We start from the raw sequence: 70,509 nt of genomic DNA, 5'->3' as shown, positions 1-70,509 counted from the left end.
GATCACCAGCATTACCTGGAGACATACGCACACACGCACACACACACACACACACACACACACACACACACACACAAAGAAATGTGCACATACACCAACACGCAGCAAGAGGTTATTGCCGTGGATTTGTTTTCAAGAATCAACCATTTACAGTGAGGGGAAAAAGTATTTGATCCCCTGCTGATTTTGTATGTTTTCCCACTGACAAAGAAATGATCAGTATATAATTTTAATGGCAGGTTTATTTGAACAGTGAGAGACAGAATAACAACAGAAACATCCAGAAAAGCGCATGTCAAAAATTTTATAAATTGATTTGCATTTTAATGAGGGAAATAAGTATTTGACCCCTCTGCAAAACATGACTTAGTACTTGGTGGCAAAACCGTTGTTGGCAATCAGAGGTCAGACGTTTCTTGTAGTTGGCCACCAGGTTTGCACACATCTCAGGAGGGATTTTGTCCCACTCCTCTTTGCAGATCTTCTCCAAGTCATTAAGGTTTCGAGGCTGACGTTTGGCAACTCGAACCTTCAGCTCCCTCCACAGATTTTCTATGGGATTAAGGTCTGGAGACTGGCAAGGCCACTCCAGGACCTCAATGTGCTTCTTCTTGAGCCACTCCTTTGTTGCTGGGTCATTGTCATGCTGGAATACCCATCCACGACCCATTTTCAATACCCTGGCTGAGGGAAGGAGGTTCTTACCCAAGATTTGACGGTACATGGCCCCGTCCATCGTCCCTTTGATGCGGTGAAGTTGTCCTGTCCCCTTAGCAGAAAAACACCCCCAAAGCATAATGTTTCCACCTCCATGTTTGACGTGGGGATGGTGTTCTTGGGGTCATAGGCAGCATTCCTCCTCCAAACATGGCGAGTTGAGTTGATGCCAAAGAGCTCCATTTTGGTCTCATCTGACCACAACACTTTCACCCAGTTGTCCTCTGAATCATACAGATGTTCATTGGCAAACTTCAGACGGGCATGTATATGTGCTTTCTTGAGCAGTCCTTCACGGCGTAATGTGTTACCAATCGTTTTCTTGGTGACTATGGTCCCAGCTGCCTTGAGTTCATTGACAAGATCCTCCCGTGTAGTTTTGGGCTGATTCCTCACAGTTCTCATGATCATTGCAACTCCACGAGGTGAGATCTTGCATGGAGCCCCAGGCCGAGGGAGATTGACAGTTATTTTGTTTCTTCCATTTGCGAATAATCGCATCAACTGTTGTCACCTTCTCACCATTCCAGCCTTGTGTAGGTCTACAATCTTGTCCCTGACATCCTTGGAGAGCTCTTTGGTCTTGGCCATGGTGGAGAGTTTGGAATCTGATTGATTGCTTCTGTGGACAGGTGTCTTTTATACAGGTAACAAACTGAGATTAGGAGCACTCCCTTTGAGAGTGTGCTCCTAATCTCAGCTCGTTACTTGTATAAAAGACACCTGGGAGCCAAAAAATCTTTCTGATTGAGAGGGGATCAAATACTTATTTCCCTCATTAAAATGCAAATCAATGTATAACATTTTTGACATACGTTTCTCTGGATTTTTGTTGTTGTTATTCTGTCTCTCACTGTTCAAATAAACCTACCATTAAAATTATAGACTGATAATTTCTTTGTCAGTGGGCAAACATACAAAATCAGCAGGGGATCAAATACTTTTTCCCCTCACTGTAGATGTCAGTTGTTATGGTGATGGGCTATGCAGGGTTACCTTTGTGACATGGTCCAGGAACTCAGGGCTGGAGAGGCAGTCTTGTGTGGGGCTACAGTTTGTGTTGTAGTGAAAGAGGTTGAGGAGCGCAGGCTCTAGTTCAAACAGTCTGCACAGACATAAAACACAATTCAGTACTACAGGTGCAGACAGATACATGTAGTCGTAAGTCCCTCGAATGCCACAATAGCTACGATTTTAATGTCTGGTTAAAGAAAATAGGACAGTCAGCAACAGTTCTTCTCTAGTCTGTTTTAGCAGAAGCTGTTTCAAAATAAAGACTATTGCAGCCTGTCGCCAAGCAACAAGTCAAGCCACCAGTCCCAGTATAGGGAGTGTGTGATGCAGTATCTATGTAGGTGAAGTGTATTTTTCTCTCTAAGTACACAAGTACTGTTTACTATGACAACTACATTATTTACAGTATCTTTGCACTATACTGACATATTTGTATTGTATACAACTGCAAATTGTAGTCAATGGTTAGGTTTCAGTAAACTTTCTTACAAAAAATGCTGTAGATATCAACCAACACTCTGTTTTGGTACACAAACAGTAAAGGCTGATGTACTAATCACCATGAAATCTTCATGGAGGAACACATGCATGTATAGTTCTCAGTGTTTTCCATTGGATTTTTTTCAGCCGTGGTAGCAGAGTCGAATATAGGGGAAACACTGGTTATAAAGTATAGTGTTGTACACCGGTACCCCCTGTTTATAATCTCGTTATTGTTATGTACATTTATTGTGCTACTTTTAGATTGATTAGATTTGTTTTACTTGAGTTTATTTAGCAAATATTGTATCAACTCTATTTCTTGAACTGCATTGTTGGTTAAGGGCTTTTAAGTAAGAATTTATTTCATGGCAATGTCTACACTTGTTGTATTCGGCGAGTGTGACAAATACATTTTGATTTGATCTGAATAGATAATACAGAATAACAAGCAATATCACAACTTCTCCTAACTCCTTCATTTCCTCCATACCTAACTCCTTCATTTCCTCCATTACCTAACTCCTTCATTTCCTCCATACCTAACTCCTCAAATAAAAAGCTTTAGATCATGACTGTACCTGGAGAACATGACGACTCCGTGTGGAACTTTGTTCTTGCCAAGACTCTCCCAGCTGCCTCGGATCAGCTCCTTGTCTTTCTCCGTCAGCTTCTCCATGCCCGGGGGTCGCTCAGTGTGAGGACTAGCTCTCTTTGCAGGAACAGAGGAAAAGTCTCTGATCTGGGCAACCCATTACACTTTGGTAGACTCCGCTTGGGAAACCTTTGATGACCCACCTGGAAACGAAGTGTAAGTGCAAGAGCTAAAACATAACATATTAAAACCAAAACAATAGAAAGAGGAATTCATGATAGTTGTACACGTGCAAATCTAGATCCCAGCATACCTCTTCTCTCTTCACACGCTCCCTGTCTGTACCAGGCTGTGGAGTCTGTGTGTGTGTTTGTGCATCTGGAGAACTGCCTTGGCTGGTACTCTTGGTACTTACTTGCTCTCCTGCTCACGGTGCATTCAGAGAGAGACAAGTCATCCGCCGTGCTTATTTGTCAAACTGACTACTGTCTCTCTCTCCCTCTCCCTCACTCTCTCCCACTATACCCTCTCTCCAGTGCTGTGGATCTGTTCACTCCACTGAAGAAGGAAAGGCGGGATCGCTCTCTTTCTCTCCTTTGAGGATGTGACGAGCTATAGCTCCTCCTACAGGTGAACCAAGGGCTGTCAAAAACATCAACCTCCCTCCAGATACACTGAACAAAAATACAAACAACATGTAAAGTGTTGGTCCCATGTTTCATGAGCTGAAATAAAAATAAAAATAAATGTTCCACACACACAAGAAATGTGTTTACATCCCTGTTAGTGAGCATTTCGCCTTTGCCAAGATAATCCATCCCCCTGACAGGTGTGGCATATCAAGAAGCTGATTAAACAGCATGATCATTACCCAGGTGCACCATGTGCTGGGGACAATAAAAGGCCACTCTAAAATGTGCAATTTTGTCACACAACACAATGTCACAGATGTCTCAAGTTTTGAGGGAGCGTGCAATTGGCATGCTGACTGCAGGATCACGTGTATTGCTTTGTGTGGGTGAGCGGTTTGCTGATGTCAACGTTGTGAACAGAGTGCCCCTAGGTGGCAGTAGGGTTATGGTATGGGCAGGCATAGGCTACGGACAACGAAAACAATAGCATTTTATTGATGGCAATTTGAATGCACAGAAATAACGTGACGAGATCCTGAGGCCCACTTCATTTTTCAGCATGATAATGCACAGCCTCATGTTGCAAGGATCTGTACACAATTCCTGGAAGCTGAAAATGTCCAGGTTCTCCATGGATTGCATACTTACCAGACATGTCACCCATTGAGCATGTTTGGGATGTTCTGGATCGACCTGTACGACAGCGTGTTCCAGTTCCCATCAATATCCAGCAACTTCGCAAAGCCATTGAAGAGGAGTGGGGCAACATTCCGCAGGCCACAATCAACAGCCTGATCAACTCTATGAGAAGATGTGTCACCCAGCATGAGGCAAATTGTGGTCACACCAGATACTCACTGGTTTTCTGATCCACACCCCTACCTTTTTTTCAAGGTATCTGTGACCAACAGATTCATATCTGTATTCCCTGTCATGTGGAATCCATAGATTAGGGCCTAATTTATTTATTTGAATTGACTAATTTCCTTATGTGAACTGTAACCCCGTAATATCTGTGAAATTGTTGCATGTTGTATTTATATTTTTGTTCAATATAAATAATCCCATACACAGAGCACCATGACTTGGACTGTCACCAACTGACTATAAGTTCAGAGGTCAATGAACCAAAGGGAGATAAGTCATCACATACATGATCTTGAGTTATGGGACATTTCAGACCCTTTCTGTCACGACTCCGACCGAAGGTGGCTCCCCTTCCCGTTCGGGTGGCGCTCGGCGGTCGTCGTCGCCGGCCTACTAGCTGCCACTGATTATTTCCTCCCCCTCCCTTATGTGTTCATTGAGTGCACCTGTTTTGAATTCTGTATAATTAGTGAGGCTTTATTTAGTCAGCCGGCCCGCCTGGTTCCTTGTGCGGGATTAATTATTGTGACCTTCTGTGTTGTGTAAACTTGTGTGCACGTCTGTGAGTTACGTGCTTTCCCATTTCGTGGGTCTTTTCTGGACCGTTTAAGTCCCCCTGTTTGGGGCGTTTGTTTTGTTTACGCCCTGTGTTTTCGTGGGGTTGGCTTATGTTCACCGTTGTGGTGCATTAAAATAGCACTCCCCTGAACTCTCTGCTTCCTGCGCCTGACTTCTCACCCACTACACTCAGAACGTTACAGAATCCCGCACCCTGAGGAATGGAGTCAGCAGGAGCAACAGCCAATCCCCTCCCATCGATGGAGGAAAGGGTTCTACATCATACCACCGTTCTCCATCGGATCGGAACGGCTATGGATCAAGTGATGGAGAGAATGGACCGATGGGAGAGAAGTGGTCTCCTCTCTCCACCTTCGGCTCCCCCCCCTCAGGACTCCCCATCTCCCGACTCCAGCACCCTCCGTCTTACGCTCCCGAGGGTCTATGATGGAGCGGCGGCTGGGTGCCAGGGGTTCTTACTCCAGCTGGAACTGTACCTAGCCACCGTCAGACCCACTCCCTCGGGAGCGGAGAGGGTGAGTGTCCTCATCTCCTGTCTCACGGGTCGTGCTCTGGAGTGGGCGAACGCAGTCTGGAATGGCCCAGACTCAGCGAAGGAGCACTACCCAGAGTTTTCCCGCCGCTTCCGCGCAGTGTTTGACCACCCTCCAGATGGCCGAGCAGCGGGAGAGCGACTATTCCATCTCCGGCAGGAGAAGAGGAGCGCCCAGGATTACGCGTTGGAGTTCCGGACCTTGGCAGCAGGATCTGGGTGGAACGACAGGGCTCTTATCGACCATTACCGGTGTAGTCTCCGGGAGGACGTCCGCAGGGAGCTAGCGTGTCGGGACACCGCTCTTTCCCTGGATGAGCTAATTGACATGTCCATCCGACTGGACAATCTGCTGGCTGCCCGCGGGCGTTCGGAGAGGGTCCTGTGTGTTCCACCACCCAGCACCGTCACTCCCGTTCCGATGGAGTTGGGAGGGACTGTGCCGAGGGGTACCGGAGGAGGAGGCTCCCTCTGCACCAGCTGTGGTCGGAGAGGACACACGGCCGATCGGTGCTGGGGGGGTCCGTCTGGGAGTCGAGATGGCAGGCGGAACATTTCTCGATCACCCCAGGTGAGTCAGCACCAAACTCACCCAGAACCCCCTGTTGGTCACATGTTTGTCTTGATTTTTTTCCTTAAATTTTTCCCCTCTTCCCAGCATTGGGCGCTAGTCGATTCAGGCGCAGCTGGGAACTTTATGGATCGCGGACTCGCTATTAAATTAGGTGTTCCGCTTGTGCCGATAGATTCTCCCTTTCCCGTGCACTCCCTAGATAGCCGGCCATTAGGGTCAGGGGTGGTCAGGGAGACCACGGTTCCACTGGACATGGTAACGCAGGGGAATCATAGGGAGCGTATCAGTCTCTACATTATTGATGCGCCTGCGTTTCCAGTGGTGCTAGGGATTCCCTGGCTGGCCCGGCACAATCCTAAAATTTCGTGGAGACAGGGGGTTCTCCAGGGGTGGTCAGAGGAGTGTTCTGGAAGGTGTCTGGGAGTTTCCATCGGTGCCACGTCGGTGGAGAGTCCAGACCAGGGTCCCACGGTGTGCATTCCCCCCGAGTATGCCGATTTGGCAATCGCTTTCAGTAAAAAGAAGGCGACTAAATTACCACCACATCGACCGGGAAGGGATTGTGCGATAGATCTCCAGGTAGACGCTGCGCTTCCCAAGAGTCACGTGTACCCATTATCCCAGGAGGAGACGTTGGCTATGGAGACATATATCACGGAGTCTCTGGGACAGGGGTACATTCGGTCCTCCATCTCACCCGTCTCCTCGAGTTTCTTTTTTGTGAGGAAAAAGGAGGGTGACCGCAGTAAGGCCGTGCGTAATTGGCCGACTCCGACCACGGTAAAAGAGGTGCAGCGGTTTTTGGGTTTTGCCAACTACTACCGGAGGTTTATCCGGGGTTTTGGCCAGGTAGCGGCTCCAATTACCTCACTGCTGAAGGGGGGTCCGGTGCGGTTGCGGTGGTCAGCAGAGGCGGACGGAGCTTTCAACAAGTTGAAGGCGCTGTTCACGGATGCACCCGTGTTGGCCCATCCGGACCCCTCTCTAGCATTCATAGTGGAGGTGGATGCGTCCGAGGCTGGGGTGGGTGCCGTGCTATCACAGCGCTCGGGTACGCCACCAAAACTCCGCCCCTGCGCTTTCTTCTCGAGGAAGCTCAGCCCAGCGGAGCGTAACTATGATGTGGGTGACCGGGAGTTGTTAGCGGTGGTCAGGGCTCTGAAGGTGTGGAGACACTGGCTTGAGGGGGCTAAGCACCCCTTTCTCATCTGGACCGACCACCAAAATCTGGAGTATATTCGGGCAGCTAGGAGACTGAACCCGCGTCAGGCAAGGTGGGCCATATTTTTTACCCGATTCCGGTTCACTTTATCGTATAGACCGGGCTCCCAGAACGTGAAAGCGGATGCACTGTCCCGCCTTTACGACACAGAGGATAGGTCCACCGAACCTACTCCCATCCTTCCCGCCTCAAAGCTGATAGCACCGGTGGTATGGGAGGTGGACTCGGACATCGAGCGGGCGTTACGGGCTGAACCCGCGCCTCCTCAGTGTCCGGCGGGGCAGAAGTACGTGCCGCTTGGTGTTCGGGACCAACTGATTCGGTGGGCTCACGTCCTACCCTCCTCGGGTCACCCTGGGGTGAGGAGGACAATAGGAAGCCTTCGGGGGAGGTATTGGTGGCCTACCTTGGCTAGGGACGTTAAGGTTTATGTCTCCTCCTGTTCAGTATGCGCCCAGAGTAAGGCTCCTAGGCACCTTCCTAGAGGGAAGTTACAACCCCTCCCCGTTCCACAACGGCCATGGTCACATCTATCCGTAGACTTCCTGACCGATCTTCCCCCGTCTCAGGGGAACACCACGGTTCTGGTGATTGTGGATCGGTTCTCTAAGTCCTGCCGTCTCCTCCCGTTGCCCGGTATCCCTACAGCCCTACAGACTGCGGAGGCATTATTCACCCACGTCTTCCGGCACTACGGGGTGCCGGAGGACATCGTTTCTGATCGGGGCCCCCAGTTCACGTCCCGAGTATGGAGGGCGTTCATGGAGCGTCTGGGGGTCTCGGTCAGCCTGACCTCCGGTTATCACCCCGAAAGTAATGGGCAGGTGGAGAGAGTAAACCAGGAGGTGGGTAGGTTTCTGCGGTCGTACTGCCAGGACCGGCCAGGGGAGTGGGCGAGGTACATCCCCTGGGCCGAAATGGCCCAGAACTCACTACGCCACTCCTCTACTAATGTGTCCCCTTTTCAGTGTGTGTTGGGGTACCAGCCGGTCCTGGCACCGTGGCATCCGAGCCAGACCGAGGCTCCTGCGGTGGAGGAATGGGTGCAGCGCTCCAAAGAGACCTGGAGGGCCGTCCGGGAATCCCTTCAACAAGCTAGTGGACGGCAGAAAAGGAGTGCTGACCGCCACCGCAGTGAGGCCCCCGTGTTTGTACCGGGGGACAGGGTCTGGCTCTCGACCCGAAACCTGCCCCTCCGCTTGCCCTGCCGGAAGCTTGGGCCGCAGTGTGTAGGGCCTTTCAAAGTCCTGAGGAGAATAAACGAGGTGTGTTATCGATTACAACTCCCTTCCTATTATCGTATTAACCCCTCGTTTCATGTGTCTCTCCTCAGGCCGGTGGTAGCTGGTCCCCTACAGGACGGTGAGGTGCCGGAGGTCCCTCCTCCCCCTCTGGACATCGAGGGGTCCCCGGCGTATACGATACGGGCCATTCTGGACTCGAGACGCCGGGTGAGGGGCCTGCAGTACCTCGTGGACTGGGAGGGGTACGGTCCGGAGGAGAGGTGCTGGGTACCGGTGGGGGACATTTTGGATCCGTCAATGTTGAGGGATTTCCATCGCCTCCATCCGGAGCGCCCTGCGCCTCGTCCTCCGGGTCGACCTCGAGGCCGGTGTCGGCGCGCTGCGGGAGCCGCGCGTCAAGGGGGGGGTACTGTCACGACTCCGACCGAAGGTGGCTCCCCTTCCCGTTCGGGTGGCGCTCGGCGGTCGTCGTCGCTGGCCTACTAGCTGCCACTGATTATTTCCTCCCCCTCCCTTATGTGTTCATTGAGTGCACCTGTTTTGAATTCTGTATAATTAGTGAGGCTTTATTTAGTCAGCCGGCCCGCCTGGTTCCTTGTGCGGGATTAATTATTGTGACCTTCTGTGTTGTGTAAACTTGTGTGCACGTCTGTGAGTTACGTGCTTTCCCATTTCGTGGGTCTTTTCTGGACCGTTTAAGTCCCCCTGTTTGGGGCGTTTGTTTTGTTTACGCCCTGTGTTTTCGTGGGGTTGGCTTATGTTCACCGTTGTGGTGCATTAAAATAGCACTCCCCTGAACTCTCTGCTTCCTGCGCCTGACTTCTCACCCACTACACTCAGAACGTTACACTTTCGGGACTAAATGTACCTTTTGGAGTTGCTCTTTAACCTTGCTATGAACCTTTCTATCGTCAGATTGTTTTATGCTCAAAAACTAAATTGAATGAAACTGTGGAGTGCTAACCAACCACAGACACTTGATTTGGAGCACTTGAAGCAATTTCATAATGAAATGTGTGGGAATGTTAATATTGTAGCTGAAGTAATAACAGACCTGAGGGCTACACTTCTGTAAAATGGTACATGATTGTTTAACTGCTTGGAGAGGCGTATTCTCAGACACTCAGATAACCAAGTCTGATGGCCAAATTTAGAGGATGTCATTACCCCACATAAGAGATGTTTTTCTCAACCATGTTATTGCCTGCTTCATTTAAATGCTTAATCAAATGTTTCATTACATATAGTACCAGTCAAAAGTTTGGACACCTACTCACTCAAGGGATTTTCTTTATTTTTACTATTTTCTACATTGTAAAAAAAATGTGAAGACATCAACACTATGAAATAACACATATGGAATCATGTAGTAACCAAAAAAGTGTCATATTTAAGAAATAAGGCACAAGGGGGTGTGGTATATGGCCAATATACCACGGCTAAGGGCTGTTCTTAGGCACGCATCGCGGAGTACCTAGACACAGCCCTTAGCCGTGGTATATTGGCCATATACCAACAACCCCCGAGGTGCCTTATTGCTATTATAAACTGGTTACCAACGTAATTAGAGTAGCGCAAATAACTGTTTTGTCATACGGTCTGATATACCATGGCTGTCAGCCAATCGGCATTCAGGGCTCGAATCACCCCGTTTATAATTTATATTTGAGATTGTTCAAAGTAGCCACCCTTTTCCTTGATGACAGCTTTGCACACTCTTGGCATTCTCTCAACCAGCTTCATGAGGTAGTCACTTGGAATGCATTTCAATTAACAGGTGTGTCTTGTTAATTTGTGGAATGTCTTTCCTTAATGCATTTGAGCCAATCAGTTGTGTTGTGACAAGGTAGGGGTGGTATACAGAAGCCCTATTTGCCCTATTTGGTAAAAGACCAAGTCCATATTATGGCAAGACCAGCTCAAATAAGAGAAATGACAGTCCATCATTACTTTAAGACATGAAGGTCAGTCAATCCAGAAAATGTCAAGAACTTTGAAAATGCAGTCGCAAAAACAATCAAGCGTTAGGATGAAACTGGCTCTCATGAGGACCTCCACAGGAAAGGAAAACTAAGAGTTATCCTCTGCTGCAGAGGATAAGTTCCTTAGAGTTACCAGCCTCAGAAATTGCAGCCCAAATAAATGCTTCACAGAGTTCAAGTAACAGACACATCTCAACATCAACTGTTCAGAGGAGACTGAGTGAATCAGGCCTTCATGGTTGAATTGCTGCAAAGAAATCACTATTAAAGAACACCAGTAAGAAGAGACTTGCTTGGGCCAAGAAACACGAGCAATGGACATTATACCGGTGGAATTCTGTCCATTGGTCTGATGAGTCCAAATTTGAGATTTTTGATTCTAACCGCCGTGTCTTTGTGAGACGCAGAGTAGGCGAACGGATGATCTCCGCATGTGTGGTTCCCACCATGAAGCATGGAGGGGGAGATGTGATGGTGCTTTGCTGGTGACACTGTTATGATTTATTAGAATTCAACACTTAACCAGCATGGCTACCACAGCATTCTGCAGCGATACGCCATCCCATCTGGTTTGCGCTTAGTGGGACTATCATTTGTTTTTCAACAGGACAATGACCCAACACACCTTGAGTGCTGCATCAGATGACCTGGCCTCCACAATCACCAGACCTCAACCCAATTGAGATGGTTTGGGATGAGTTGGACCGCAGAGTGAAGGAAAAGCAGCCAACAAGAGCTCAGCATATGTGGGAACTCCTTCAAGACTGTTGAAAAAGCATTCCTCATGAAGCTAGTTGACTGAATGCCAAGAGTGTGCAAAGCTGTCATCAAGGCGAAGGTTGGGTACTTTGATATGTTTAACACTATTTTGGTTACTACATGATTCCATATGTGTTATTTCATAGTTGTAATGTCTTCACTATTATTCTACAATGTAGAAAGACCATAAACTGTCAATGACTCCCATACTCATCTTCATCTGAACTCTTCCAAACATTTTGAGCGGGGACTTAAACACATCATGTTTCTCTGATGGTAATCCCCAAATGACCATCTGAGCTGGTCTCCATGTAGACAGCAAGGTATTGCTCAATTACCTTCATAAGTCACAGAATTAGTTAAATAAAGTCCACCTGTATGCAATCTAAGTGTCACAAGATCAGTCACATGATCTCAGTATATATACACACCTGTTCTGAAAGGCCCCAGAGTCTGCAACACCACGAAGACCAAGGTGCTCTCCAAACAGGTCAGGGACAAACTTATGGAGAAGTACAGATCAGAGTTGGGTTATAAAAATATATCAGAAACTTTGAATATCCCACAAAGCACCATTAAATCCATTCTTAAAAACTGGAAAGAATATGGCACCACAAGAAACCTGCCAAGAGAGGGCCGCCCACCAAAACTCACAGACCAGGCAAGGAGGGCATTAATCAGAGAGGCAACAAAGAGAACAAAGATAACCCTGAAGGAGCTGCAAAGCTCCACAGCGGAGATTGGAGTATCTGTCCATAAGACCACTTTAAGCCGTACGCTCCACGGAGATGGGCTTTACGGAAGAGTGGCCAGACAAACGCCATTGCTTAAAGAAAAAAATAAGCAAACACGTTTGGTGTTTGTCAAAAGGCATGTGGGAGACTCCCCAAACATATGGAAGAAGGTACTCTGGTCAGATGAGGCTAAAATATATTTTTTAGGCCATCAAGAGAAACGCTATGTCTGGCGCAAACCCAATCCCTCTCATCACCCCGAGAACACCATCCAGCATCATGCTGTGGGGATGTTTTTCATCAGCAGGGACTGGGAAACTGGTCAGAATTGAAGGAATGATGGATGGTGCTAAATACAGGGAAATTCTTGAGGGAAACCTGTTTCAGTCTTCCAGAGATTTGAGACTGGGACGGAGGTTCACCTTCCAGCAGGACAATGACCCTAAGCATACTGCTAAAGCAACACTCGAGTGGATTAAGGGGAAATTTAAATGTATTGGAATGGCCTAGTCAAAGCCCAGACCTCAATCCAATTGAGAATCTGTGGTATGACTTAAAGATTGCTGTACACCAGCAGAACCCATCCAACTTGAAAGAGCTGGAGCAGTTTTGCCTTGAAGAATGGGCAAAAATCCCAGTGGCTAGATGTGCCAAGCGTATAGAGACATACCCCAAGAGAATTGCAGCTGTAATTTCTGAAAAAGGTGGCTCACAAAGTATTGACTTTGGGGGGTGAATAGTTTTGCAAGCTCAAGTTTTCAGTTTGTCTTATTTCTTGTTTGTTTCACAATAAAAAATATTTTGCATCTTCAAAGTGGTAGGCATGTTGTGTAATTATAATGATACAACCCCCACCCCCCCCAAAAAAACGTTTTAATCCCAGGATGAAAGGCAAAAAAATAGGAAAAATGCCAGGTGGGTGAATACTTTCGCCAGCCACTGTCGGACCTGTCCATTGACAAAATATTTATGGGCTGTACTACTGTACTGCAATGTCACTGAGACCACTGTCAGCCCTCTGATTTCTCAGTGAGGTATGATATACTAACTACACCAGGACGGGTCAGAATCCGTAACATTGTAGGCCTATTTTTGTTTTTCAAACACTTTTTTTCTGGTTACCAAGTAGTTCTCCGCTATAATACCATGTTAAATGAATTTCATAAAACCAAATAAGCCTTTGATATTCAGTTTTAATAAGGTTGAAATATTATGCGGCCAAACATTTAATATGCCATAATCGCCTACCATTGCAGAATGTCAACATATAACATTCTAAATGACTTATAAACATATACAGTTCCATAAACCTTTATTCATTTTCTCACAACAGCTCCAGAGGCCAGATGTCCCCATTTTAGAAATATCCTAAATCATGACAAAACATGTCAGGCAGTCCAAGACTGGGTCAACATAGTTAAACTACACTACAATTATTTTAGAACATAGTGCTCTTTGAAGCAGAATAGCTACTGTATATGGAGTTACATTACATGCCTTTTTCATCAATGCATTTATTCCACTCTGGTTTTCACGCTCTCTTCCTCTACCTCTTCAATTTTCTCCCCGACGTCTACGTTTCCATCCCTAAATCAGACATGTCGGTTAGAAAATGTCTACATTGTAACTGCATCAAAGTTTTGCTTGACTGCAGTATTTGTCTTCTCTTCACTAAAGACTTTACAACAGTCTCACAGTATTATGTAATGCAACATTGTATATAGAACTATAACACATGGCGTCCGTGGATTTCCAGCTGCAGTGGTATTCCTATTGGCATTAGATACTGTATGACTAAAACTAATTGTTAGTTGGAAGACACTGCGACACAAACTTGTTGTCATTGTAGGTACCTTTTCTTCATGTCACTCTCAACACTTTGGTCATCAACATCGTCATTGTTATCCAATATGAAGACGGGTGCCGTTCCAAACTCTTCTCCCTTTGTTTTAACAAACTGCTCATTCAAACCAGCTTCCCTCAGCTTGTCTCTGTATATACGCTCCGCATCAGCCTTGGCGTTTTTCTAGAGCAATTCCATCAAAGGCCAGGGAATAGACAAGGTGCACAACAGTAAATAATACAACAGTTGACCGCTTAAAGGCTTCCGTTTCCAGAAAATGAGTTTCCAGGTCAATGCAAGCCCATAGTTTACCTGGGACACCTGTTCAAACAGGTAAGGACGGACAGTTACTCTGGCCTTTATATCCTGTAGCTCCTTCTTATACTCTCTCGTCCTTTGTTGGTCGGCCTCCCTACATGTACAGAGCCGCATAAACATTAATTTGACATTAAGTACAGATCAACAACTCTTTAATCAGGTCTGTTCTTTTCTGTTTTCATCTGAGGAATTTCCCAGTACTCACCGGTGCTGTTTCAGCTTCTCATGATACACCTCTTTCAGGCTGCTATGAGGGTCCATGACCTTGGCGCGGACAGCCACTGTCTTCTTCATGGCCTGAGACCTCTTCCTATGTCTCCGCATCCACTCTGTACTCTCCTGCTCCTTGCTCTCTTTCTGCTCCACAGACTTTCTGATGGACCAGGGAGAGGACAGGACAGAGATGAGTATGACTATGTCCTGTATCTTTACTTATTGAGACAGACACACTTGATAATGAAGTTCACAGTTCCCCTTTACCTAATGGCCATACAGCGTTTCCTTGCTGCATCTGTGATGTAGGTGGGAAGCGTATCTGTGGACAGTGATGTTAAGCCTCCAAAGGAATTGCTTCTCTTCAAAACGGCACTGACTATGGGTTCCTGAGGACAAAAATAACACAAGGAAACAAAACATTTCCAAAGATACAAAGAGAAATTTCATTTCAAGTTCTATTTGCAGAGTTCTACAGTAAGCTCACCTGTTCTTTTTCAGAACTGCTTCTGCTTGGTCTTGAAGGCAGAATTGACGTCCGCAGGTGGAAGGGCTGACACTTGGTAACATTTTTCCTCTCTGCCCTCTTCAGTGATTCTCTCTGAAAGGCCTTGTGCAGCCTATCAAAATCAGGGACCTGGGAGTTGGTCTTTGGCTGGAAGGTAGGCTTCTGATCCAGGAAGGCCAGAACCTCCTTCTTAGTCCGTTGAGCGGTGCGAGACTCCGGGTTCTCAGTATGAGTTTGGTTCTCTATAGGTGCTGTGGACTTCCTCAAAGTCTCCTGGGCCCTCAGCTGGATGCGTACCTTCCTGCGCAGCTCCTCCTCTACAGAGCATACAGAATTTAATGAGAAAAAAAATAACATTTAGGGAGGATTATAATACTTTTATAATACAATTTACTGCACCTAAGCAAGATCTTTGGAGATAAATTATTTAGGCAACACACCTTTTAAATGCTCAGAGACAGTATGGTCTTTGATTGCTTTCGGTATTGGTTTCCTGACATTGGTGGCTTTTTGAGACTGTGCCACCGTGCTTATCATTTGCATCAGCTTCTCTCTCTTCTTCTCATCTCTCTCCAGGAAGCTGAAGGGCTTCTGCATGGAGAGCAGGAAGTCCCTCCTCTGTTCATGGCCTTCCCTCCTCTCTTTCTGCCGCACCTGCGTCATCTCATCATAGAGGGGCAAAAACACATGGCCAGGCACAGGAACAGCACGAAACTTCCTCTGACATTCCGCCTCCTCTTTCTCCTCTTTGCTTAGTTGGAGCTGCTCTGTTTCTGTTGGGCCTTGGTGCTGAAGATGTTGTGGTCCTCTGTGTGAAACAGTTGTGGCAGAAGCCCAGGCTGCAGAGGATGTGAAAAACCTCCCTGACTGTCTGAGCGGAGATTTCCTCGAGGTAGACCTCCTACCTGACATCAGTTCAGACATGGAACTGGATTTCCTCGGTCCCCTACATTTGAGATTGTTTTATTTAACATAGAACAATAGGATATTTGAGACTTACAAAACAAATATATTGTGATAACCTATTTGCATCATTGGGTGACTTGACATACCTGGCCTGAGAGCTGAAAAACTTGTCCAGTTGTCTGTCAGCACTAGACTTTCTGTCAAAGTCTGCTGACAGCATAGAGTTCTGCTGGATCCTTTTCTCAAGGCCCTCTCTCTGTCTCCTCTCTGTCTCCTGCAGCTGCTGCTTGTGGGCCTCCTTCATCTCCTGCAGTTGGTGCTGGAGCAGCAGCTCTGAACTCAGGCCATCCTCCAGGAAAGCCTGCAGGTCAGCCATGTTCCTCTGCTCTTGCATCCTAGCAGCAGTGTTTCCTCCTGAACCCAACATTCACCAAACAGCTATGGAAAGAAGGAAAAAGGGAAGACAATTTTATATTCCAAAAACACCTCTTCCAAAAACACATCCCACAGTGAGATAAACCCTTGTTTAGATCAGACATTTTAATTTACACAGAACTGTGTCCCACATTTGACCAATTAATGACAATTAATATAATGAAAAGTTATGCAAAACTCCAGCAGCACATGATGTGAGCCTACGCAAGGGTTGCCTTAGCAACCAAACTGCTTCTCCAAAACATTGCCAGAGAAGTCATATTATATGTCTACGTTAACATAGTAGGCTACATGCTAAACTGTTTTAGGGCAGAACATGTATATTGTTACACAATGCATAACTACAATACATATTGAGATGACAATTTTGGAATATTGTAAAATAGAAAATATAACCTGATGCTCGTGCACTTTAGAACTACATCATACTTATTCCAGTGGATTATTATTATTATAATTATTGTCCATTGTTGTCCATCTCTTCTTGCTTCTCTGCTTCACAACAAAGACTGTCATGTATCGACATCATATATTGACTGTTACAAAGTAATAACTTCGAATCACTGGATGATGTTTCGCTACTTGTTGTCAAAGCTAAGATATTTGACTCCACCCCCTGGAACATTCTAATGTTTGATTGGCTGAAGTAAACGCTTGCTGTATCTCGATCTATACCTCAGTCATCTCGATTGGGCACTATCATGTTGACACATTTGTAACACATTTTTTTTATTCAAGAAGCGCCTTAACTATTCCTTCTACATTGTCCTCCTGAATAAAACGGAATTATGTTTAAATATCAATAGCACCAAAGTGCGGACAACTTGTGAAGTGAAACTAGTGCGGTTCCTTTTTCTGATTGGTTGACCACTACAGGAAGTTCTTGCCTCTTACGTATGTCAAAATATACAACATGGCTGCATTATAGAATGGACACAGCTGCGATTAGTAGGACATATTCAAGGGGAAACATTTCGTTCTGATTCTAAACAATACAGTTGGAGTTATTTTAAGGGTTAGACGAGTACCACGTCGTTGCGTTGTTTTAAAGATGCATAGTCTCACTAAAACGGCACTGTCTTTCAATGGAATCGGGCGGCGGTGTGTTGCTCTGAACCGTTTTTCAGAAACAAGAATAATTTGCAGAGGACTCACGTGCACAGCAGAACACGGGGAACATGAAAATGAGCTCTATGATGTCATTATATCTGGAGGAGGGATGGTTGGGACCGCTATGGCTTGTTCTTTAGGTGAGTCGAGGTGATCTCCTGATGCTGCTCAGTCAAACTGCCCCTATTTGCCCCCATCTAAAGGAGGAGGAGCCGTCATTCCGCTGCTGGATGCAAATTCTCAGACTTCATCCTCACACTAAGTTGCAGTTGTGGCTTTGCTGCTGATTTACACCATACAGCATTTGCCTTAGTTCTGTGTTGCTAAACAAGTAAGGTATAATTAAGACAAACATGCAGAGGAACTTTAAGTTCTTGTTCTCATGGCACCACTAGTGATGCCAAAATATAGGCTATATCAATGCTACTCCCACCACAACTTTTAATCTGTCTGTTTATCATTTTGGACAGAGCATCAATCAATTTCATGCATCCTCGTTATTGTTGACAGGCTTGGATCCAAACTTGGAGGGGAAGAAGATTCTTTTGCTTGAGGCAGGCAACAAGAAAGTGATGGACAAGGTCCCAGACGCCTACAGTACAAGAGTCAGCTCCATCAGCCCGGGCTCTGCCACCCTCCTCAGTGGTACACACCCGTATTACGAAACACTATTATCATGTTCCCCGAGAAAGTAATCTCTCTAATGGCATTAGAATCTCTGTTTTCCATTGGCAGCCAATAGCATCATAAAAATGTAGGGAACCTCTCTGCAAACAGATACACATGGCTGCAATAGTATGAGCTTCATAAAGTACAGTAGGGGTGAAGAGTTGTGTGTAGATTGTTTGGTAGTTGTTGTCTATTATTTGTCAGGGTTATCTGCAGGCCAGTCAAGTTCTTCCACACCGATCTCGACAAACCATTTATGTATGGACCTCGCTTTGTGCACGGGGGCATTATCATGCTGAAACAGGAAAGGGCCTTCCACAAAGTTGGAAGCACAGAATTGTCTAGAATGTATTTGAATGCTGTTGCATTAAGATTTCCCTTCACTGGAACTAAAGAGCCTAGTCCGAACCATGAAAAACGGCCCTAGACAATTTTTCCTCCACCATCAAACTTTACAGTTGGCACTATGCATTGGGGCTAGTAGCGTTCTCCTGGCATCTGACAAATCTGGGATTGACGGTCGGACTCCTAGATGTTGAAGCGTGATTCATCACGCCAGAGAACATGTTTCCACTGCTCCATAGTCCAATGGTGGCAAGCTTTACACCACTCCAGCCAATGCTTGGCATTGGACACGGTGATCTTAGACTTGTGTGCGGCTGCTCTGCCATGGAAACCCATTTCATGATGCTCCCGAGGAACAGCTCTTGTGCTGTTTGGGAGTTTGGAACTAGGTAGTGAGTTTTGCAACCAAGGACCGATTTATTTTTACACGCTTCAGCACTCGGTGGGTCCCGTTCTGTGAGCTTGTGTGGCCTACCACTTCTCGGCTGAGTCATTGTTGATCCTAGACGTTTCCACTTCACAATAACAGCACTAACAGTTGACCAGGGAAGCTCAATTTTATATATCTGTCAGCAACTGGTGTGGCTAAAATAGCAGAATCCACTAATTTGAAGGGGTGTGCACATACTTTTGGCCATGTAGTGTATATGGATTTGTTGGTCACAGATACCTTTTTTTTTAAAGGTAGGGGCGTGGATCAGAACCAGTCAGTATCTGGTGTGACCACCATTCGCTTCGTGCAGCGCAACACATTTTTTTTGCATAGTGTTGATTGTGGCCTGTGGAATGTTGTCCCACTCCTCTTCAATGGCTGTGCAAAGTTGCTGGCTATTGGCGGGAACTGGAACATGCTGTTGTATACATCGATCCAGAGTATCCAAAACAATGGGTGATATGTCTGGTGAGTTTGCAGGCCATGGAAGAACCTGGACATTTACAGCTTCCAGGAATTGTATACAAATATTTGCAACATGGGGCCGTGCATTATCACGCTGAAACATGAGGGGATGGCGGCAGAAGAATGGCACGACAATGGGCTTCAGTATCTTGTCACAGTATCTCTGTGCATTCAAATTGCCATCGATAAAATACAATTCTCTTTGTTGCCCGTAGCTTATGCCTGCCTATACAATAACCCCACCGCCGCTGACATCAGCAAACAGCTTGCCCACACAACGCCATGCATGTAAACTGCAGTTGTGAGGCCGGTTGGATGTACTGCCAAATATTCTAAAATGACATTGGAGGTGGCTTATGGTAGAGAAATGAACATTCAATTCTCTGGCAACAGCGCTGGTGGACGTTCCTGCAGTCAGCATGCCAATCGAAAAGCTCCCTCAACTTGAGATGTCTGTGGCATTGTGTTCAGTGACACAACTGCACATTTTAGAGTTGCCTTTTATTGTCCCCAGCACAAGATGTACCTGTGTAATGATCATGCTGTTTAATCAGCTTCTTGATATGCCACACCTGTCAGGTGGATGGATTATCTTGGCAAAGAAGAAATACTCATGAACAGGGATGTAGACAAATTTGTGCTCAACTTTTGAGAGAAATAAGCTTTTCTGCATATGGAACATTTCAGGGATATTTTACTTCAGTTGATGAAACATGGGACCAAGACTTTACATGTTGCATTTATATTTTTGTTGACTTCGCCCACTTGAGTTCTTGTCTCATTTAATCAAACTCCTTTAACAAGTAATTATGGGGCTTTTACACCTCATACATAACTTCCCTAGATTTGATAGATCTTGTATTCTATTAAAATGTTGTGTGTGCCTTTCAGGTGTTGGTGCATGGGATCACATTATGAACATGAGATGTAAGCCCTATCAGAAGATGCAGGTCAGTTCTTGGAAACTCCAAGCCCTAAAGTTATTTTTTATTGAGAGGCCCTTTTAGGTCGTTAGTTATACTGCTATATACTTACTCTCATTCTCCATGCATCAGTAACTTGTTTGGATATAAAGTTTTAGGAAAATTGTATCTTCCCTGCCATTTAACCTCTACTCAATCATGTACTTTACAATGCCATTTCCCTCGAGCATGTAATTGTTAACAAAGAAAAAGCAACCCCAATGGAGGTTTAAAACATGCATTTTGTTCATTCCTCTGCCCAATTTATACATCCTCAGAGGCCATGCAAATGCCAGGGTGCCTCAAACCCCAAAGGACAGGAGGTCAATTTAAAACGATGATCAAAGCTCCCTGGCTTAGTGAAATGTTGTTTTTTTTCTCCCTCTGGCCACAATGGCAGAGTATTTATTTATTTATTTATTTAATTAGAATCATATTTAATAGGAAAAATACATCTATTTGGCATCTTCAACTAGGCGTTCATCCCCATGTGTGTACTAATTATAAAGATGAATGTGACAAGCAGGAGGCAGAAGATGGAAGATGACAGGATGTGTGGATGTCAGTAGCAAAGTGACCGTGTTTTACAGCTGTGGGTGCAGGCTGAGTCCCTTCTGTAAGATGTGGTCACTTTATACCAAAGAAAAAAACACAGGGTTTCTCTCATGGCCAAGGATGTCATCATAAAATGTAATATGGTGATTATGGTGATATACCTCTTCCATAATTCCTTTACTGCTCTGCTTCTTTTTTTGCTTGTTTGTTTGCAGATGCATATTACAAGGATAGAGGAGCAGCGCGTTGAGGTTAACCCCCCCAAAAAATCTTCATTCCCTATCCTAAATAGTTAACTACTGGCTGAAGAAGGAAAAATAACCTGAATATTAGTAGGCCATTTCCAATGGTCTCTCTCCTGTCTGGGTGTTAAGGTGGAAAGAAAAGCAGGTTTTAAAGCTCCCATTTGGGGATTACTCCTAGCAAAGAGGACAATAAGTACATAGCAACACATTCCTTATCAACAGAAGTATGTTTTTCTCCAACATAAAAAACTCCTTGGAATTTGCAGTTTGGTTTCATTAAATCTTTCAAGCAGCCAACCACTTGTCACAAGTTGGAAACCCACCACCATTAGTGTTTTTTTTTTGTAGGGTAAAACCCACTACTTTATGGCATGTTGGGGGGGGGGGGGGGTAGTTTAGCTGTGTTACTTCTGAATGATAAGGTCTGAGAGAGAGTCCTACATAAGCATAACCACTTCCCTGCGTCACATGAAAAGTCTTTCCATTTACCATCTCAGAAATGATGTGCCTCAATTATGTGTTTTATTTTGACACTCAACTTTTTGGGGATACAGTAACCAATATTTACCCGCTCGGTAATGTTCTGTCGGGCCAAAAATATTGCCATAAATCCACATCACAAATGGCATTTCATCGTGCATCAGTAAGCTCCCTAAGTCAACCATAGATCTAGAAGGGTGTTGTTGACCTTTCTAGATCTTTAGTTTGGTCATTTAAGTAGTGGCTGCCAAGCTCTGGCTGCAGCTGAACATATTGGATGTGTTCAGTTCAATTAGGCTGCCGGCTTAATATAGGGAATGGGGATGCATTTAAGGATAGAGTTGTTGACCACAGGGATAATTGATTTCTCATTTAGGTTTGGGATGCCTGCTCGGATGCCCTGATTACATTTGATAAGGAGAACCTGCAAGACGAGATGGCATACATTGTGGAGAACAACATCATTGTGGCAGCCCTGACGAAGCAGCTGGAGAATCTCTCTGGTAAGAAAAGCAGCGCCACACACAGTCCAGTTGCATTGCTGATTTTTCCATGAAACCCTCACTATGCACAAGTAGTGATGTGACTCTCCTTAGAAGAGATCTTGAGTTCATTGACATCCTGTTAATGAGCACTGGGTCTGGCAGCTCATGTTATGTCAGCACATTTGTTCCATCCTGTCCCTGTGTTTTGTTTATTTGTATTTTCCCCAGTTTCCGTTTTTAAAGACCAGTGCAGCTCTTGGACACATCCATGTTTTTCCTGCTATTTCAATCAAGCGCCATATTTCCTGTGTGCCAGTTAGTGCACTCCACAGACCGGGTGCCATGTAAAGGCACGTGCAGTTGTCCAATGACCTATTTCACATTGACATGTGCTCCCACGCCATTAAGGATGCTAAAGTGCTGACTTTGTGCTATATTGTTGTTGAAATTAGGCCGACTTTTTGGAGGTTCAGAAATGAAACCTTAGCACTGCCTTGCGTCCGACTGTAAAACAGCATATTTATAAGTGAGCTTTTCTACATTTTGCACTAAACAGATGTGTGGTTGCAGGCAGCAGGTTTTCCTTAAAGGCATCATGTTGGTCCTCTACTTAATTTTTTCTCCCTTTGGCCATGATGTTTCTCTGCTTCTGAGGCAGTACATGAAAAGCGCTGCTCTCCAGTCACTGCAGACCAATATTTGTCGCTCGTGTTCAGGAACCAGTAGTCAATCTGCAGACGGGAACCTCTCCAAGTGGGCAACGCCAAGTGTAATTCCAGATACTTTCATGTTTGGGATGACCGACTACCGATAATTCAAAGAAAGTGGTAGTTTTGGTGTAATCCCAGCATGCTGGCAGCAAGCGGAAAGTGTGGAATGGTCTGCTTGTAGATAAACACTATTAATCAATGCTATGCGGCAAGCCAAGACCATTTAAGAAGATTGTCAATGTGAGCTTCGGCAGCTGGTCCCTGCCAGAGAGGCAAGCCAGTGGTGTTTTACAAGGTGCTTTGTAGATCTTCCACTGCCTTAGTCACTTACAGCCAAACCTTACTCTATTGTTTTCCTTTTTGGAGGAAACAAGTAGCAAAGTCTTTTTAAAATTTATTTTAAATTTAATTTATTTTACCTCCTTTTTTCCCCAATTTCGTGGTATCCAATTGGTAGTAGCTACTATCTTGTCTTATCGCTACAACTCCCGTACGGGCTCGGGAGAGACGAAGGTTGAAAGTCATGCGTCCTCCGATACACAACCCAACCAAGCCGCACTGCTTCTTAACACAGCGCGCATCCAACCCGGAAGCCAGCCGCACCAATGTGTCGGAGGAAACACCGTGCACCTGGCAACCTTGGTTGGCGCGCACTGCGCCCGGCCCGCCACAGGAGTCGCTGGTGCGCGATGAGACAGGGATATCCCTACCGGCCAAGCCCTCCCTAACGCGGACGACGCTATGCCAATTGTGCGTCACCCCACAGACCTCCCGGTCGCGGCCAGTTACGACAGAGCCTGTACACGCTGGTGTACAAGTAGCAAAGTCTTGATTAGTGTGACCAATTGTGATGAAAAATACTTACTGGCCCCTTCCTTGTTTAGTGAAAATGATTCTCTGTGGTGAACCCAAAATCCCCTTGTTTAGTGAAAATGATTCTCTGTGGTGAACCCAAAATCCCCTTAGCTCTGCTTTAGACCATTTCCTTTCTCTGTGTTCGGTCTCTCAGATCAGGTGAGGGTCCAGTACAAATCCAAGGTGGTGAAATACACCTGGCCCAAGTCCCACCAGGTAGCTGACGCCATCCCCTGGGTTCAGGTCACCCTGGCCAACGGACAGACTCTTCAAACCAAACTACTGGTCAGTCCATCCTGAGTAGTGACTCTTTTATTTTTTATGTTTAAAAACATAATTTTGCCTTTGACCATAATGCTCTAGGATGTAACTGCTGTGATTGGCTGGTTTGCAGATTGGAGCAGATGGGCCAAATTCGATGGTAAGGCAGGAGGCGGGGATACCCACGGTCAAGTGGAATTATGACCAATCAGCTGTTGTGGCTGTCCTGCATCTGTCTGAGGTGAGATTTACATCTTACAACCTGTCTATTTCATCAAGACACATGGAGGCCATACTAATTGTTATCATGTGTTTCTATAGCCAACAGAGAACAATGTTGCCTGGCAGAGGTTCCTTCCAACAGGCCCCATAGCAATGTTACCAGTAAGTTTGTATCATAGGTTCAAAGTGCAGCTGAGCTCTTTGCTTTTTTCTGTCCCTTAATCTTAACCAACGTCCCCTTCTCTCTTGTGGCTGTAGTTGTCGGACACAGAGAGCTCTCTGGTGTGGTCGACCAGCCACCGCCATGCAGAGGAGCTACTGCAGCTGGATGAGGAGAGCTTCGTGGACTCCATCAACACTGCCTTTGTGAGTCCCGGACTGACCCCACCGAATCAGATAATGATTAGGAACAAGTGCCTTTATACAGCAGAGAAAGAAATGGATTTCTGATACATTTGTATGCGTTATGAATAGTACATTTTATGAACGGAAATCCTCTTGTTACCAGCATGCTGCAAGTGCACCAATGAACCGGTTAGCCAATGCCAATGGGTGCACTTGTCACTGTTTTCTGTTTACTCTACATCATACATGTAGACAATACCAACGTTTTGCCAGCATAAAGTCGCTTTCCCAAGCCTGCTATTTTTACTGGTCCTGCTGATGGGGTCACCACGGTTGTCATGCTTGGTTTCAGGCCTGGTTTGCTAATTAAATCTGTGGTCTGCCAGTTGGTCATTACTGCATGGAATGTTTTTTAAACTAAGCTAATTCAACAGCAGGCCTGACCATCCTCTTATTTTAATTAGCAAGGGTCCTGTAATGCTGCCAAACCATTTTGTTAGTGAGGAAAAGTACACTCACTCTGCATTTCTGCTCTAGTTTGTTTCTTTAACTTCTCTCTTCTCTCCGTCTACCACGCCCCTCTATCTCTCCTGTACCCCTGTCTCTTCCTCTACCTGCTGTTTCTACCTCTCTCTTTCGCTCTTGATGGGGTCACCACGGTTGTCATGCTTGGTTTCAGGCCTGGTTTGCTAATTAAATCTGTGGTCTGCCAGTTGGTCATTACTGCATGGAATGTTTTTTAAACTAAGCTAATTCAACAGCAGGCCTGACCATCCTCTTCTTTTAATTAGCAAGGGTCCTGTAATGCTGCCAAACCATTTTGTTAGTGAGGAAAAGTACACTCACTCTGCATTTCTGCTCTAGTTTGTTTCTTTAACTTCTCTCTTCTCTCCGTCTACCACGCCCCTCTATCTCTCCTGTACCCCTGTCTCTTCCTCTACCTGCTGTTTCTACCTCGCTCTTTCGCTCTCTCTTTCGCTCTCTCTCTCTCTCTCTCTCTCTCTCTGTCTCTCTGTCTCTCTGTCTCTATGTCTCTCTCTCTGTCTCTCTCTCTGTCTGTCGTCTCTTTCTGCCAGTGGAGTAATGAGAACCACAGTGAGCTGGTGGAGACTGCTGGCTCTCTGTTCCGCACTGCCCTGTCAGTCCTCATGCCGTCTGCAGGCTCGGCACGCCAGCTACCGCCCAGCGTGGCCGGGATCGGCCCAAAGAGTCGAGTCATGTTCCCCCTGGGCATGGGCCATGCGTCAGAGTACATCAGGCACCGGGTGGCACTCATCGGGTAAATCCCCACTCACCCCTGGGGACACGCCATTATTGAACTTCACATCGGTTTGCTTTAGAAAACTGTGACTATTGATATTTGACTTGGCATTTTGTAAATGTAAGGATCATATGCCCTTATTCTATGAAGGTATAACAGGATCATATGCCCTTATTCTATGAAGGTATAACCGGATCATATGCCCTTATTCTATGAAGGCATAACAGGATCATATAAAAAAAAAATGATACTTATCAACTGCAAAAAAAAATTAAAAGTTAATGCCTCTATCCAATTATTTCTGTCTATTTGAAGGGAATGCTTGCTTTGATCCAATCCTGTAGATGTGGTGACTAGATTTACACGGCGGTGGTCTTTATTTTTCTTTGCAGCGATGCAGCACACCGCGTCCACCCTCTAGCTGGCCAGGGAGCCAACCTGGGCTTTGGGGATGTGGCCTGCCTCACTCAGCTCCTGAGCCAGGCGGCCTTTAACGGGAAGGATCTGGGTTAGTGACTCCAAACACAGTAGCCGTAGCCAGTGGTTTCTCAGAAGCTCTTTTCCACAGCCCAGGCTGGGACGCTTGCTGTTGATCTTGATTATAAAAAGAACAGTCTTTCTTCCAAAGTTTATTTGATGTTTTTTTTCATATAGTTCTTGGCAGAAAGGACAGTTCACAGAAATAGAAATCCTGCTATGTGAATATTTGTATTTGTTCTGAATAGCTCCAATGCAGAAAACACATTAACAATGTACACAGGTCCAGAAACTATTTTCTCCATGATTTATTAACCCCTGGTGTTTTGCTCGGCCTGTGTTGTGTTGTGCAGGGGCCATGCAGCACCTGTTGGAATATGAGACAGAGCGCCAGCGACACAACCTGCCCATGATGGCTGCCATCGACCTGATGAAACGACTGTACTCTACTAACGCTGTCCCCATGGTTGTCTTACGCACCTTCGGTCTGCAGGCCACCAATACACTGCCAGCCATGAAAGTTAGTATGCCGTCTCCTCTTTAACCCCACCTTTCTCGAATGTCATGTCCCTTGTCAAAGTGAAGCCACAACACTTGTTCAAGTAGAAGCCATCTCTTCTTCCATTCCCAAGGTTTGGCCACATGTCAGAAGTAAGCCCCACCTTGGCTTCGTTCATGACCCCACCCGATCCTGACCTTTTTTTTGATTACATGTCTTTTTACTTCAGCTCTGCCTATAATTTACATGGTTGTCAACTTACTACTACGGCAGCTTAGTTTAGCCCCAAATGTAGTGTTACAGAAAGTGTGTGGGTGGGGTGCAGGGCTGGCCCCGGGGCTGTGTTACAGTGGTGTTGGCTTGTGTTTTCACACCCCTTTTATTACAGACCGCTGATGTGAAATGGCTTTATTCCCTACTAAGTGATTCAGACCAAAGCAACCGTAAATGGTTGTAAAGGCATTTCTCTCTGGAGACCCAAAGTTATGCTTGACATTTTTCCATATTAAATGTTCAGTTTACAGATCTCGTATACAGAGGTTTGTAGTGCCACTTTTTACACAGATGGGAAAGATGCTAGTCATAGTTTTTTTGTAGAACTTGCTAGTGCTATACGTGGCTGTTGGATTCGTGTATTTGTGGATAGGTATGGATGAATTGACAAAATGTATGTTTAGATTTGTGAGTTCATGTTCTTTCTCTCCAGGCTCAGATCATGGCGTTTGCAAGCAAGTGACACATACACTGGTCCTGCCGTTTCAGTTTGATGGTACGCCAATGACTTTGAATGGAATGTAAAAGTGTAAATTAATAAAGTTATTTTATGCTCTGTTATTACTAGAACACAGTTATTCCTGCGCGTCTTTCTTTGTGTGAAGATGATTTTGGGTTTTTCCAAGCATTTCCTGGGCAGCAGGTAGCCTAGTGGTTAGAGTGCAGAGGCGGCAGGTAGCCTAGTGGTTAGAGTGTAGAGGCGGCAGGTAGCCTAGTGGTTCGATTTTTACAATGATTTTACTTTTATTTAACTAGGCAAGTCAGTTAAGAACAAGTTCTTATTTTCAATGATGGCCTAGGACCAGTGGGTTAACGGCCTTGTTCAGGGGCAGAATGACAGATTTTGACCTTGTCAGCTCGGGGTATTCAATCTTGTAACCTTTGGGTTGCTAGGCCAACGCTCTAACCACTAGGCTAACGAAAGGTTGCTGGCTCGAATCCCCGAGCTGACAAGGTAAAAATCTGTCATTCTGCCCTGAATAAGGCAGCAAACCCAGTGTTCCCAGGTAGGCCGTCATTGTTAATAAGAATTTGTAAAAACAAATTAAATATCCTGTATCCCAGTTTCACAAAACACTATGAACACATGCTCTTTCCATGACAGACTGACCAGGTGAAAGCTTTCATCCCTTATTGATGTCACTTGTTAAATTCGCTTCAATCAGTGTAGATGAATTGGAGGAGACAGGTTAAAGATGAAGGGGAAGAGACAGGTTAAAGATGAAGGGGAAGAGACAGGTTAAAGATGAAGGGGAAGAGACAGGTTAAAGATGAAGGGGAAGAGACAGGTTAAAGATGAAGGGGAAGAGACAGGTTAAAGATGAAGGGGAAGAGACAGGTTAAAGATGAAGGGGAAGAGACAGGTTACAGCTGAAGGGGGGGAGACAGGTTAAAGATGAAGGGGAGGAGACAGGTTAAAGAAGGATTTTGAAGCTTTGAGACAGATTGTGAACGTGTGCCATTCAGAGGGTGAACTATCAAGAGAAAATGTTTTAAGTGCCTTTGAACGGGATATGGTTGTAGGTGCCGGACGCACTGGTTTGTGTCAAGAACTGCAACGCTGCTGGGTTTTTCATGCTCAAAAGTTTCCTGTGTGTATTAGGAACGATCCACCACCCAAAGGACATCCAGTCGACTTGACACAACTGTGGGACGCATTGAAGTCAACACGGGCCAGCATCCCTGTTGAACAATTTCAACACAAAGTCCATGCCCTGATGAATTGAGGCTGTTCTAGGGGCAAAAGGGGTGTTCATCTCAATATTCGGAAGGTGTTCTTAATGTTTTGTACACTGTATATTGGGCTATTTAAAGACATGTTAGGGAAAACAAATACACTTTTAGTATTTTATTGAAACATACATGTATAGTGTATACACACATTTTACTTGCACCAGGTTTTCATAAAATATTGACATGATCTGTCAAACAGTTCACCTTAAAGTATAGTGAACATTATGCAGCAGAAAGAACGTTTTCATCTGCAAAGTCGAAGCAGTTACAGACTGGTAAGTATTTTACTAATACAGGTTTACTTTGTAGTTTTATATACAACAGAAGTTATTGGACAGATAGCGGCTATGATTGCACCAGGAGCAATAATAGAGCAAAGTTTAATTTTGTACAGATTGCAACAGCATTTTAAATATTTGTACAGTTCACAAGAAGAAAATTACAAACAGTATTAAGCATTATGTGTGTCTTGAACCAAGAGCTATATTCCTACAAATGAACGATTAATGGGTTGAAGGTCTTTGATATACCTGACATGCTTAGACGCTCTAATAATAACGTTATGACTGGTTGCTGAATACCGCAACAAGCTAAACCTCTGACAGGGTCCTGTCGTCATGCACACGGCTGATCGAACAATGATCATTTAGTGTGCCACCGTAGACAACACAAATAACACAGAGTTCACCAACAGTCGGAAACACAAGTCACTCACTCTGATTCAACACCACCGGCCATCCTACACAAGGCCACACATCTACCAAGGCAGCACTTTTAAACATTAACACCACACATACACCATACAGTATTCATGTATCAAATGCAAGACTTACTCAGTGAGAACACTATCGTCTCCCTCCTCTGAGCTTTACTTGCCTCCTGAGTTGTTGCAAATTGGACACCTCCCTTTAACATGGATGGATATGAACAACTCTGTAGACAACATCCAAGCAACAGATCTCCAATACAGTATCTGCAGTTAAAGTGTTCTGTGCAAAGTATGAGGGGGGAAGCTTTGGCTAAGTCATTTCAACCATCTATTGTTATAAGCCTTGTGAGGGGAAATGTCTTACCCACTTGTCCTACAGTATAATGTACTGGAAAAACATTTCCAGATAGAATGAGTTGCAGTTTAACATTTACCATTGATTTTGGAAGGAAAGTGATCTTGAAGTCCAGGATCCTCACTGTCATTCCTGCAACCCATTTTTTCAAATATTCCACTGTACTTTACAGTGCACTCCATGACCAAAGTTCTCTCAATACCTTACTAGTCGCATTGCTTTTAAATACTCTACACACTCAAAGGTAGCCAAATAAGACTGCATTTCAGGTCAGACAGCCCTAAGGAAGCGAAAATGTAAACGCTTGCTTTGCAAAAATAAAGTCAACTCACTAATTATGGGTTAAACATACAGTAGAAATAGCTGTCCTTCCTTATAAAAAATATAGTGATTTCTTTGTCAACAGTTCTTGGATTATTTGCAGGAGATTGCTGAGGGAGGGAGGGGATGGGCAGGCTGGAGGAGCGTGGCAGTGCTGCTGAGCAGGAGGGAGGGGCTAGTCAGGGGTCGGTGGCGGAGGAGATGCCCCAAATAACAGGCTGTCCCTCTCAGTGCCTGCAGACAGTTAGGATAGCTGCCCTTAGTGGATGTTGAGGTTGTTAAAGTGATCGAATGTGGCTCCCAAGGCCCAACTTGTTTCAACGTTGTTCACCTTCTTGGCAAGCTGTGGAGCAGAACAAAAAACGATGTTTGTTAAGTTTCGACTTATTAACGTCTTGGTGCCTGTCCCCTACCTTTGTGCCCAGTGACCTGTTCCTGTCTCACCTGCAGCATTGTGTTGTCCTTGAAGCCAAAGCCCTCCTTCAACAGGCAGGTGATATATGTCATATCCATGCAGAGGAAGGGACTGATGGGACGGTACTTGGTCATCTTGTTGCACACTGAAAACAAATCAGGTAGGCACTACGTTAACAACAAATCACAAAGGGCAGAGAGCACTGTGATAGAAATATTATGTATTCACCTTATTTGGTGGATATTTAACAATTATTTACTTAACAGTAACATAGTTCTGTCCTGCTAATGCTGAGTTTTATGACGACAGCACGCGTGGGCATATTTTGAGACATCTTGTATCATGTCTCATGTGGGGTCAAGCAGCAGACAACCTCTAACCTGTACACCACATGATAGAAAGCTGGTCATCTTGTTTGGTTTATTTGGTTTGTTTAGCTGACTGAGAAAGGGGGTGTGAGAAGAGTCAAGTGCTGAGGGTCTGCACATGTTGGTGATTCTGGGGATGGGTGGCAGAGTCAACAGACTAGCTGTACACAGTGTGTCTCTCTCAGGCTCAGCCCCCAGGTCAGTTTGGTGTTGTGTGGCTGTCAGGTACGAGAGAGAGAGACCACAGCTGCCCAGGTCAACTGCCTGCCAACCTGCCCAACACCTGACGACCTGCCCAACGCCTGACGTGTTCATCGAGACCATATGACTGTTTTCGCAATGCAAACAGACTTTACATAACACACCAACTCGTTCCTGCTAGCTGTAAATCTAGCACAGGCATTTATTGAGCCACGCGCTCTAACAGTACCAAGGCTATATGTCAATCTAACGTGCCAGAGCACTTTCCACATCAGATTACTGTAAATGGTGTGTAAATGAGTTAAATAGATAAATGTCAATGTGTATGTAAAATATCAACATATTTGTTTATGCTCTGAGAACAGTTATGAATCAGACATTTCATCTGATGGTCCTTGGTTATATTGGAAATGGCAGACGAAAGTGCCAATGTTCCAGGTTAGGTTACAGTAGTGCCAAGATGTTTGGGCATAAACAAGGTTGAGTGTTTGTGTGAGTTAGAACAGCGTGTATTTTTACAGCAAGATTTTGTGGTGAGGAACTGATGTTTTGTAAGGCCCGTGAGATTATTGAGTCTAACATGCAAATAAGCACCAACATTTCTTGTTTGTACACTGTGTACTGCATCAATATAGTCAACATGTTTCTGAGGGGGGGGAAAGCCTAGCACTCACCTTCTTTGGCTCTCTTCTTGAAATCCCTGACTTCTACCATGCCACCGCGACTACCATCTGGAAAGCAAAACACTTATTCTCATCTGCAACAACAGCTGTCTTTTCAGTTTTCCAAGCAAATCCTAAAAACTGCAGTTAAATGTATTTGAGGAGAAAATAACTAAACATTTTTTTTATAAAAAAAAAAAAAACTTGAATCCTTTCATATCATTATGAGGTTTAACTGGATGCTTTCTGAATGGTGGTTTTGTATCCGTCCTGGTCTGTGTCTACTCACCGATGAGGCCTGACTCCACAGCTCTGTCGAAGTAGTAGGAGAAGGCATAGAAGATGCTGCTGCCCTTCACCTCAAACGGCTGGTGCACGATGCCTTTCACCACCCTCATCACCTCATAGTAACACAGCTTGTAACCTGCATAGCCTGGAGAGACACACAGATAACATCAAAATAATCATTACTATCTATCACAAACTGTACTGAATCTTCAAGGCAGGTATCATAAAAGTATAGAGCTTCATGACAACATAACACTCAAGTCAATTGTTAACAAGTCAGAATAATTTTAAATTGGCACCAACAATAAAAGCTTTATTTTCAAATGAGAGTAAAATACCTGAGTTTGCTGAATGCTTGTGGTGGAATGCACTGGGAGAACCCGGAGCATCTTTATGAGATCAAAATGGGGTTGAGGCTATGGGCTCTCCAGGGCTCTACACTAGAAAAACCCCAAAAGGATACTTTCACAGCACCCTTGGATTGGTTTGTTGGTTACAACCGGGGAAACCAAGTGCTGACAAGAGTAGCACACGCCTGTTGGGTTATCTATTTTTACCACATAATTGTAAGCGGTCAACATCAAGCCTCTCCTTACACAGAAAAATTACAGCTCGGGGACTAACCCAGTATCTTTTGGCTCCATGACCGTGGTATGGGAGTGTTGCATTATTTGCGGAGTTAACTGACAATTTTCCTCTCATTTAAACACAAGGTTTGCTCTATTATAACTGTTTAAAGTCTGCATGCAGAGAGAAAGAATGACAAGACATGCATTCTGCACTGTCCAGTGGGAAAATGTTCTCAACTCAGACTGAACTAAACTCTAACATTGCGCTCTGAGACTGAATAATTTATTTATAGTTTTGAGGATTATAAAAAATAAAATATTATTGAAATTCTTGTGCTTACCGTCAGGAATTCCGCTAACTTTGTAGGTGATTCCACCAAAAGTCCAGTCCTCTCTGAACTTCTTGGGTAGACAGGAACTTGTGAAAACTTTCCAATCCAGACCTGAAAGAGTAAACCAGATTGGTTATTGCATTGTCCCCAACGAGGATGACAGTTAAATAGTGTGTCTGATTTATAGAAATCTTGTGTGTCTTGCAGCATTATACAAATATATTTATCCAGCCTGAGCAGATGAATGACTGCAGTTGCCTAGCTTGAATAGCTAAGCAAATACTGTATGACAATTCAAATTACCATCAGCCCCCAAAGCCCCAAGAGTTGCCAACCGAGCCGCTACAAGTCCATTTCCAAGGTAGCTGAATGAGGACAGATATTCAGAATACATTCATGACAATGCCAAGGTAATGTGAGTATGCTGTTTTCATTGCATGCCAGGATATACAATGAGTATACAAAACATTAAGAACACGTGCTCTTTCCATGACGTAGGTGAATCCAGGTGAAAGCTATGATCCCTTATTGATGTCACTTGTTAAATCCACTTCAATCAGTGTAGATGAAGGGGAGGAGACAGGTTAAAGAAGGTTTTTTAAGCTTTGAGACAGTTGAGGCAAGGATTGTGTGTGTACCATTAAGAGGGTGAATGGTCAAGACAAAATATTTAAGTGCCTTTGAATGGGGTATGGTAATAGGTGCCAAGCGCAACGGTGTGTCAAGAACCACAACGTTGCTGGGTTTTTCACGCTCAACAGTTTCCTGTGTGTATCAAGAATGGTCCACCACCCAAATGGCATCCAGGCAACTTGACACAACTGTGGGAAGCAATGGAGTCAACATGGGCCAGCATCCCTGTGGAACACTTGACACCTTGTAGAGTCCATGCTCCAACAAATTGAGGCTGTTCTGGGGGCAAAAGGAAAATGTACAACTTGTAGTGTGTTTGAGTTTAAAAAAGGCTTCTGAAGTTTGTAATTTCCACTTTGAAATTTCCAACTTGATTTTCCTTTACGAAAAATGTATCAACCCCTACAAAAATGTCCATTAATTGTAATCCACATAATAATTCACATTTCCTGTTGCAGCATGATTATTTTCCTGCAAAATGAAATCTGTACTATAAATACTGCACCAATGCTTGTTTACTCACCTGTGAGTATAGAGTTGTAGAGTGTGGTTGAACATGTTGATGTTGGCAATGTAACTGGCTGGGGCAGTGAAAACTGTTTTCTATGTGTACAGAGAGAGGGGTTGAGTAATGTCTAATTAAATAGCAATGGTTATCTAAATCTTTGTAAAACATCAGTGGAGTTCAGTTGAACATTTACCTTTGATTTTGGAAGGAAAGTGATTTGGGTAGATCCTCCACCCAAGTCCAGGATCCCCACTGTTTTCCTGGTCTTGGCATACAAGTGACCTAAAGCAAACAGATGGAAAGTCAAACACACAGAATTGGAAATAGAAAACTATAGACAGGATTCTATCCATCATCAACATTATAAACAGAAAGTAGAACATACAGGTACTGTACATTGACCACATACTGCATTTAGAATTCATTCATTTTCCAACCACCCGTTTGAGACAAAAACAGGCATTCTAATAGATACAGTTGAAGTCGGAAGTTCACATACACCTTAGCCAAATGCATTTAAACTCGGTTTTTCATAATTCCTGACATTTTATCCTTGTAAAAATTCCCTTTCTTAGGTCAGGTAGGATCACCACTTTATTTTAAGAATGTGAATAATAGTAGAGAGAATGATTTATTTCAGCTTTAATTTCTTTCATCACATTTCCAGTGGGTCAGAAGTTTATATGCTACCAAATACTAATTGAGTGCATTACCTTTAAATTGTTTAACTTGGGTCAAATGTTTTGAGTAGCTTTCCACAAGCTTCCCACAATAAGTTGGGTGAATTTTGGCCCATTCCTCATGACAGAGTTGGTGTAATTGAGTCAGGTTTGTAGGCCTCCTTGCTCGCACACGCTTTTTCAGTTCTGCCCACAAATTTTCTATGGGATTGAGGTCAGGGCTTTGTGATAGCCACTCCAATACCTTGACCTGGTTGTCCTTAAGCCATTTTGCCACAACTTTGGAAGTATGCTTGGGGTCATTGTCCATTTGGAAGACCCATTTGCAACCAAGCTTTAACTTGTCTTGTCTTGAGAGGTTGCTTCAATATATCCACATAATTTCCCCCTCATGATGCCATCAATTTGGTGAAGTGCACCAGACCCTCCTGCAAAGCACCCCCACAACATGATGCTGCCACCCCCGTGCTTCACGGTTGGGATGGTGTTCTTCAGCTTGCAAGCGTCCCCATTTTTCCTCTAAACATAACGATGGTCATTATGGCAAAACAGTTCTATTTTTGTTTCATCAGACCAGAGGACATTTCTCCAAAAAAAGTATGATATTTGTCCCCATGTGCAGTTGCAAACTGTAGTCTGGCTTCTTCCTTGCTGAGCGGCCTTTCAGGTTATGTCGACATAGGACTCGTCTTACTGCGGATATAGATACTTTTGTACCTTGTACAAGGACCTTTGCTGTTGTTCTGGGATTGATTTGCACTTTTCGCACCAAAGTACGTTCATCTCTAGGGGACAGAACGCGTCTCCTTCCTAAGCGGTATGATGGCTACGTGGTCCCATGGTGTTTATACTTGCGTACTATTATTTGTACAGACGAACATGGTACCTTCAGGCATTTGGAAATTGCTCCCAAGGTTGAACCAGGCTTGTGGATGTCTACAATGTTTTTTCTGAGGTCTTGGCTGATTTCTTTTGATTTTCCCATGATGTCAAGCAAAGAGGCACTGAGTTTGAAGGTAGGCCTTGAAATACATCCACAGGTACACCTCCAATTGACTCGAATTATGGCAATTAGCCTAACAGAAGCTTCTAAAGCCATGACATTTTCTGGAATTTTCTAAGCTGTTTAAAGGCACAGTCAACTTAGTGTATGTAAACTTCTGACACACTGGAATTGTGATACAGTGAATTATAAGTGAAATAATCTGTCTGTAAAAAATTGTTGGAAACATTACTTGTGTCATGCACAAAGTAGATGTCCTAACCGACCTGCCAAAACTATAGTTTGTTAACAAGAAATGTGTGAAGTGGTTGAAAAACGAGTTTTAATGACTCCAACCTAAGTGTATGTAAACTTCCGACTTCAACTGTATACAGTACCAGTCAAAAGTTTGGAAACACCTACTCATTCAAGGGTTTTTCTTTATTTTTACGATTTTCTACATTGTAGAAAAATAGTGAAGACATCAAAACTATGAATGAACACATATGGAATCACGTAGTAACCAAAAAAAGTGTTAAACAAATAAATATATATTTTATATTTGAGATTCTTCAAAGTAGCCACCTTTTGCCTTGACAGCTTTGTGCACTCTTGTCATTCTCTCAACCAGCATCACCTGGAATGTTTTTCCAACAGTCTTGAAGGAGTTCCCACATATGCTGAGCACTTGTTGGCTGCTTTTCCTTCCCTCTGCAGTCCAACTCATCCTAAACCATCTCAATTGGATTAAAGTTAGGTGATTGTGGAGGCCAGGTCATCTGATGCAGCACTCCATCACTCTCCTTCTTGGTCAAATAGCCCTTACACAGCCTGGAGGTGTGTTGGGTCATTGTCCTGTTGAAAAACAAATGATAGTCCCACTAACCAGATGGGATGGCGTGTCGCTGCAGAATGCTGTGTTAGCCATGATGGTTAAGTGTGCCTTGAATTCTAAATAAATAAAGACAGTGTCACCAGCAATGAACCCCCACACCATCACACCACCTTCACCATGCTTCATGGTGGGAATCACGCATGCGGAGATCATCCTTTCGCCTACTCTGCGTCTCACAAAGACATGACGGTTGGAACCAAAAATCTCAAATTTGGACTCATCAGACCAAAGGACAGATTTACACTGGTCTAAGGTCCAATTCTTCATGTTTCTTGGCCCCAGCAAGTCTGTTCTTCTTATTGGTGTCCTTTAGTAGTGGTTTCTTTCAGTAATTCAACCATAAAGGCCTGATTCACTCAGTCTCCTCTGAACAGTTGATGTTGAGATGTCTCTGTTACTTGAACTCTGTGAAAGTTGTATTTGGGCTGCAATTTCTGACGCTGGAAACTGTAATGAACTTATCCTCTGCAGCAGAAGTAACTGAGTCTTCCTTTCCTGTGGCTGTCCTCATAAGAGCAAGTTTCATTATAGCGCTTGATGGTTTTTGTGACTGCAAACTTTCAAAGTTCTTGAAATTTTCCGCATTGACTGACCTTCATGTCTTAAAGTAATGATGTACTGTCGTTTCTCTTTTCTTATTTGAGCTGGTCTTGCCATAATATGGACTTGGTCTTTTACCAAATAGTGCTATCTTCTGTGTACCACCCCTACCTTGCCACAACATAACTGATTGGCTCAACAGCGTTAAGAAGGAAAGAAATTCCACAAATTAACTTTTAACAAGGCACACCTGTTAATTAATATGCATTCCAGGTAACTACCTCATGAAGCTGGTTGAGAGAATGCCAAAAGTGTGCAAAGCTGTCATCAAGACGAAGACTGGCTACCTTGAAGTATCTAAAATATATTTGGATTTGTTTAACACTTTTTTGGTTACTACATGATTCCATATGTGTTATTTCATAGTTTTCATGTCTTCACTATCATTCTACAATGTAGAAAATGGTCCAAATAAATAAAAACCCTTGAATGAGTATGTGTGTCCAAACATTTGACTGGTACTGTAGGTCTGTGGCCACCAAGAGAAAGGCGGCGGCTATCATTTTGGCCATAGGATAGGTTTTAAAAGAAATGTTACACTAACTCTGTGTAAAAAGTGAGGGAATATTGCATCCCATCGTGACCAGATGGTGGCCAACATTCAAGACAGTCAGACAGGAGACTTGCACTGCTCTACAACTGTGTACAGTGTTTAAACCTCAGAAATGACCCCCCTGACCATTAACACCACCTTAACAAAACATGAGCAATGTCTTACCTGTCAAAAAGTTCACTGTTACCCAGGCCAGGACTCCTACAAGAGAGAGTAGATGGAGAGTGTATGAGGTAAACATTCACTTGAGCCCAAATCATATGCAATTGTTGCCTTTGTAATCGTGTTGTTGGAAGTACTGATACATATTGCCATTTGAACACATGCAGTTCAGAGACTGTCAGTTAAGATATTGGAGGTTATACTAGTTTTCATTAATTTAGCAGCTGTTACATTAGCCATATTTGTCTGACATGGATAGACCAACCCAGGTCATTACTACTGTCTCAGAGCTCAGGTTATGGCTCTCATAAAGTGAGGCTAATGAATTGCACATCTGATGAAACAGGAGTTGTTGCGGGTGTCTTAATGAGTGATGTGGAGGATCACTTAATATTGAGTGTGGGAAGGACAACCCAGACAAGGTTATTTAATTGCTCTATGAGGTAGCGATAGAGCTCTTATAAACACGTTACTAGGACAGTGTTCGGCGATACCAACCACCTGGTTTGACAATACTGCAGCGTTTAGCTAATCTAAACAATGTCTACAGTTTTCCTCTTTACCAACATACCCACGATACCACAGTACCATAAAAGAAAATGAAAGACAAATGTTTGTGACACCAACAAAGTGACATACCTTCATTTGTTCCATTCATTATGGAGACACTGTTGTTCGGTACAAAGAAGGGGGACTCGTCAAAGACTTCCCGAACCTACGGAGACAATTTATGATGACAGTGCATATTAATAAAGATCATGATGAATAAAGACAATAAGAAAATAAAAATAGATACTTGTTATCTCAAGACTCAGGAATTGTTATTAGGCACATTTGGCTGAGAATGGCGGAATGCAAAACCACAAGCATGGCTAGAGTAGCCGCACTAATTTAATAAACCAAATGACATATTCCACTACTCCAGACGACCCCAAAACAGCAGTTTCTTTGCATAGTGATCGCCACCTCGAAGTGGGTAGACTCCCCCCCCCCCCCCCAGTTTTTTCAAGAACACTTGTAAGCACTTAGCAGTTTCATGTCCCGATCCTTGGCAGGACCTGTCATCCCTGTGCCAAACTAACTGAGGGGAGAGAAAACGTGCCTCACCTCATCCAGCAGAGCATTAGCCTTCTCCTTGGGCAGGAGGCGGAGCCCGGCCGTGGCTTTCAGGACCACCGGGGTCTGCTTCCACTTGTCCTCTGGCACCGTCTTCTTGGCCACTTTCAGCAGCGCTCTGATCGTGTTCCCACCCTGAATGGGATAAAAGGCATTAACAGATGAGCATGGTCTCCACTGGGACACTCAAATCACAGCCGTGACCAAAAGGGCTGATATAGATATTTCAATATAGATATTTCAACGTATTCAGTTGATTAAAGGGTTGATATGTTTGTCCACATAGGACTTCACATCGTCTGGTTTTTAAGATGTAGATCCCAAGACAGTAAATATCAGACTTAAGTGACAGCTTCAGTAGAATCAGTTCATGTAATTGCATGGTCTACATCGCAATGCCTAAATGAGAAAATGATAGACATGATACATACCTCTTCAGGCTTATCTTTATAGGCAGACAGACCAGGCTTCACCGCATGATACATCTCATTGTCCAGAACTGGCAGCTCAACTAAAAAGACAAAAAGTAGATGGAGAGAATGCATTCAATTTTCAAACAAGACATAAATATTTGAAATGTGTGAAATAACAGAACTCTGTTGCATTAATGTGTGCTTTGAAATGTGCTTTGTTGCCTCAATCATTGCTATGCTTTACAATCACTGATGTTAAAGGTAAAGTAAATACAAAAACAGCAAATCAAAGTCCATTATTAGAGGTTCGTTTTTAGGGATTTCGGCCACACTAACAGATGATTAAAACTACAACTCAGCTGCCTCTTGGTTCGGTCTTGCCCATGATTACTCTCTCCCCATGCTGACGGCACATGTTTGCCTTTACACCACAGAGCCAATGACCCAACGGCAAACATATGGGAGACAGCTGAATGTAAACCCCTATTGGCTCCTGGGACTAAGCTAAGGCTGAGAGATACTGAATGAAATACACAGAAAAAGAGAGAGAAAACACTCACCTGGGTCTTTCTGGATAAATGTGTAGATGTGGATCCGGGTGCCTGTGCTCCCAGCATCGAACATGATCCCATAGAAAGTGCGGCTGAGGTTGACAGGATGGGAGACCTCAAGCAAGACCTCAGGCAAGACTTTGGGCACGACTTCGAGCAGGAGGTTTTCGGGCAGGAGGTTTTCCATGTTAGCAGAGTGTTCGTGGTGGACTGTCTGGCGAGGATGGTAGGTTGCCTTCACTTGGAAGTTCCAAGCCAGAACCGACATTGACATTACTGTCAGGAGAAGCATCTGAAGAGCCATCTTTTTTTAACACCCAAAGAAACAATGATGCTTTTGTAAAAGCTAAAACACTTTACTCTATGGATATACAGTAAGAGTCAAACTGTGCCTTATTCAATATAGTATTCTTCAGAGGAGCAGCACAAAATGCAGTGGCAGCAGCTTGCAGAGGTGATGAGAGACAACCGGAGAGGCAGAGACAGTGTGGGTAGCAATGCACATTCAGGACTGTCTGGTCATCTGTTTATAGTATATAAAGACATACGGGCTTGGCACTGGGCCACACCATGACAAGTCATCCACCAATCCTGTTGCGTTCCATCTAGGTTCCTTCAGGAGTATCCCCTCTGAAAGAGCAGGGTACTGACTATCTGCTTACCAGCAGCAATTATTTTTCTCTCTCTTCATCTTTTGTGTGCAAGCTGGAGCCAAAAATCCCCCTAAGTGAAGAAAGAAAGAGGATCTATCAAGACATCAAAATGACTGGCTTGTAGAAATTTGAAGCAATTGTCTTAAAATAAATGTTATTGGTGTATTTAATTAAGACTTACAGGCAAGCTTGTCGATTACTACAATTCCTTCCCTGCACAAAGTAGCCTATTACTCATATTCGTCTTAATTTCTTGTATTGCCCGTCTTGACTTGGGCTGTCAGGTAGTAGTAACCTGAGGTAGTAACCTGACAGGAGGTAACCTGAAGTAGTAACCTGACAGGAGGTAACCTGAGGTAGTAACCTGACAGGAGGTAACCTGAGGTAGTAACCTGACAGGAGGTAACCTGAGGTAGTAACCTGACAGGAGGTAACCTGAAGTAGTAACCTGACAGGAGGTAACCTGAGGTAGTAACCTGACAGGAGGTAACCTGAGGTAGTAACCTGACAGGAGGTAACCTGAGGTAGTAACCTGACAGGAGGTAACCTGAAGTAGTAACCTGACAGCCCAGGGCAAGACAGGCAATACACCTTTCTCTATATATGTATAAGTCATTGTATGTGTGTATCATATTCCGAACCAATAATGACATGTGAAAATTACCACATAAAAACATAAGCTGCAGACCTTTAAACCCAACCAACCTTTCATACGAGATGTGCTGATGCAACTTGCACTCCAACTGGCATAAATGCTGAAAGAATGAAAGCAATAATCTCACTCCCACTCATCCCTGTGCTAACCACAAGCTTTCCTAGGAAATAATATTTAAAGGCATGTTTCACAGGAGAAACCATGAAAAGCATGGAGTAGCTGTTTTCAGTTTTAGCTGGGTGGTTGGCAAGGTGTCATTAACCAGTCTATCAGCAAAAATATTCTAATGTACTGTAATGTTCAGAGTTTCTGGTTTCTAGGAGGGAGGGAGGCAATAACAATGTGCTACTGCAGCTCAGCAAAGAGGCCCTGCTAACTCAGAGACCTCATATGAACTTAGCTTTGCACCAGAGTGGGATTTCCTTCACTCAGTCCCCACGAGAAGCTGCAGCAACAGTAAACAAAGACAGGGCTGAAACAGGTAGAATTTGTATATTTCTAGAGACTGCAGACCTGCTGAACTGGTATCACCCAACTCAGCTCCTGCTAACAGGTTCACCACACAGTCACACACAGGGTGAGTGAAGCACAAACTGTGGTGGCATGTGTCACCCAGCTCAGCTGAGGGGGTGTGATTAAGCCGGAATCGGGGCGGCCAGCAGTCCTGCAGCAGGACTTGAGAAGGGCAGAGAGAAGGTCCACAGAGAGGGCACGAGGAAAGGATGGGGCTTGGCACTAGCATGCCATTCCAATCCCAGGACACTCCGCTGTGCAGCGCACTGTTCTAACACTGTAATTTGGACTAAAAATATTGCACTTTCTTTCCTCCTTCCTTTTTGTCTAAATACTGTGGCTACTTTTTTTCAATCCTGTGGTTCACCCTTATGGTCCATTTCCCCTATCAAAGCATGCATGTGCAGGACCTCTCATTGCCTTTGTGTCCATTTAAAATGTCCAATGCAGCTGTTTTAGCTCAATATGGAATAATTTATGGGTAACAATTAAGTACCTAACTGTGATTATTTTTGACAATTGTAATTGAAAACAAACAAAATAGCTTCGTAGCAAAGAAAAACATTTTGGTGGGGGAGGGAAAAACTGAACATTTGCTGTTATTGGCAGATTGGTTTACTAACTCATTGTGATGTCACTATGGAAGGCCAAAATGCTACCCCACTAAAACAGGCTGAAATTTCAGGCAGTCTTTTCAAAACAGCTACACTAAAAGGGCATTATAAGTTTCACAATTTCACAGTATTATTCCAGTGTGTGGAAATATATACATTACCAGTCAAAAGTTTGGACATACCTACTCACTCAAGGGTTTTTCAAATTTGGACTATTTTCTACATTGTAGAATATTAGTGAAGACATCAAAACTATGAAATAGCACATATGGAATCATGTAGTAACCAAAAAAGTGTTAAACAAATCAAAACAGATTTTAGATTCTTCAAAGTAGCCACCCTTTGCCTTGATGACAGCTTTGCACACTCTTAGCATTCTCTCGACCAGCTTCATGATGTCGTCACCTGGAATGCATTTCAATTAACAGGAGTGCGTTGTTAAAAGTTAATTTGTGGAATTATCTTTCCTTCTTAATGCGTTTTCAGACAAATCAGTTATGTTGTGACAAGGTAGGGGTGGTATACAGAAGATAGCACTATTTGGTAAAAGACCAAGTCCATATTATGGAAAGAATAGCTTAAATAAGCAAAGTGAAACGACACTCCATCATTACTTTAAGACATGAAGGTCAGTCAATCAGGAACACTTCAAGAACTTTTAAAGTTTCTTAATGCAGTCGCAAAAACAATCAAGCACTATGATGAAACTAGCTCTCATGGGGACCGCCACAGGAAAGGAAGACCCAGAGTTACCTCTGCTGCAAAGGATAAGTTCATTAGAGTAAACTGCACCCCAAATAAATGATTCACAGAGTTCAAGTAACATACACATCTAAACATCAACTGTTCGGTGGAAATCTGTCCTTTGGAAATCTGTCCTTTGGTCTGATGAGTCCAAATTTGAGATTTTGGTGAATGGATGATCTCTGCATGTGTGGTTCCACTGAGAAGTATGGAGGAGGTGGGGATTTATTTAGAATTCAAGGCACACTTAACCAGCATGGCTACCACAGAATTCTGCAGCGATACAACATCCCATCTGGTTTGCACTTAGTGGGACTATCATTTGTTTTTCAACAGGACAATGACCTAAAACACACCTCCAGGCTGTGTAAGGGCTATTTGACCAAGAATGAGAGTGATGGAGTGCTGCATCAGATGACCTGGCCTCCACAATCCCCGGACCTCAACTCAGTTGCAATGGTTTAGGATGAGTTGGACCGCAGAGCGAATGAAAAGCAGCCAACAAGTGCTCAGCATATTTGCGAACTCCTTTAAGACTGTTGGAAAAGCATTCCTCATGAAGCTGGTTGAGAGAATGCTAAGCGTGTGCAAAGCTCTCATCAAGGCAAAGGGTGGCTACTTTGAAGAATCTCAAATCTATTTGGATTTGTTGAACACTTTTTTGGTTACTACATGATTCCATGTGTTATTTCATAGTTTTGATGTCTTCACTATTATTCTACAATGTAGAAAGTCATTAAAAAAATTAAGAAAAACCCTTGAATGAGTAGGTGTCAACATTTGACTGATACTGCATATAAAACACAGGGATATCACATTGACAGAGATCTGACAACAGCAAAGGTATATGAGCCAATTTAACAGGTTGCTGGCTGCTCACACTCAAAAAACACAAGATGTCATATTAGAGTTACTAACTCCAGTCCTTGCAAAAGCCATGATGTCGTGTCTGCTTTTCCCCCATGCTGCTATCTCCAAGGTCCTTTGTGAGAAGAAGAATCATACCCTGACAAAGACAAATGTATACTACTGCATAATTAAGTTTGGCATTCAGACATACAATAACGTACAGTAAGTACTACTATAGAAAATGATGTATTTGGATCATGTGCAGTGTTTTGATTGATTTGTTCCTTGGAATCTTACTACTTGTCCCTATTGTGTCAAAACATGCCAAACCTTCATGATCAGATTACAATGATTTTAGAGGAGAGCCATGGTCGGACAACTTCTGAGCTGAGCTGTAAACTGTGAAACTAGACAAACTAGATTGTTCAGTGGTCGTGGTTGAATACTATGATAAGAGTATGTTTAGTTTGAAAATGAAAATAGTTTAGATCAAAAGTCACTTTAGTAAAGCAAGGTAATTGCTTATTGTACACAACCATCCTTCGTTTCAGAATATGTAGGCTAGTTAGTTAGTTTGTGGAAATTAGGTGGCAGTAAGACACAGCAAATACTAGTCAAAGGTCCAAAAATAAATCCTCAGTGGTATCTTAAACACAACTTTTGATGTTTTGTTGCATCTTAACCAAAAGCTTTAAAGCATGAGAGGTGACCCAAGCATTGTTATCCAAGCCTTGCAATCTATTATTAATATACCGCAATGTTACCCTCAGGAATATCATGTTTGCGGGTGTCCTACCACAAAACTCTATTGAAGAGACCTAAACCATGTCATTACAATTCCAATGATAATGACAGCTTCAAAATGCTCAGGGTTATTTCAGTGTTCTACTCACTGTCATAGCAATTAGCTTTAAATGTAGTCCTCAAACTCTGTGCATGATGCCAGTGCAAAAAGCTTTATGCTTAAATTTACAGTAACTACACCCTGACATCTGCGATATACTTTTTTGTTCAACTTTTGGTTGAAGAATGTTCCTTGGGCACCTTCAAGTTTCTCCATAAAGCACAATTTGGAAGCCAGTTAAGAGAGGGCATGTAATGTGACAGTAGCTTTTGGATTGAAATGACCCGCAATGACTTTACATTGTTTATTTCAGTTGGTTCAGGTGGTTCAGAGCCTGCAAAGTCAACTGCAATTTGTTGACCTTTTGTGGCTTCTCCGCAATTTATGTAATCCAACAAAACAGTGTGATCCTGGTGGTTGTGTAACCTGTCAGCGGCCCAAGGTTCTTCCCAGGACACGCAGAACAATATTCCTCTTAGAAGGGGTGCAAATGATGGTACATACCAGGGGCTGCACCTCCTCCCTCATGTAGGCCTATAAACAGATCTGTGTCAATGTGTCACGTGTGCTATATTTAACATATTCACATGACAGAGGATCAAGAAGCAGAAAATGAACATGTCTTTCTTGATATTCATGCAAAGGGCTGTTGATGGGAAGTTTCCATATTTTATTGGTTTGAGTGTTTGTAGCACAGAGATCCTATTTTTTGTATTATGTAGCTAGCCTAACTTTATGGCGTGTAGCCTGTTCATTTGAATATGTGTTTGTGTGATTGCATTCTAAGTCAAATTGACCTGGAATAGTTTTTGTATACTGTGCATATGACATTACCTGCTTCAGGTGATTGTGAAGTAGACTGCTAACATGTCCACAGCCAGTGCCACATGATATGGTTTCTATGGTATCAAAATTGTAAAACACAGGTTCCCCAGCGGCTTGAAGTGAAGCTTACCTAGCTAGCCTATAAGTGCCCCATTCTTTCTTCTCAGTTCAATTATCGTATCCTAAACAATGCCCAAGAAGAAATGGAAAAAAAGGGAAATAATGATCATGTTAACGGGTAAGACAAGTTCTTTGCGTTGTCGTCATGGCTTGAATTTCGTTAGCAGCAGCTAACTTAGTTATCACACTGGGGGTAGTTAACTTTAGCTAGCTATTGTTAGGCAAGGTATAGCTACTACAATTCTTCGTCCAAATTGTATGTCTACAAAAGGAAAGAAATGAGGCAAACAGGAGTCAAAAGCCAATAAAGAGTCTGACATTGAGACGGAAAAGGTCAATGCTGCTCTTCTTTAGCTTTCGCAGAAGCAGCAGCTGTTCAGCTGTTGGTGTCCACAAAAAAACAAAAACGGGTACACTGATAGTCACACAAAATGTAAAATACAACGATATACAAACTTTTTTTTTTTTTTTTAATTACAAAAAATTATCATATCCATAACGCCCCTGTTCCCTAACTTTGTTGTTGTTGCCGATTACAAGGCTGGAGGGACCATTTAAAAAAAAGTTAAATAAAACAGGCCCTTGAGGAAAATGAACAGCTGGTAAGTATTTAGTCTTTGTGAATTAAGTTTGGGTAACTAACCTCCCAGGTAAGTCTTCCATCATGTTGACCTAACAGCCACATTCAAAAGAACACGGAGTGACTAGACAGTTTACATCTTACAGGGCACAGTGTTCTTTATAATTAGGCAGTCCCTATGCTAACTTATATGAAAAAACAAAGAAAACAAAAACAAAAACCCATACACTTTCAGCCATATAGTCAGAAATTATGTTTTGGTAATGCCCTTCTTTGGGTACAGAAAAAAAAGTTGTTAAAATGTGCATGGTCTCAAACATATAAAAACTAGTTTGTATAGGCTAAGAAGGTTTCTTTCCCTCATGTGTCATATGGATTGTTTGTGCTGGTGTGCAACGTTATTTACGGGTTCATTTTGACAGTTGATCTCTACAGAGAAAAATACATCACATTGATTGGAGTAAAGATAGATATTTAAATTAACTGCCATTGGAATGGTCAAACAACAAAATGTGCCACTTTTGCTGACAATTGTTTTCCATCTCCATGCTGGTAAAAATGGGACCCAATAAGCTTTTGAGAAATAAGATGCTCGGTCTGGAACAACTTAAAACACGGCCATTTTAGACATGCATGGCATTGTCACTTATGCCATTGTAGCACTAATTCGGGAAAATTATTTTCGTGGTTGACCCTAATGATGTGATTTCACGACATGCCCCTCAACCCCCTTTGCTCATTGTAAAGTGATAAAATGGTTCATCTTGAAAATTGACTTAGCTAATGGAAATCATCACATAAAAGCACTCAGAGAACATGAGCCCCGTGGCATCTGTCTCAAATTAGTCTGACAATGTTGAAAAAGTCAGCAACTAAACAATTATATCATCAAGATATTTAGCAGTTGTCATTTTCCAGTCATTCCACTGGGTCAGTGCCATATTTTCTTTTCAAATTAAAGCACAACATTAGAAATAACAGAGAAGAGAGAAATGCTAAACTTCTTTAGCACAAATCTGGCCATTTGATGAAAGAATGCAGGCTTTCTAAAGAAAGCTGTGGCTAATTGAATTGATCCCTGTCCTAAGTGTATAGAGCACACAGTCACATAGCAGAATAAGTGGCATCTAAAGTAGCATGGCATTCATAAATGAATCTAAAGAATTAACAATTAGGCATAACATTATAATCAAATGGTTGCTAACCTATCATTTAGTCATCTTGTACCTGACTGTGGGTGAATGTTTTGCTTGCCTTCCATAACTTTGTCCACTTTAGTCATTTCTGACTGGGGTGTACACAGCAGCATTTAAACTCGGATTTCAGCCTCAGACTGATTTGGGTTTGGTTGCAAAGGCAATACTTCATCTTAACTTTTAGATTTTATTCCCAGCTGTTCTCCTCCGGTTCCTGGAAGCTATGGTAATTTCTCAGAAAATCTGCATCAGTTATATTTCTGAAACAGCAGCTGCCATCTCACGTACAAATATGAAGTGGACACACACTTCACTTTGGAAAGTGTACATTCTCAAAATGTTCATTGTATACGTAAAGTAGCTAATAATATTGGTATACAGTATTTACACCTGCTGTATAGAGAATATCATTTTCTTTGACTACAAAATCCAAGTAATATACAGTATAACTAACTGATTGGTTGTTGCAGGTTTCAGAGTACACTCTTAAATTCATTAAGCTGGATGAGAACTTCAAGAGATCCATCGAGTTCAGGATGATCCAGGGTGAACTGAAGACTATCAAGGAGTTTGGGGAAAAATAAAGCACGAATGGACAGGAGCTCAGTAGTATGAGAACAAGATGGACAGAAACCTTGTTTCATACCCTGAAGTATTGTGAATGATTTCATAGTTCTATCAATGATCATCAACTCTCTATTTTCTAGATTAAAGAAAGCATGTACATTGCAGAGGGGGAGCACAAGTAAAGCCTAGCTAGAATGGAGCACACATTCTTCAGTGAAAAAGGTATGATGACTTTAAAAAAGGGACAAATTATTTTGTACATGAAAAATACACTTAGGGAAAACTAGCCTTGGGCTAATTAAAAGTATTGGATTTAATGGGTAAAGATGTTTAGGTGTGAAAAGCCTAACTGCGCTATAGAGAGGGGGGCGAGAGGAACAGTGAGTACTGTGTTCGCTGCAGTTTCACCTAGAGGAGGAGGCAGAGCAGAGGATCGCCCAACAGGATGAGAGGGCCCACAATGAAGCCGTTGTGTGAGTGTCTCCGCTGGCCAATTACAGGCTAATTTTACTGTTCAAACTGCACCTTCAGGCCAGGAGGAAAAAAAAGGAGGCAAAATAAATAACATGGGAGGGAAACCAAGGTTCTTGACCACACCAGTTTGTCTTCCTTAAGATAGTGTACATCACCTAAGCCAATGATGACATCCCAAGCAGTTCCAGAATGCCTTGCAGGGTTGCAGGGAAGAGGGTCCTGGTTTGGAACAGTGGGGAAGACCTCTCTGTGTACTGTATAGTTCGAAAGCCATCTAAGGACAGACTAGGTACTATATACAGTGCCTTGCGAAAGTATTCGGCCCCCTTGAACTTTGCGACCTTTTGCCACATTTCAGGCTTCAAATATAAAGATATAAAACTGTATTTTTTTGTGAAGAATCAACAACAAGTGGGACACAATCATGAAGTGGAACGACATTTATTGGATATTTAAAACTTTTTTAACAAATCAAAAACTGAAAAATTGGGCGTGCAAAATTATTCAGCCCCTTAAGTTAATACTTTGTAGCGCCACCTTTTGCTGCAATTACAGCTGTAAGTCACTTGGGGTATGTCTCTATCAGTTTTGCACATCGAGAGACACATTTTTTCCCATTCCTCCTTGCAAAACAGCTCGAGCTCAGTGAGGTTGGATGGAGAGCATTTGTGAACAGCAGTTTTCAGTTCTTTCCACAGATTCTCGATTGGATTCAGGTCTGGACTTTGACTTGGCCATTCTAACACCTGGATATGTTTATTTTTGAACCATTCCATTGTAGATTTTGCTTTATGTTTTGGATCATTGTCTTGTTGGAAGACAAATCTCCGTCCCAGTCTCAGGTCTTTTGCAGACTCCATCAGGTTTTCTTCCAGAATGGTCCTGTATTTGGCTCCATCCAACTTCCCATCAATTTTAACCATCTTCCCTGTCCCTGCTGAAGAAAAGCAGGCCCAAACCATGATGCTGCCACCACCATGTTTGACAGTGGGTATGGTGTGTTCAGGGTGATGAGCTGTGTTGCTTTTACGCCAAACATAACATTTTGCATTGTTGCCAAAAAGTTCAATTTTGGTTTCATCTGACCAGAGCACCTTCTTCCACATGTTTGGTGTGTCTCCCAGGTGGCTTGTGGCAAACTTTAAACAACACTTTTTATGGATATCTTTAAGAAATGGCTTTCTTCTTGCCACTCTTCCATAAAGGCCAGATTTGTGCAATATACGACTGATTGTTGTCCTATGGACAGAGTCTCCCACCTCAGCTGTAGATCTCTGCAGTTCATCCAGAGTGATCATGGGCCTCTTGGCTGCATCTCTGATCAGTCTTCTCCTTGTATGAGCTGAAAGTTTAGAGGGATGGCCAGGTCTTGGTAGATTTGCAGTGGTTTGATACTCCTTCCATTTCAATATTATCGCTTGCACAGTGCTCCTTGGGATGTTTAAAGCTTGGGAAATCTTTTTGTATCCAAATCCGGCTTTAAACTTCTTCACAACAGTATCTCGGACCTGCCTGGTGTGTTCCTTGTTCTTCATGATGCTCTCTGCACTTTTAACGGACCTCTGAGGCTATCACAGTGCAGGTGCATTTATACGGAGACTTGATTACACACAGGTGGATTGTATTTATCATCATTAGTCATTTAGGTCAACATTGGATCATTCAGAGATCCTCACTGAACTTCTGGAGAGAGTTTGCTGCACTGAAAGTAAAGGGGCTGAATAATTTTGCACACCCAATTTTTCAGTTTTTGATTTGCTAAAAACGTTTGAAATATCCAATAAATGTCGTTCCACTTCATGATTGTGTCCCACTTGTTGTTGATTCTTCACAAAAAAATACAGTTTTATATCTTTATGTTTGAAGCCTGAAATGTGGCATAAGGTCGCAAAGTTCAAGGGGGCCGAATACTTTCGCAAGGCACTGTATATACACTTTGAAGTCTGTTCTTTTATAGTCCATAAATGATCTTCAACACTGATACTGTATTGCCTGTTCTATATTGTATTGCCAGTTCTATACTTCAGTTCTTGGTGATTTATATTGTAGAAATAAATGTCACCTGCGTTTTCAGACCAATTTGGTGACTTAAGGCAAATTAAAACCAAATCTTCCCCAACATTCTAAGCTTGGAATTTGATGTCACTCAATTTTCTCTACTACATCACCAAACCCAGCACACCACCTTTATGCCATTTATACCTTAGAGAGAGTTTGGCACATGAAAGGTAAAACTGTCAGGCAGCGAGACAACGCATCGCGCTTTATGTTCAACAACAACTTTGGTAGCCTAGTGCCTGGCTGAGACTAAGTGGAGGAAGATGACTGTCATTGGCTGAGGAAAACGCCTCCCTGGCACTGCATAAGGTACACCAGCCCCAATGGCGCCACAAACAGAACTGTAGGCATTCATCATCTCAATACCATCTCAATAACTTGTCTTTAAATTGTTAAACACGTGGCAGATCTCCAGAGGACATATTTCAGATGGTATTTCCCATTTTATTTATATTTGCTGACCCCATGTTTGTTTTGCTTGCGGCCCCTCATACCCCTCACCTCCAGTGCGAGCTGGTGGCTGGTGGTTGTGGCAAGTTTCCACTGGCTTCTGGGTTCCAAGTCAGTGGCTTCCCCCTCAGCATTTTCGGGGCACTGTTTCTCTGAAGCAAATACCATAATCTCACCCATTATTTCAATAAAGCGAGGACAGTTTGAAGTCACCCCAGCTCAGTCCTTCTTCCATGCTCCAGCCCCCTTCCATTCCCTTCCACGCTCCATCCATTCCCTTCCACGCTCCATCCATTCCCTTCCGCGCTCCATCCATTCCCTTCCACGCTCCATCCATTCCCTTCCACGCTCCATCAACCCTCCTTCCATCCATCAACCCTCCTTCCATCCATCAACCCTCCTTCCATCCATCAACCCTCTTTCCATGCTCAACCCTCCTTCCATGCTCAACCCTCCTTCCATGCTCAACCCTCCTTCCATGCTCAACCCTCCTTCCATGCTCAACCCTCCTTCCATGCTCAACCCTCCTTCCATGCTCAACCCTCCTTCCATTCCCTTCCACGCTCCATCCATTCCCTTCCACGCTCCATCAACCCTCCTTCCATGCCCTTCCACGCTCCATCCATGCCCTTCCACGCTCCATCCATTCCCTTCCACGCTCCATCCATTCATCAACCCTCCTTCCATGCTCAACCCTCCTTCCATGCTCAACCCTCCTTCCATGCTCAACCCTCCTTCCATGCTCAACCCTCCTTCCATGCTCAACCCTCCTTCCATTCCACGCTCCATCCATTCCCTTCCATGCTCCATCCATTCCCTTCCACGCTCCATCCATTCCCTTCCACGCTCGCTCCATCCATCCATCAACCCTCCTTCCATGCTCAACCCTCCTTCCATGCTCAAGCCTCCTTCCATTTCCTACCATGCTCAAACCTCCTTCCATGCTCAAACCTCCTTCCATTCCCTTCCACGCTCCATCCATTCCCTTCCACGCTCCATCCATTCCCTTCCACGCGCCATCCATTCCCTTCCACCCTCCTTCCATCCATCAACCCTCCTTCCATGCTCAACCCTCCTTCCATGCTCAACCCTCCTTCCATGCTCAACCCTCCTTCCATTCCCTTCCACCCTCCTTCCATCGCTCAACCCTCTTTCCATGCTCAACCCTCTTTCCATGCTCAACCCTCTTTCCATGCTCAACCCTCTTTCCATGCTCAACCCTCTTTCCATTCCCTTCCACGCTCCATCCATTCCCTTCCACGCTCCATCAACTCTCCTTCCATGCTCAACCCTCCATCCATTCCCTTCCACGCTCCATCAACCCTCCTTCCATGCTCAACCCTCCTTCCATGCTCAACCCTCCTTCCATGCTCAACCCTCTTTCCATGCTCAACCCTCTTTCCATGCTCAACCCTCTTTCCATGCTCAACCCTCTTTCCATGCTCAACCCTCCTTCCATGCTCAACCCTCCTTCCATGCTCAACCCTCCTTCCATTCCCTTCCACGCTCCATCCATTCCACGCTCCATCCATTCCCTTCCACGCTCCATCAACCCTCCTTCCATGCTCAACCCTCCTTCCATTCCCTTCCACGCTCCATCCATTCCCTTCCACGCTCCATCAACCCTCATTCCATGCTCAACCCTCCTTCCATGCTCAACCCTCCTTCCATGCTCAACCCTCCTTCCATTCCCTTCCACGCTCCATCATTCCCTTCCACGCTCCATCAACCCTCCTTCCATGCTCAACCCTCCTTCCATGCTCAACCCTCCTTCCATGCTCAACCCTCCTTCCATGCTCAACCCTCCTTCCATGCTCAACCCTCCTTCCATGCTCAACCCTCCTTCCATGCTCAACCCTCCTTCCATGCTCAACCCTCCTTCCATGCTCAACCCTCCTTCCATTCCACGCTCCATCCATTCCCTTCCATGCTCCATCCATTCCCTTCCACGCTCCATCCATTCCCTTCCACGCTCGCTCCCATCCATCCATCAACCCTCCTTCCATGCTCAACCCTCCTTCCATGCTCAAGCCTCCTTCCATTTCCTACCATGCTCAAACCTCCTTCCATGCTCAAACCTCCTTCCATTTCCTTCCATGCTCAAACCTCCTTCCATGCTCAAACCTCCTTCCATTTCCTTCCATGCTCAAAACTCCTTCCATTTCCTTCCATGCTCAAAACTCCTTCCATTCGGCAATTAAGCCCCCCCAAAACATTATTCATTCATCAACATGCCATTTAGTGGCTTTAATTAACTACGTTACCTTGGAGAAAGCCATATGTATATTGTCATGATGATTGCAACCATATTTTAAGACTAACCCCTCAACCATTCCTATATTTCCCACCCCTAGAAGACCAGTGAGCTGATGGAGAATGTGTCCCAGGTGAGGGCCCAGGAGATAGCAGAGCTGAGGGGGAAGGTGGGGACCCTGGAGCAGGCCCTAGGGCTCATGGTGGGGGAGTTTGAGAGACACAGCACCGGGCCCTGGACAGCACCCAGGCCGGCCAAGTGGAGTTGGACAAGTTGCAGAAGCTGCTGGCCATGCGGGAGAAGGAGATGGGGCGAGTGATGCGGCAGCCACAGCATTGTGAAGCAATGCACAGAGCTAGAATGATTCTTCCAGGAGGCCCTGGGCAAGGTGAAGCATGAGATCCAGGCCTGCTGGCTGCAGTACAGGCAGGAGGCCCACCGTAGGAGGATGCGTAAGGCCTGGTCAGGCAAGCAGGAGTACTCCTGAATCCACACCTCCCCCAAAAAACCCTCACAGCACCAACAGTGTCCACACCGACCTGGAGGAGGCTGAGAAGTGGCCTGCCTGCGGTCATCACCACCACTTACCGTACATTGCCCCATTTCTCTGGTAGCAACTACTTGTCAGCTGTATATGATTCAGCAGTCATCTATTCAAAACACAGTACACTGTTCAAAAGTTGACAAATAATGTCTAGACTGTTCCTACATGAAAATCAATTTTTCCACTACACTTGTGTTTCAGGAAAAATCTCCAGAGCAACAGGGTTGACATCTCTGAACTCATGTGGGAGCAGAAGGAGAAAGAGCTTAGACTGCCAAAATGAACAGACAGAAAGCAAGGTAACAGCTAGCTACTACATCGTGTGGGTCCTGTGTTGTCTGCCAGCAGACATGCTCATTGTTAGCTTCCCTCTTTTCTATTTCTACTGCGTTCAGTTTAGATGATACCATCAATTTGGAATCATTTAAACATGAAAACAAAACCCATGGCACAATAAAGAGTTGAGATGAAAACGCAGAGATACCATAAGAAGCACGAGCCGTACTACAGTCTGAGGGCCTTTAAGACATTTAAAAAGGAGTCACAAATAAACAGCTCTTTGGTCAGCAGAAGAGGATACCATAAAACATCAGTTTATGGTAACATCAACATCATTTTCTTTTCCGTACAGCTGCTTAAAAAGAAGGAAGAAAGAGTCTGGGCACAATAGTAAAAATAGGGCCGGCCACAGAGTCCTGTGCTTGGAAACAAACATCTGGCCACGCCGATTTGCCTTCAGCCTCTTGGCCCCACTTCACGTGCACAAGGAGTTGATTTAGTTATTTGAACGCCTGTGGTTAGGGAACAGCTAGCAGCATCATTGTCAAGTTGAGTGCAGGGGATCTGAATGTATATGGTGTCAACATTGTCCTGGTGTCTAGCCTTGCAAACAGAGCATTTGGTGACCTAGGATGAATTTACAGAAACCCAGTAGAGTAGGAATCATAATGACTCATTTCTGCAGTCTACAGCTAGAGAGAACAGCTGCCACAGTAGGGGAAAACATTCCTTTTTAAAATCTACAGCATTTCAATCTACTCTTCATTTTGCAGGAATCTGAGCCAACCTTTGATAGGTTGGGAAGGAACCAGAACGACACAGATCCCGGGTAAGACACCAAAACAATACTTGAGGAGAATGTCCTGGTTTCTCTTTGTAATTACAAAGCTTCGGTAGATTTATCTGTCTCATGTTTAAACACCAGCAGTGAGAGTGATTTATTATCAGACCTTGTAGATTTGTTGTTACATAATGACATATGCCTTGCAGAATTACAGAGGAGCCGTCCCTTGCGACCATCACCCAGGCGCCTGTGTACACCCTGCCCTCCAACCCCAGCCGGATATCCAGAACACATGAGCTCCCCGACAGTCCCCTGCGGTGTTAGTGTCACGGTCGGTCTGAGAATTTTGCTGCTCCAAATGAAGTCTCCAGAATTATGTTGATGGTTTTGTGAAAAACGTTTGTGTGGTATTTTCTGATAGTCATCATTTAAAGCGCACAAAAGGAAAACTTTTAACTTTTTAAAAGGAGTCAGGACAGACAGACGAACGATAAAGGGTTCAATGAAAATGGATTGCTTTTTATTAAAATGCAACATGTACTGAAGGTAATGAAATATTGACACATGCAGGAATAACTGCACCACAGGATGTGCGCATAACACACATTTCTAAGATCCAGATGAACTGAATCCATGATTAATAGTGGCATCCCATTTGGCAGCTACACATTCATCAATATCATAATGTTGTTGAGGCAGTGTAATTTGAACACTGACGTTGCATCGAAGAAAAGCTATGCAAGTACTTCACACTGTTTAAGCTCCCTTTTAACGCCTTTTTAGCATTATTGCCAAAAACGTAACATAGATCGTCATGATCTGTGAGAACCCTTGGGAGCTGCTAGCCTAATATACACATAATTGCTAGAAACTTGCATAGAACAAGGGTACTGTCAATCAACAATGAAGCCAAACTATTTATGCATAGTGAGTGAGTGAATCTTGAGATACCATTGAAGAAGAAAAAAACACATCTGTGGGTAATTAGCAACTAATGACGACGGGACTGCACAGAAGTTTTGACATTTTGCTTCATAAAATACATGGGAAATGTTTTCCTCCAGACCAGTTAGCGTCCCATGGTTGGCATGTAAACTGAAGGAGTTTGCACAGTGGAGTCTTCTGCCTTCCATTGTGAAGAACAGTTTTGATCTGTGTGTAAACCTGTAGAAAGTAGGGTAGAAACCAGTAGAAAGTAGGGAAGACAACTATAATATGCTGCTCTGTAACTAGATGTGGCATCATGACCGTATTACATCACTGAGAACATTAAACAAAGCTGAAAATCTGGACTGAATACAGTTGGCTTTGACCAGTTAACTAGTTAAGAGGACCGGGTGGTTTACATCACTAGTCAGCCACAGAAATTCCAACCTTCATGTGGAAATTGTCCAGCACAACCTCATGTTTGTCTACCTTACCTTATGTCAACTGATACACTTTTGCCGTAGAAGTTGGTGGCTCCTCTGAAAGAACCTCGTGAGCCAGTGAAGGAGAACATGGGCAGAGGAACAGGGATAGGAACATTTATCCCAATCTGAAAAACACAAACTTCCATTACTGCACTGGAAATGCAAGCTGTTGACTCAAACAGGATCAGAGCAACTGGATGAGTAACTCTGGGAGAGGAAGGTGTACTAAATGCATGAAATTCATTACATCAAATCGAAAAGCATTGCTTGTTGTTTTTGAGGCCACTGGAAACTCACGGTTGGTTGAGCATGTTTGAAAAAGCAGGAGTAATTTTGGACACCGGAGTCAAGCCTTTTGGCTGAGGGAGCGAAAAAAGATGAGGCTTTTGTTACAGCGAGGTTTGTAGGTGATTACAGCACATGGCCTGCCCTACACGGTGTCCTCCGTCATGTGAAGAGATAACTGGGTATAGCTGAGGCCCGCAAACAAATAGGGTAAAGTCAGGCCATATTTATGCTTTAAAATATTTAACAGGTCCTAAGGAATCCCTTTTGAGTTTAATTTAAGATTCTCTCCTATAATCCTACCAGGAAAATGTATTTCTATGTCCCCCTGTTTTGATTAAAAAGGCACATATTTGCTATAGCTATTTGTAGTCCACATGGGGCCAGGTGGTGAGGGGCAGAAGAGTTGATTTTAGAGCAGACGCAAACAAGGCTATACTTTTCATGGAAAATAATTATTGTTGAGTGTATGTTTTAGAACAGAGGTGCGATGTCCGCCTTGTTTAAGGTATAGACATGGCAGAAGGATATGAATGGCTCCATTCTCCCAGGACATAGGGGGACACACAGGGGTCCACAGCTACTCACCTGGCCTATGTCCACCTCGTGAGTGTATTTGCGTGCTGTGGCTCCGTTTGTGGTGAAGATAGCTGTGCTAATGCCATAGGGGTTATCGTTGACCAGGCTGATGGCATCATCTAAAGATTCAGCCTCCAGGACCACCAAAACAGGCCCAGGGACCTCCTCAGTATAGCACTTCATCTGGGGCTAAGATAAAATGAAATGACAGATTCAGGATTTGCACAGAAATGAACATAATTTTTGGCATTACAGCGTGTCATCTGCAAGCACACACAAACTTACTGTGACATTGCCGATGATGGTTGGTCCCAAAAAGTTGCCATTATCATAGCCCTTGACTTTCCTGCCGTTGAGCAGCAGCTGGACTCCCTCATCCACCCCACTCTGGATCAGGCTGTTGACCCTCTGCTTGGCCCCACGTCCACTCACACCTTGTCCCCTGAGAGGGTTCCCGAAAAAGAACCTGCAGTGAGAACTCTCCCTCACAGCCACACAAATACCCCTTTAGCCACACACAAACACAAAAGCCCAGCTAGGGCGAGGGGCACCCAGCAGCACTCCCTCTAAAATGGCTGTTTAAATGCAGCCACACAAATTAGAGAGTATATCATTGCAAATAAGAGGCATCATTTATTCTTCTCCCCAACAACTTCTTTTCACAAAGACTTGATGCTCTGAGCTACTCTTAAGCGTTTGGCGCAAATGACACCGCAAATTTGCAGCATGAGTGACTCAAGCCCTCTCTCCCAGCTCAGCCCCATCTGAAGTTATGGTACAGCTAAGAGGCGAGACGTGGTTAGGGCTGCGTGGGTGGCTTTAAGAGGACTAAGCAGAGGGCCCATTAGGGCTGGTTAGGGTGGGAGGTGTGAGCAGGGTGAGGTACCTGTGTTAACGCGCAGAGCCTTGGCACGTTCCACCACTTCAGGCAGCCAGCTGAGGGCTTTGCCCACCAGGATGGCTGTGGAGAGGGCCATGCAGCGCTGTTCTGGTTCCCTAAATCCACCAGCTGGTTCAGAGTGTTCTTATTGGCATCAGGCATCACCACACCATGGTTCTTTGCTCCCTACAGCAGAGCATAAGAGGGAAATGTTTAGCCTCCTAGCACTTGACTTCAATACCAAGGAGAGTGATCCAATTCAAGTAAAAGCCCATTACATCATGTCTTCAATGTGGTTGAATGCAGATTCAAACAGAGATGGTCTCAAAAGTTCATCCTCTTAAAGAACTTTAGTGAACAAACAATAGAAAGTAAAATATTGTAAGTGCTTTACATTACACCAGTGCATTTCATTTGTAGATGATGTGAATGTGTAAAAAAAATAGACTTCAGTTCTACAAAGTATGGGAACCTTATCTAAATTACCTAGAACCTGAGGTATCAGCTATTATGCTGCAAGGATTCTCTTAGAGAATGGTGGTGATCTTTGTATTTCAGAATTACACTAACGTCTTGGTTTAAACTGAGCTTTTTTGTTTAATTTCTGTTTGTAAGTTTGTTTAAAATGTATATATTGAGAGACGCAATGATGGGGATGGGGTGAGAGAAGCGCCGAGCGGGAAGAGGAAAATGGTGTGGGTGTATGTGTACAGTGGGGCAAAAAAATATTTAGTCAGCCACCAATTGTGCAAGTTCTCCCACTTAAAAAGATGAGGCCTGTAATTTTCATCATAGGTACACTTCAACTATGACAGACAAAATGAGAAGAAAAAAATCCAGAAAATCACATTGTAGGATTTTTAATGAATTTATTTGCAAATTATGGTGGAAAATAAGTATTTGGTCAATAACAAAAGTTTCTCAATACTTTATATACCCTTTGTTGGCAATGACAGAGGTCAAACGTTTTCTGTAAGTCTTCACAAGCTTTTTACACACTGTTGCTGGTATTTTGGCCCATTCCTCCATGCAGATCTCCTCTAGAGCATTGATGTTTTGGTGCTGTTGCTGGGCAACACGGACTTTCAACTCCCTCCAAAGATTTTCTATGGGGTTGAGATCTGGAGCCTGGCTAGGCCTCTCCAGGACCTTGAAATGCTTCTTACGAAGCCACTCCTTCGTTGCCCAGGCGGTGTGTTTGGGATCATTGTCATGCTGAAAGACCCAGCCGCGTTTCATCTTCAATGCCCTTGCTGATGGAAGGAGGTTTTCACTCAATCTCACAAAACATGGCCCCATTCATTCTTTCCTTTACACAGATCAGTTGTCCTGGTCCCTTTGCAGAAAAACAGCCCCAAAGCATGATGTTTCCACCCCCGTGCTTCACAGTAGGTATGGTGTTCTTTGGATGCAACTCAGCATTCTTTGTCCTCCAAACACGACGAGTTGAATTTTTACCAAAAAGTTATATTTTGTTTTCATCTGACCATATGACATTCTCCCAATCTTCTTCTGGATCATCCAAATGCTCTCTAGCAAACTTCAGACGGGCCTGGACATGTACTGGCTTAAGCAGGGGGGCACGTCTGGCACTGCAGGATTTGAGTCCCTGGCGGCATAGTGTGTTACTGATGGTAGGCTTTGTTACTTTGGGCTCACCATTCTTGTGATCATTTTGACCCCACGGGGTGAGATCTTGCGTGGATCTTGCGTGTCTTCCATTTCCTAATAATTGCTCCCACAGTTGATTTCTTCAAGCCGCTTACCTATTGCAGATTCAGTCTTCCCAGCCTGGTCCAGGTCTACAATTTTGTTTCTGGTGTCCTTTGACAGCTCTTTGGTCTTGGCCATAGTGGAGTTTGGAGTGTGACTGTGAGGTTGTGGACAGGTGTCTTTTATACTGATAACAAGTTCAAACAGGTGCCATTAATACAGGTAACGAGTGGAGGACAGAGGAGCCTATTAAAGAAGAAGTTACAGGTCTGTGAGAGCCAGAAATCTTGCTTGTTTGTAGGTGACCAAATACTTATTTTCCACCATAATTTGCAAATAAATTCATTAAAAATCCTACAATGTGATTTTCTGGATTTTTTTCTTCTCATTTTGTCTGTCATAGTTGAAGTGTACCTATGATGAAAATTACAGGCCTCTCATCTTCTTAAGTGGGAGAACATGCACAATTGGTGGCTGACTAAATACTTTTTGCACCACTGTATATATACACACACTGCTCAAAAAAATGAAGGGAACACTAAAATAACACATCCTAGATCTGAATGAATGAAATATTCTTATTAAATACTTTTTTCTTTACATAGTTGAATGTGCTGACAACAAAATCACACACAAATTATCAATGGAAATCAAATTTATCAACCCATGGATGTCTGGATTTGGAGTCACTCAAAATTAAAGTGGAAAACCACACTACAGGCTGATCCAACGTTGATGTAATGTCCTTAAAACAAGTCAAAATGAGGCTCAGTAGTGTGTGTGGCCTCCAAGTGCCTGTATGACCTCCCTACAACGCCTGGGCATGCTCCTGATGAGGTGGCGGATGGTCTCCTGAGGGATCTCCTCCCAGACCTGGACTAAAGCATCCGTCAACTCCTGGACAGTCTGTGGTGCAATGTGGCGTTGGTGGATGGAGCGAGACATGATGTCCCAGATGTGCTCAATTGGATTCAGGTCTGGGGAACGGGCGGGCCAGTCCATAGCATCAATGCCTTCCTGTTGCAGGAACTGCTGACATACTCCAGCCACATGAGGTCTAGCATTAGGAGGAACCCAGGGCTAACCGCACCAGCATATGGTCTCACAAGGATCTCATCTCGGTACCTAACGGCAGTCAGGCTACCTCTGGCGAGCACATGGAGGGCTGTGCGGCCCCCCAAAGAAATGTCACCCCACACCATGACTGACCCACCGCCAAACCGGTCATGCTGGAGGATGTTGCAGGCAGCAGAACGTTCTCCACGGCGTCTCCAGACTCTGTCACGTCTGTCACATGCTCATACCACCCTCATGGAGTCTGTTTCTGACCATCTGGCCTGTCTTCTGGTAGCGCCTCCATGCTCTGGACACTACGCTGACAGACACAGCAAACCTTCTTGCCACAGTTCGCATTGATGTGCCATCCTGGATGAGCTGCACTACCTGAGCCACTTGTGTGGGTTGTAGACTCCGTCTCATGCTACCACTAGAGAGAAAGCACCGCCAGCATTCAAAAGTGACCAAAACATCAGCCAGGAAGCATAGGAACTTAGAAGTGGTCTGTGGTCCCCACCTGCAGAACCACTCCTTTATTGGGGGTGTCTTGCTAATTGCCTATAATTTCCACCTGTTGTCTATTCCATTTGCACAACACCATGTGAAATTTATTGTCAATCAGTGTTGCTTCCTAAGTGGACAGTTTGATTTCACAGAAGTGTGATTGACTTGGAGTTACATTGTGTTGTTTAAGTGTTTCCTTTATTTTTTGGAGCAATATATATATATATATATATATATATATATATATACATACACACACGTATGTGTAAGTGAGTGCTGTTTGTTTTGCTTTGTCTCTGTTGTTGTATCTCTTAATATGGGTGACAATTGTGAAATTCCAATAAAAAAAGACTGTTACAAAAACAGAAATTATTAGACTAACTTCCACAACGTGTGTAACTGGCTGTCTGGCTCAATCCCTGTTCCAGCTGTACAGCTAATCAGCCAAATTGGAGAAGAGAAGCAGAGAGGAAATCCTTCAACAACCGTTTCTAAGCCAACACTGCCACCCTCTGTTTATTTCTAGAAACAACATATGCATGTCACACTTGCCATGTTGGACTGTACTCTCATGCCGTTTTTGGATCCCCTCTCATAGATGTCCTCTGCAGCTTGGTTGGAGCCCACAAAGCTGATGGCTGGATGATCACATAAGGTATACAGCTGGGAAAGACAGGGACTTGAGCACTGACAGGCCAGCCAAAATCAATTCATAATCTCTGCACTTTGTAATACAACAACGACGTCAATGCATGAGAATCAAAGCACAGAGACAAATTGAATAATTCACATCACATTAGTAATGCCTCCAGATACAGTGGGGAGAACAAGTATTTGATAACCTGCAAAATCGGCAGTGTTTCCTACTTACAAAGTATAGAGGTCTGTAATTTTTATCATAGGTACACTTCAACTGTGAGAGACGGAATCTAAAACAAAAAAAATCATACAATGTGATTTTCTGGATTTAAGTAATTAATTAGCATTTTATTGCATGACATAAGTATTTGATACATCAGAAAAGCAGAACTTAATATTTGGTACAGAAACCATTGTTTGCAATTACAGAGATCATACATTTCCTGTAGTTCTTGACCAGGTTTGCACACACTGCAGCAGGGATTTTGGCCAACTCCTCCATACAGACCTTCTCCAGATCCTTCAGGTTTCGGGGCTGTCGCTGGGCAATACGGACTTTCAGCTCCCTCCAAAGATTTTCTACTGGGATCAGGTCTGGAGACTGGCTAGGCCACTCCAGGACCTTGAGATGCTTCTTACGGAGCCACTCCTTAGTTGCCCTGGCTGTGTGTTTCGGGTCGTTGTCATGCTGGAAGACCCAGCCACGACTCATCTTCAATGCTCTTACTGAGGGAAGGAGGTTGTTGGCCAAGATCTCGCGATACATGGCCCCATTCATCCTCCCCTCAATACGGTGCAGTCGTCCTGTCCCCTTTGCAGAAAAGCATCCCCAAAGAATGATGTTTCCACCTCCATGCTTCACGGTTGGGATGGTGTTCATGGGGTTGTACTCATCCTTCTTCCTCCAAACACGGCGAGTGGAGTTCAGACCAAAAAGCTCTATTTTTGTCTCATCAGACCACATGACCTTCTCCCATTCCTCCTCTGGATCATCCAGATGGCAAACTTCAGACGGGCCTGGACATGCGCTGGCTTGAGCAGGGTCCCCACCTTGCGTGCACTGCAGGATTTTAATCCATGACGGCGTAGTGTGTTACTAATGGTTTTCTTTGAGACTGTGGTCCCAGCTCTCTTCAGGTCATTGACCAGGTCCTGCCGTGTAGTTCTGGGCTGATCCCTCATCTTCCTCATGATCATTGATGCCCCACGAGGTGAGATCTTGCATGGAGCACCAGACCGAGGGTGATTGACCGTCATCTTGAACTTCTTCCATTTTCTAATAATTGCGCCAACAGTTGTTGACTTCTCACCAAGCTACTTGCCTATTGTCCTGTAGCCCATCCCAGCCTTGTGCAGGTCTACAATGATGTCCTTACACAGCTCTCTGGTCTTGGCCAGTGTGGAGAGGTTGGAGTCTGCTTGATTGAGTGTGTGGACAGGTGTCTTTTATACAGGTAACGAGTTCAAACAGGTGCAGTTAATACAGGTAATGAGTGGAGAACAGGAGGGCCTCATAAAGAAGAACTAACAGGTCTGCGAGAGCCAGAATTCTTACTGGTGGTAGGTGATCAAACACTTATGTCATACAATAAAATGCAAATGAATTACTTAAATCATACAATGTGATTTTCTGGATTTTTGTTTTAGATTCCGTCTCTCACAGTTTAAGTGTACCTATGATAAACATGACAGACCTCCACATGCTTTGTAAGTAGGAAAACCTGCAAAATCGGTAGTGTATCAAATACTTGTTCTCCCCGCTGTATCTCTCAGAGAACAGCAGGTGATGGGGCATGTCGCTATTCTCTTACCGTCCTGCCTGCCATGGATGATGTTCAGGGTCCCATATAGCATCCCAGCGTCCTGCAGCATCTTGGCCAAGAGCATGATGCAGGCTGGCACCCGCTCTGAGGGCTTCAGCAGGTAGGTGTTGCCACACGCCATGCCAACGGGCAACATCCACAGAGGGATCATGGCGGGGAAGTTGAAGGGGGCGATGCCGGCACACAGCCCGATGGGCAGGCAGCATTTTTGGTGATGGAGGGTCTTCCCCAGGATCAGGGAGTTGATGCTGCATGTGTGCTCTACTAAATCAAAACAAATTGTATTGATCACATACATATTTAGCAGATGTTATTGCGGGTGTAGCAGAATGCTACCACCTCTGGAGACGGAAGTGGATGTTCGTCAGTGATAGAGACAAGCTGGGTCAGTCACAGAATGTGTGTCACTATCCCTCACACGGAGACGGTCACAAGCGATAGACCAAAGATCTCTTTACATTATTTCAATGTCTAGGTCACTCGTGGAAAGATCAACCATTCCCTTGGCTGCACCACAAGTATCCACAGAAGCTAAAAGACCATATCCCCAAATATTTCCCTTCGGAAAGGCTGGTGGACATGAGACTTATGCAATCCTCTGAACACATCCCCCTCTGCATCTGCCAGGGTCTCGCCCTTCTCCAGAGTAATGCTCCTGGCAAGCTCTTACTGTAACAAGACACACACACCATGAGCCAACACACCAAATAAGCTTTCTGATTTAAAATGAGTAACTTGCATTAAAGTCAACCCGAGCAACAGTAAGGGTAAACCAATTGTATAGAAGCATGCTAAATATGTTGGGTATAAATGTTTCAAATGATAGGGCAAGGACATGCAGGGGTAGTCTTTAAACCCCATAATATGACAAAAACAATGTGCCAAGTTCATGTTGCTAAATGTGCAATGAAGCGTGGATGATGAGATTTTACCTTTGCTTCTGTTTATTTATTTAAATTTAACTAGGCAAGTCAGTTAAGAACCAATTCTTATTTACACTGACGGCCTACTCCGACCAAAACCGGATGATGCTGGGCTAATTTGGCGCCGCCCTATGGGACTCCCAATCAGGGCCGGATGCGATACAGCCTGGATTCGAACCAGGTACTATGGTGCTCTTGCACTGAGATGCAGTGCCTTAAACCGCTGCGCCACTCAGGATTGTATTGTACTTCAAAACAGGTTGTAATACGTGTTAAATTTAAAATCGGTTTGTCATATACAACAGTCATGGCCAAAAGTTGAGAATGACACAAATAATAATTTCCAAAGTTTGCTGCTTCAGTGTCTTTAGAATATTTTTGTCAGATGCTACTATGGAATATGGAATATAATTACAAGCATTTCATAAGTGTCAAAGGCTTTTATTGACAATTACATGAAGTTGATGCAAAGAATCTACACTTCTTTTTCAAGACCTCTGCAATCCACCCTGGCATGCTGTCAATTAACTTCTGGGCCACATCCTGACTGATGGCAGCCCATACTTGCATAATCAATGCTTGGAGTTCGTCAGAATTAGTTTTTTTGTTTGTCCACCCCGCCTCTTGAGGATTGACCCAAAATATTGATGTTTTGTTCCCCAAGCCACTTAGTTATCACTTTTGCCTTATGGCTAGGTGCTCCATCATACTGGAAAAGGCATTGTTCGTAACCAAACTGTTCCTGGATGGTTGGGAGAAGTTGCTCTCGGAGGATGTGTTGGTACCATTCTTTATTCATGGCTGTGTTCTTAGGCAAAATTGTGAGTGAGCCCAGTCCCTCGCCTGAGAAGCAACCCCACACATGAATGGTCTCAGGATGCTTTACTGTTGGCATGACAGGACTGATTATCTCTAGCCTTGTCCTCGTCAACACTCACACCTGTGTTAACGAGAAATCACTGACATGATGTCAGCTGGTCCTTTTGTGGCAGGGCTGAAATGCAGTGGAAATGTTTTTGGGGGATTCAGTTAATTTGCATGACAAGAGGGACTTCGCAATTAATTGCGATTCATCTGATCACTCTTCATAACATTCTGGAGTATATGCAAATTGCCATCATACAAACTGAGGCAGGAGACTGAAAATTAATATTTGTGTCATTCTGTACAACCACTATAATGAACAGTTTATTATAAAAGCATTATTTATGTTATTAACTAACCACCGAGGAGGAGTAACATGCGCCCAACCTTCTGGTAGAAAGCAAGTGGTTAGCAATTGCTGCTAATAATAATAATAATAATAATAATGCATGAGTTCATGCATTTATTGTGAATCGTATCATTTCAACTCTCAGCTATATAGCATGAGAAGCAAAGTAGATGCACTAATCCTACTACCTCATAGTGGGGTGGTTCTGATACCCAAGCTGACGAGGTGAAAAATCTGTCTATGTGCCCTTGAACAAGGCACTTGCTCCAGGGGCTCCGTACTGTTATGGCCAGACCCTGTAAAACACAGGTGTCAAACTCATATCATGGAGGGCCAAATGTATGAGGGTCTTCGCTCCTCCCTTGTACTTAATTCATAAATCATGGTCAATAATTAGTAAGGAACTCCCCAAACCTGGTCTTCTAGGGCTTAATTGAAAGGAAAAAACAAAAACCTGCAGACACTAGGCCCTCCAAGGAATGAGTTGGACACCTCTACTGTAAAACAACATTTCACTGCACTGTCCGGTGTACGTGACAAAAGCAAAAATCATTTTTAACTTCCAGGCCTCTTGTTTGGACGGGATTAATGTACAACTACGGCAATCCGGAATGTCATAGAAGTGCAACTGGCACATAAAGGTGAATGTCGGGGTCAATTTCACAGTGATTTTCAGATGGATTACTAAAAGCTAAAAATGTATGAATTAAACCATTTAACTGGACAGCACACATGGGAGTCATACCTCATCCCGTCAGTAGAGGATGCCTGGTTGTTCCTTAACAGTGCTTTCCTCAACATCTTAAATAAGCATGCCCCATTAAAAAAATGTAGAACTAAGAAAAGATATGGCCCTTGGTTCACTCCAGACCTGACTGCCCTTGACCAGCACAAAAACATCCTGTAGCATACTGCATTAGCATCAAATAGCCCCCGTGATATACAACTTTTCAGGGAAGTTGGGAACTAATATACACAGGCAGTTAGGAAAGCAAAGGCTAGCTTTTTTCAAACAGAAATTTGCATCATGTAGCACTAATTCCAAAACGTTTTGGGACACTAAAGTCCATGAAGAATAAGAGCACCTCCTCCCAGCTGCCCACTGCACTGAGGCTAGGAGACACTGTCACCACCGATAAATGTACAATAATCGAGAATTTCAAGAAGCATTTTTCAACAGCCTGCCATGCTTTCCACCTGGCTACCCCTACCAACAGCTCTGCACCCCCCGCCCCGCTTCTCCACCCAAATCAAGATAGCTGATGTTCTGAAAGAGCTGTAAAATCTGGACCCCTACAAATCTGCTGGGCTAGACAATCTGGACCCCCTTTCTAAAATTTCCGCCGAAATTGTTGCAACCCCTATTACTAGCCTGTTCAACCTCTCGTATCGTCTGAGATCCCTAAAGATTGGTAAGCTACCACAGTCATACCCCTCTTCAAAGGGGGAGACACTCTAGACTCAAACTGTTACAGACCTATATCCATCCTGCCCTGCCTTTCTAAAGTCTTCGAAAGCCAAGTTAACAAACAGATCACAGACCATTTCGAATCCCACTGTACCTCTGTACCTTCTCCACTATGCAATCTGGTTTCCGAGCTGGTCATGGGTGCACCTCAGCCACGCTCAAGGTCCTAAATGATACCATAACCGTCATCGATAAAAGACAGTACCGTGCAGCCGTCTTCATCGACCTGGCCAAGGCTTTCGACTCTGGCAATCACTGCATTCTTATCAGCAGAATCAATAGCCTTTGTTTCTCAAATGACTGCCTCGCCTGGTTCACCAACTACTTCTCAGATAGAGTTCAGTGTGTCAAGTCCGAACCTCTGGCAGTCTATGGGGGTGCCACAGGGTTCAAATCTCGGGCCGACTCTTTTCTCTGTATATATCAATGATGTCGCTCTTGCTGCAGGTGATTCTCTGATCCACCTCTACGCAGATGACACCATTCTGTAATCATCTGGCCCTTCTCTGGACACTGTTAACAAACCTCTGAACGAGCTTGAATGCCATACAACACTCCTTTCCGTGGCCTTCAACTACTCTTAAATGCTAGTAAAACTAAATGCATGCTCTTCAACCGTTCGCTGCCCGCACCTGCCCGCCAGACTAGCATCACTACTCTGGATGGTTCTGACTTAGAATATGTGGACAACTACAAATACCTAGGTGTCTGGTTAGACTGTAAACTCTCCTTCCAAACTTATATTAAGCATCTCCAATCCAAAATTAAATCTAGAATCGGCTTTCTATTTCGCAACAGAGCCTCCTTCACTCATGCTGCCAAACATACCCTCGTAAAACTGCCTATCCTACCGATCCTCGACTTTGGCGATGTGATTTACAAAATAGCCTCCAACACTCTCCTCGACAAATTAGATGCAGTCTATCACAGTGCCATCCGTTTTGTCACAAAAGCCCCATATACTACCCACCACTGCGACCTGAATGCTCTCATTGGCTGGCCCTCGCTATATATTCGTCGACCAAACCCACTGGCTCTATGTCATCTATAAATCTTTACTAGGTAAAGCCTCACCTTATCTCAGCTCACTGGTCACCATAGCAACACCCACCCGTAGCACACGCGCCAGTAGGTGTATTTCACTGGTCATCCCCCAAAGCCAACACCTACTTTGGCTGCCTTTCCTTCCAGTTCTCTGCTGTCAATGACTAACGAATTGCACAAAAAAAAAAAAAAACGCTGGAGACATATCTCCCTCACTAACTTTAAGCATCAGTTATCAGAGCAGCTTACCAATCACTGCACCTGTACACAGCCCATCTGTAAACAGCCCACCCAACTACCTCATCCCCATATTTTTTTTTTCTCTTTCGTTGATCACTCCAGTGTTAATGATACATTTTTATTATTTCGCCACAATGGCCTATTTATTATTTACCTCCCTAATCTTACTACATTTGCACACACTGTGCATAGATTTTTTCTATTGTGTTATTTACTGTATGTTTGTTTATGTGTAACTATGTGTTGTTGTTTTTGTCACACTGCTTTGCTTTATCATGACCAGGTCGCAGTTGTAAATGAGAACTTGTTCTCAACTGTACACCTTGACAGGCAGCAGATATGATAAGCACTTTAAAAAAATAATAATAGCAGGAGGTTGGTTTGGTACCCATTTCTAAGGAGGAATGCTTCCTAAAAGTGACATACAGAATAGTCGATAACAAGACAAGCGCCAAGCCACGACATCTATCATTTTGTAAACAAAGTGAAACATATCAAAAGCATTTAGTCGTCATTAACTCGTGGGTAAAACATAACATGATTTCTTACACCTTTCTTCAACAGTGATCTCGATACAGTCCATGTCATGATGAAAATGTGTTTATTGCTCGATTTATCCCCAAACTATGTACCTTGCCAGCAATCCTCTGAACACATCCCCCTCTGCATCTGCCAGGGTCTCGCCCTTCTCCAGAGTAATGCTCCTGGCAAGCTCTTACTGTAACAAGACACACACACCATGAGCCAACACACCAAATAAGCTTTCTGATTTAAAATGAGTAACTTGCATTAAAGTCAACCCGAGCAACAGTAAGGGTAAACCAATTGTATAGAAGCATGCTAAATATGTTGGGTATAAATGTTTCAAATGATAGGGCAAGGACATGCAGGGGTAGTCTTTAAACCCCATAATATGACAAAAACAATGTGCCAAGTTCATGTTGCTAAATGTGCAATGAAGCGTGGATGATGAGATTTTACCTTTGCTTCTGTTTATTTATTTAAATTTAACTAGGCAAGTCAGTTAAGAACCAATTCTTATTTACACTGACGGCCTACTCCGACCAAAACCGGATGATGCTGGGCTAATTTGGCGCCGCCCTATGGGACTCCCAATCAGGGCCGGATGCGATACAGCCTGGATTCGAACCAGGTACTATGGTGCTCTTGCACTGAGATGCAGTGCCTTAAACCGCTGCGCCACTCAGGATTGTATTGTACTTCAAAACAGGTTGTAATACGTGTTAAATTTAAAATCGGTTTGTCATATACAACAGTCATGGCCAAAAGTTGAGAATGACACAAATAATAATTTCCAAAGTTTGCTGCTTCAGTGTCTTTAGAATATTTTTGTCAGATGCTACTATGGAATATGGAATATAATTACAAGCATTTCATAAGTGTCAAAGGCTTTTATTGACAATTACATGAAGTTGATGCAAAGAATCTACACTTCTTTTTCAAGACCTCTGCAATCCACCCTGGCATGCTGTCAATTAACTTCTGGGCCACATCCTGACTGATGGCAGCCCATACTTGCATAATCAATGCTTGGAGTTCGTCAGAATTAGTTTTTTTGTTTGTCCACCCCGCCTCTTGAGGATTGACCCAAAATATTGATGTTTTGTTCCCCAAGCCACTTAGTTATCACTTTTGCCTTATGGCTAGGTGCTCCATCATACTGGAAAAGGCATTGTTCGTAACCAAACTGTTCCTGGATGGTTGGGAGAAGTTGCTCTCGGAGGATGTGTTGGTACCATTCTTTATTCATGGCTGTGTTCTTAGGCAAAATTGTGAGTGAGCCCAGTCCCTCGCCTGAGAAGCAACCCCACACATGAATGGTCTCAGGATGCTTTACTGTTGGCATGACAGGA

General features: G+C 43.9%; 4 protein-coding genes and 2 pseudogenes across 8 annotated transcripts in view; 2 read left to right on the top strand and 4 right to left on the bottom strand.

Annotated features, from left to right (window-relative positions):
* ngb (neuroglobin) overlaps positions 1 to 3,345 on the bottom strand; it is a 6,655-nt gene extending 3,310 nt beyond the window's left edge. The window contains exons 1-4 of one of the 2 annotated variants that reach the window (XM_090219187.1): positions 3,120 to 3,345; positions 2,793 to 3,009; positions 1,714 to 1,822; positions 1 to 15 (exon numbers count right to left, since the gene is read on the bottom strand). The exon at positions 1 to 15 is cut by the window's left edge and continues 105 nt beyond it. In XM_090219187.1, coding sequence (XP_090075313.1) covers positions 1 to 15; positions 1,714 to 1,822; positions 2,793 to 2,890 — 222 coding nt within the window. In that variant the 5' untranslated portion in view covers positions 2,891 to 3,009; positions 3,120 to 3,345. 2 annotated transcript variants of the gene reach the window in all.
* Positions 3,346 to 13,106: 9,761 nt separating this feature from the next.
* fam161b (FAM161 centrosomal protein B) lies at positions 13,107 to 17,478 on the bottom strand. Of its 3 annotated transcripts, none has more exons than XM_090220801.1 (9): positions 17,310 to 17,478; positions 15,866 to 16,157; positions 15,254 to 15,759; positions 14,793 to 15,130; positions 14,573 to 14,694; positions 14,298 to 14,465; positions 14,087 to 14,186; positions 13,785 to 13,957; positions 13,107 to 13,518 (listed from the first exon to the last, which is right to left on the bottom strand). In XM_090220801.1, exons 2-9 carry the CDS (start codon positions 16,144 to 16,146, stop codon positions 13,446 to 13,448), a joined length of 1,761 nt encoding a protein of 586 aa, XP_090076927.1. In that variant the 5' UTR covers positions 16,147 to 16,157; positions 17,310 to 17,478; the 3' UTR covers positions 13,107 to 13,445. The 3 variants fall into 3 exon arrangements, with proteins under 3 accessions (XP_090076927.1, XP_021440545.2, XP_021440544.2); XM_021584870.3 differs by lacking the exon at positions 17,310 to 17,478 and adding an exon at positions 16,584 to 16,779; XM_021584869.3 differs by lacking the exon at positions 17,310 to 17,478 and adding an exon at positions 16,551 to 16,773.
* On the top strand, positions 16,828 to 27,376 carry coq6 (coenzyme Q6 monooxygenase). Its single transcript, XM_021584871.3, has 12 exons — positions 16,828 to 17,404; positions 17,775 to 17,909; positions 20,068 to 20,126; positions 21,795 to 21,921; positions 23,623 to 23,753; positions 23,863 to 23,970; positions 24,051 to 24,113; positions 24,210 to 24,317; positions 25,373 to 25,575; positions 25,950 to 26,065; positions 26,388 to 26,554; positions 27,240 to 27,376. Exons 1-12 carry the CDS (start codon positions 17,206 to 17,208, stop codon positions 27,267 to 27,269), a joined length of 1,446 nt encoding a protein of 481 aa, XP_021440546.2. The 5' UTR covers positions 16,828 to 17,205; the 3' UTR covers positions 27,270 to 27,376.
* A 1,264-nt stretch (positions 27,377 to 28,640) lies between these two features.
* On the bottom strand, positions 28,641 to 40,505 carry LOC110505564 (ectonucleoside triphosphate diphosphohydrolase 5). Its single transcript, XM_021584868.3, has 13 exons — positions 39,863 to 40,505; positions 39,321 to 39,400; positions 38,881 to 39,024; positions 38,413 to 38,488; positions 37,777 to 37,812; positions 34,095 to 34,183; positions 33,917 to 33,996; positions 33,064 to 33,125; positions 32,770 to 32,871; positions 31,861 to 32,004; positions 31,584 to 31,640; positions 30,370 to 30,485; positions 28,641 to 30,268 (listed from the first exon to the last, which is right to left on the bottom strand). Exons 1-13 carry the CDS (start codon positions 40,155 to 40,157, stop codon positions 30,185 to 30,187), a joined length of 1,365 nt encoding a protein of 454 aa, XP_021440543.2. The 5' UTR covers positions 40,158 to 40,505; the 3' UTR covers positions 28,641 to 30,184.
* Positions 40,506 to 43,972: 3,467 nt separating this feature from the next.
* On the top strand, positions 43,973 to 55,180 carry LOC149972103 (basal body-orientation factor 1-like; annotated as a pseudogene).
* A 165-nt stretch (positions 55,181 to 55,345) lies between these two features.
* On the bottom strand, positions 55,346 to 69,027 carry LOC118944141 (methylmalonate-semialdehyde/malonate-semialdehyde dehydrogenase [acylating], mitochondrial-like; annotated as a pseudogene). Its single transcript, XR_016491551.1, has 9 exons — positions 69,024 to 69,027; positions 64,327 to 64,412; positions 63,741 to 64,006; positions 61,838 to 61,955; positions 57,958 to 58,198; positions 57,418 to 57,553; positions 57,142 to 57,321; positions 56,289 to 56,393; positions 55,346 to 56,020 (listed from the first exon to the last, which is right to left on the bottom strand). The product of XR_016491551.1 is annotated as a methylmalonate-semialdehyde/malonate-semialdehyde dehydrogenase [acylating], mitochondrial-like (transcript).
* Between the last annotated feature and the right edge of the window lie 1,482 nt (positions 69,028 to 70,509).

This window comes from Oncorhynchus mykiss, chromosome 25, assembly GCF_057628025.1.
Source record: "Oncorhynchus mykiss isolate SJ-2025 chromosome 25, ASM5762802v1, whole genome shotgun sequence".
NCBI classification, from domain to species: domain Eukaryota; kingdom Metazoa; phylum Chordata; class Actinopteri; order Salmoniformes; family Salmonidae; genus Oncorhynchus; species Oncorhynchus mykiss.
This window is presented reverse-complemented; position numbering and strand designations above follow the sequence as displayed.

Excerpts from the sequence above, each read along its gene's own strand:
- coq6 (XM_021584871.3), top strand. The coding sequence starts at position 17,206 with ATGCATAGTCTCACTAAAACGGCACTGTCTTTCAATGGAATCGGGCGG. Across the intron at positions 21,922-23,622 it reads GCAGCTGGAGAATCTCTCTG|ATCAGGTGAGGGTCCAGTAC; the intron begins GTAAGAAAAGCA and ends TCGGTCTCTCAG. Across the intron at positions 23,754-23,862 it reads CTCTTCAAACCAAACTACTG|ATTGGAGCAGATGGGCCAAA; the intron begins GTCAGTCCATCC and ends GCTGGTTTGCAG.
- LOC110505564 (XM_021584868.3), bottom strand. The coding sequence starts at position 40,157 with ATGGCTCTTCAGATGCTTCTCCTGACAGTAATGTCAATGTCGGTTCTG. Across the intron at positions 32,872-33,063 it reads TGGGGCTTTGGGGGCTGATG|GTCTGGATTGGAAAGTTTTC; the intron begins GTAATTTGAATT and ends TTACTCTTTCAG. Across the intron at positions 32,005-32,769 it reads AGTTAGCGGAATTCCTGACG|GCTATGCAGGTTACAAGCTG; the intron begins GTAAGCACAAGA and ends GTGTCTCTCCAG.
- fam161b (XM_090220801.1), bottom strand. The coding sequence starts at position 16,146 with ATGTTGGGTTCAGGAGGAAACACTGCTGCTAGGATGCAAGAGCAGAGG. Across the intron at positions 14,695-14,792 it reads GCAGTTCTGAAAAAGAACAG|GAACCCATAGTCAGTGCCGT; the intron begins GTGAGCTTACTG and ends TTTTGTCCTCAG. Across the intron at positions 14,466-14,572 it reads AAACGCTGTATGGCCATTAG|AAAGTCTGTGGAGCAGAAAG; the intron begins GTAAAGGGGAAC and ends CTGGTCCATCAG.